At 36.5% G+C, this 72,089-nt stretch overlaps 1 protein-coding gene across 1 annotated transcript; it reads left to right on the top strand.

Annotated features, from left to right (window-relative positions):
* Positions 1 to 17,892: 17,892 nt before the first annotated feature.
* Positions 17,893 to 59,114, top strand: LOC120770748. Its single transcript, XM_040098335.1, has 2 exons — positions 17,893 to 17,999; positions 57,949 to 59,114. Exon 2 carries the CDS (start codon positions 58,791 to 58,793, stop codon positions 59,112 to 59,114), a length of 324 nt encoding a protein of 107 aa, XP_039954269.1. The 5' UTR covers positions 17,893 to 17,999; positions 57,949 to 58,790.
* Positions 59,115 to 72,089: the final 12,975 nt, after the last annotated feature.

Here is a 72,089-nt window from a genome sequence, read left to right as displayed (position 1 = left end):
TCCTTATGTTCTTTATCATTATCATCATACATCCTATGATTCTTGAGTTCCCAACACTGTGAGGGTTCTCTTGGCACAAATCTAGAAATCTGAAGAATCTAGAAATTAAAATACTTTTATCTTAATTTTCTCTGATACGAGAAGTATAGTAGCTGTGTTTCTAGGAATTAGGTTAGGTTAAGAGGTCGATCCCTACAGTGATCTCACTTAGACAGCTTAAAACGCTGTTCTGGTTAAGGTATCTAAAAGCGCTTATATACTGAACCAAAATACTCGTTTTAAAGCGACAAAGCGCTTGTCAAACCCTGTTACGAGTACAGGTTTGTTGAGACGGCTCGTATCAGTTTCGGTTATGTTTTTCAGGTTCGCCGAATGAAAGATTATCCAGATTGCTTAGCCTCACTCTTGCAAATGCTGAAAAGTAAAGAAGAAAGTGCCTGTATGTGTTCACCTCAGTCTTCATCATACTATTTTGATAACTTGTGACAAGATTTTAAGTTGAACTTTGCTAAGGAAAGTAGTTCAATAGACCTTTTGTTTTCTGCTCTAGGCCAGTCACATAGGAACTTGCCTTCGTCTAACGTCTGCTAAGCGCACGCGAGGTCCATTGGTCCGTTGCTATAACACAAGACGTCAATGGAGATCCAACTCTGTTCCATGCCGATGTGAGCGGGGCCAGTTCGAGGTACTAGTTTGTATAGCTTCCTTCAACTTACTAAAACCGAAGCATTTTAGTGTGCTAAGTTTCATTTATAAGCTCTTTCAATACTCCTCACCAAGTAAGTTCTATCAACAACAATTATCGCGGTAAAGAAATTTGCTAGTGTTTGCAATATCAGCGTAGGAATCACACTATAGAATATTAGTGCTTACATATTTACATATTCACCTTATAAGTCTAAGTAGTATAAATATGTAGATGTCTCACTTATTATTTATTACATTTTGTTTATTACTTATCATATATATTCCATATAAATACACATTCAAGTATGAATCTATTGCCTGACATTAGAAATGACATCACCAACCAGCGCAGCCCACACATTGCTCGGCCGCCAACAGTTGGCGTCAAGAACAGGCAATAATAACAAGAAATAGTTGAATGAAAGGCGTTCTGATACAAAAAATTTATAAGTAATCATATGTAAAGACACGAAAAATAAAAAAAAAAATACTTAAGGCAACGAATGGGTTTTTCGCAATGGTCGAAGTGAACGACTTTTGAAATATAACTATCTTATTAAAGGATTATATTCACTTACTTTACATAATTTTAAAATTCTCAATTTATTCTTCAATATTTATGTCGTCCTTCTCAAAGTAATCCCTCTTTTCGGCCCATAATTCCGGCTTCTTTTTACTAAGGGCCTTGCACGATCGACGAATAACACTCAAATAGTATTCCTTGTTGACTTTTTGGCCGGTGGGAAGGAATTCGGAGTGCGCGACAGCTCGATAATCGTAGAAAACTGTCCATATAACCTTGATTTTTGTCCTCCTTTCGTCGTTTTTTTTCGGCTTCGGCACATCTTTGCACGATATTTGGCCGATTGATCGCCTGTTTCCGGGTCCTAAGCATAAACGCAAGATTCATTGCCAGTAATAATACGTTTCCTGACATCCTGGGAGTCAGAAAGCATCATTTCGCAGACGTAAACGCGAAGAACAGATTTTCGCGTGAAATTTAAAATAAAAAGTCTTACTCTTTTTTGCCCACAGTAGTTCAAGTCAGAAAAACTGAGTTCTTTTTGTGAATTTTGTTTAAAAATAATTGCTTAAAATCGACTTTTCGTTTAATCACACCATCCGCCGTCTACGTTGCTCTAAGAAATATACAATAACATATGGTTTAATTGCCTTGTCTTATATTCTTACATATTTCATCACTCAACTACTTGTAGGCCGTCATGTTCTGTAGACTTATCACTACTTGAGGCCAATAAAATTATAAATGCAGAATTAGAAATTAACAAAAAAAATTAGTAACTAGTAGTTAGTAATTGAAATTTATAGCTAAAGAACAAGTGTATAAAGTAATAGAAAAAATGTTTATTTAAAATTCATTGCACATCCGAAACGCTTAGTTTTGCCTTGATGCGATTGCAGCACGGTCATAAAATGAATTAAAAATGTGTTTGCACCCACACAAAGTTACTCGCTTGGCCATTATTCAGTTTTTATATTTTCGAGCGTGTAAATATGCCGTAGTGTTTCCCAAAGTGTTTTTTGCTTTTTGTGTCGTGAAAAACAATGGAGACAACAGGCCAAAGTTCAGTCGTTTTGCTTTTATAAGTTATGGCGCTGTGAAACTATTGAATAAAATACTTAGCTCCAAGGGTAGAATAGACCACGTCCAGCACGCAGTGAAGAAAATATAGTAGTGGTAGGTGAGAGTGTACACGAAGACCGTGGAGAGTCGATACGGCGCCGTTTGACGTATGGAACGACTTGGCTAATTTTGCCGACGTTTTCGAGCAAAATTTTGATCAGGGATGAGGCCTGTGGGGATATGCAAAGTCTAAAGTCTATGCGGACGATTCTGATTCGATTTGCATCGAAAATTGGAAGCAACAAATTGGACGTAGCGCCGCCAACATTTGAAAAATATAAACTTCAAAAATGAATGCCAAAGAATGTTGCCTCGAATGATGATCATTTGAATGATTAAATTTGAAAAGCTTGTGGTTATTCTATAAAAAAGTAGAAAACCTAGAAATGGATCACTTTTAGTATATCATCTACCAACTCATCTATGCATTTTTTATATGTGACCTGATCTACGAAAAGGGGGCTAACGTGCGAAAACTAGTTTTCTGGGAAAAGCTGTTAAAAATAATCGTCAGTTTCTCGTTATCTCATTAATTGTTCTCCTTTTTTTTGACACCTAAGCCCCCTTTTCGTAGACCAGGTCACAGATGTAGAATTATAGCTGTTTCGACGGGTTCGGACCATAGGAAGAGTGGTGTTAAATGAGTTGCTTTCATGTGACTTGCAAAGAGGAGTTTAGTATCATGCAAGGACTCATTGCATGCAGGACATAAGCTGGGTATGTCTAGGTCTATTCTGGATTAGTAGGAGTTTAAACTGCCACAATACACAGAGGCAACTTGCGTAGGGGTGACTCTTCTTTCACATGACAACTCGAGCTCTTGTTCTGTTATGTCAGGTGTTTGGACACCAATTCACTGGGAACGAGTTAAAGAAAATTAATAGCTCAACTGTGAAAGACGTTCAGTGCCTGTCGGAAACTGGTCACGTCCGAATTTCGGTCGGTATATTGTTCAAGTTCGTCGAAGAATGTTCTCGTGATATTCTTAGGAGGCGGTTGCGCTTCAAGCAGGTAACTGCGAAACAACCGAGTAGAACCTGCTTGGAGCGAATTATATAATGCTTCTTTGCAAGCAGCATGCGGGCCCCACTATGAAATTGCTCGATGGGAGACATCAGGAGACATCCTTTTATGGTACGGAAAGCGTGTTCTAATAGTCTTCTGCTCCATCTGCCTGCTGCTGCATCCAGGTGATCATAGTGGAGAGGCGTCGTTATGTATGGCCAGCCAAACGATTGCTTTGTATGTTGACAACAACGTCTCTCTGTCCTTGCCTCAAGCGACTTGAGGATCTTGTTGAGGCTTTGTACATTTGTAAGAATCGCAGTTGTATACGAAGTGAAGGCGTGCAGATTGTCGAATTTGACGCCTAAATTTTAGTATTCAACGATAGGAATTTTAATATCATCAACGGATATGTTGCGATTCAGTCTGTATTCCTTCGTACAGTTTGTAAATATAGTGGTGGCGGATTTAGCAGTGGTAAGTTTTAGGCTTCCCGCAGTGAAGAAGCGAGCAAGTTCCAGGGAATAGGTGTTTACTTTCGACTCGAATGATATAGCACGCTGTTACGAATATACTATTAATGTATCAGGCTCTCATAGGTGGAACATAAATAGTATGTAAGTTTTTGTTAGGTTAAAGTTTTTCTACGGTTTTTATTGAATTAAATTTTAATTGCTAAATTTTTAGCGCTTGCTGGAAAAGTTTGTTCATTAGAATTACTAAAATTACTATAGAAACACTACAAACCGAACTTGTTTAGGATTAGAGTTGGCATTTGTAATTTTTTTCCACTAAATACATTTTTTACGAAAATAATATGAACTTGTTTAGGAACAGCGAGTAATATTTTTTGAAAAGTGTTGCCACCTGAAATTGTTTTTTCAATCAAATTAATTTTTTACGAACACAATGTGAGTAACAAAATGCAGAGATTTAAATTGAAAGCAGATGCATTTTTTATAGAAGAGTTGCCACTTAGTAAAATTTTTTTTGATTGAAATTAATTTTTTACGAGTAAAATATAAGTAACAAAGTTATTTTTTCATAGAAGAGTTGCCACTTAGTAAATTTTTTTTTTGATTGAAATTAATTTTTTAGGAGTACAATATGAGTAACAAAGTAGAGAAATTTAAATTTGAATACAGATTTTTTTATAGAGGTGCTGCCATCTAGTTGCAATTATTTTTAATTAAAATAATTTTTTACAAGCACAATATTGATAACAAGGTACTGATATTTAAATATGAACGCAGATCACTTTTTTTATAGGGGAGTTGCCACCTAATTGAATTTTTTTTAAATGAAATTAGTTTTATGCGAATACAAGATGAGTAACAAAGTGCAGAGCTTTAAAATTGAATGCAGATGAATTATTTTATGAAGGAGTTGCCACCCAATTAAAATTTTTTTAACTAAATTAATTTTTTATGAATACAATGTGAGTAACAAAGTGCAGAGATTTAAAATTTATTGCAAATTTTTTTATAAACGAGTTGCCACCTAGTTAAAATTTTTTTTAACTAAATTAATTTTTTATGAATACAAGATGAGTAGCAAAGTGCAGAGTTTTAAAATTGAATGCAGATGAATTATTTTATGAAGGAGTTGCCACTTAGTTAAAAAATTTTTTTCAATAAAATAAATTTTTATGAGTAACTATGTTTAGAGATTTAAAATTGTATGCAGATGCATTTTTTTATAGAAAAGTTGCCACCTAGTTTAAATTTTTTTTAACTAAATTAATTTTTTATGAATACAATGTGAGTAACAAATTACAGAGATTTAAAATTTATTGCAAATTTTTTTATAAACGAGTTACCACCTAGTTAAAATTTGTTCAATTAAATAAAAAAAAAAAAATAAAAATTTAAGTGACTTTGCTACTATAAGTTGTGAACTGTATTAGCTCGAAAAGGAACTGCGAGTATGATTATATTTATTTTTCGGGTATGACTGCCAATTTTTAAAAAATTAAATTCAAACAAGTTTAATGTTAAAACAAATATATACAATGTGGCAATATTAGCAGGAAATAAAAGCCTTTTGATAATTTAAATGCACATGGCAATATTTTCTATATACTCCGTTAAGTTCGCCACGCATTTTAACAGAATAAACTAACATCTCCAATACAAATTTAAAAAAAAATCCAAAAAAGCAGCTTAAGACTTGTAAGTATTTTTGTTAATTTTGATAAAAAAAGTCTTTCAAACTGACTAATTATAGTTAGCCACACATACATACATTCTCCGCAACAGCATGGTTTGGGAACCACTGATTTACCTATAGTCTACAAATACAGGCATGCAAGTGGGAAGTGCTGTAATTGCAGTCAACTTTTTATTGAATTCTTGACGATCTTCGCTCGTTCTCGGCAGTTGCGCTGCCTGATATATTCAAATAGCACTCGCAACTATCATAATTTATTTCAAGCAATAAATAAATGCGCGCTGCTGTTGGCCGTTGGCTGTCACAGTTGCTTTATGTGGTGTTAAAAATAAAATGCTGCACAACAACAACAACAATCACATTATAGCAGAAGATATTTAAATTTAGCATAGCATGGAAATAATTTCGAAACACAATTGCAGGCAGCAAAAATGATTTCGAAAAGCAATGTCATAAATAAAATATGCTTTTGAGTAATGGAAAACAAATGACAGCAAAGGCTTCCTCCCATTCCATGCTGGCGCGTTGGCGTGCTCTAGCCATAAATGATGAATGTCGTGGTGTTGTTGCTGGTTTTGAATATTTTTTTTTTGTTTTTAATTTTTTGTGCTTTGTTTTTGATTTTTTGTTCTTGCTTTTGTTTTTCTGCTCTAGCAATATCATCACGTCTGTCGAGCGTCAGCGCTGTTGACGTCAATTTGCAAGTTAGCAGCTTTCAAGGCAGCTAAATACTCGTTGCTTCTTGATAATTTCACAGGGACTAATGTAATATACTTCTGACTTACATATACACACATATGTTTATATAATGATATGCATATGTACGTAATAAATGTATGTGTGCAAATAATTGTGTTGGTGTTGCTGCCTTTTGTCTTGACATTGCGGCTACCTAATAAGGCGCTGAGCTGAGTTGTGTCGCGTTGAGTGCGCGCACGACGAGGCGTTGAGAACAAATCAATTCGCGGCGTAAACGTCACCGTCCACTGACCGCCTGCCGCAATGAAATGTACTTGCCATACTAAAACGACGCACAGAATTTCAATTTTATTATTTCTCATTGAAATTTTTGTTTGCTCATTCCACACATCAATAAATTCGAGCGCTTAAATGTGGGTGTTTCATTATAAAAAAGACGGCATGAAAGGGCGACGCTGAAATGTGCGAGCCAGCAGCAATGCTCGTATAATATTGAAATATACTCATATGCGCGATATGTGTCAGCGTAACAAAAGACTGAAGCGACGAACTTGCATGTGTCAGCGAGCAGCGATAAGATCGTTGACTGTTTGCCTTTTCGGCTGTCAGTGCGTACGGGAAGAAGATTTTGCTTAATGATTTCAGCTAACTAAAAATATAATATGCAAATGTGCCAATGACTTTTTAATGATACGCACAAAATTATGAAATATTTGAATAAATCCAAATGGAAAGAATGGCTTAGCATAAACTTGTGTGTTCAGCAGAATGGTTGTGGTTTAATGGTTGCTTCGGCGATTTGAGTTTGGAGCATCATTTGGAGTTTTTTGTTATATCACTGCTTAAACTTTTTGTAGTTGATTATACTAGTATGTGCTACGGTAGAGAAAATATTGTAAAATGTTTTAAAAAAGAGTAAAAAATAAAAGTCGATAAAAAATGTTGTGAAAGAGATTTTAGAAAAACCGAGAGCTAAATTATTTTTTATTCAAAATTAATATGCAAAACAAAAAAAATAAAATAACCACTTAAAGAAATACATATGTATATAGTACAAAGCTTTATAGGCTTAAGAAGTTAATGTGAAACACTATTTTTTTGACGAAAAGATGCCACACGGTTGAAAATTTTATGCATAAAAACAAATTAAACCAAGAAGCATTAAAACCTGTTTAGGCTTAAGAAGAGGAATACTTTTTGTAAAGAGTTGCCACCTATTTGAAAATAATATACATAAGTATATGTATATGTATTTATAAAGATTTGAAGAAGTATTCAAAGCTTTGCAGGTTTAAGAAGCTTAATGTGAGGAATTTGGTATATAGAGTTGCCACCTGTTTGAAAATGTTAAGCAAAAAAATAATAACGAGACCAAGAGGCATAACAAATTGTATAACTTTAAGATTTTTAAGAAGGAAACGTTTTTTTAAAAAGTGTTGCCACCTATTTGAAAATATTATATTTATTTAAAATGAAATCAAGAAGTATTTAAAGCTTTTAAGTATTTAAATGGTTTAAGAAGTTTAATGTGAGGAATTTGGTATATTGAGTTGCCACGTGTTTGAAAATTTTAAGCCAAAAAAAATTAAGAAATCAAAAGGCATTATATGAACTGTACAATTTTAAAATTAATAAAAAAAAAGATTTTTTTATATTAATATATATATTATATATGTATATATTATTATATAATATTATATTTATTTATAATGAAATCAAGAGCATTCACAGCTTTGTTTTTTTAAGAAGTTTAAACTATGGAATTTGGTATATAGAGTTGCCACCTGTCTGAAAATTTAAGCCAGAAAATTTATGAAATCAAGAGGCATTACGAACTGTATAAAAGTGTTGCCACCTAATTGAAAATTATTATGTTTATTTATAATGAAATTAAATCGCATTCGAAGCTTTGTTGGTTTAAGCAGTTTAATGTTTGGATTTTTTTAAGTGCTGCCACGTGTTTGAATTTGTTATATAGTATACATATGTATAATGAAATAAAGAAGCATTACAAATTATAACGGTTCAAGAAGCTTTATGTCAGGATTACTTTTTAAAAAGAGTTGCCACCTGTTTTTTATTTATTTATTTATAATGAAATAAAGAAGCATTACAAATTGAACATCTTTAAAAATTTAATGTGGACAAATTTTTTTAAAAAGGGTTGCCACCTGTTTGTAAATTTAATATATAATAAAATTTAAAGTAAGACAAAATAAATGCAATCTGAGTAAAAATATACACAGGGTTAAAAATGCTTGCTCTGGAAATTATTCGGGAGGGTTGCCACTTGTTTATACCATATTTTATTGTTAATGAAGTTTTATAATATGAGTAGTAAACTAAAAATGCCTTTAAGTAGATTCTCTTGAACACATTTAAAAAGCACAACTGAAAGAAATTCGACCCTCGCGTTACGGATTGGTAACAGCACTAAACCAGGGACTATTTAGCTGACGTTTAAATAAAAAATCAACTTAAGAAAGCATAAAAAGACTAAGCAACTTTAAACCGTAAGCATTCAAATTAAAACTTTGAAATTATTTTAACTAAGTAATATTAATTATCTTTATCGCAAATTATAAAAAAAACATGGCATTTAACTAAAATCTCTCCTCAGGCACAATTTAGCTCGAAGGCACTTAAAAACCATTTTTCAAATAATATCAATTGGCAGGTCACAAAAATAGAAACTCATCAAAAGTCTGTCAAAAATCCAATTTCACATCAATAAGCCTTAAAAAGAGAGCGGTTAGTGTCTGAAGATAAAAAAATGATTTCAAGTATTGATATGGCTTGAATGAAAGATAAGATTCCATACCAAACTTCTCAGGCAGTTTTTTGATAGCTTGACTCAATATTTTTTGAGTAGGCTTCAGAGATGAACACCACAGCCAGGTGCCTGGAAATGTGAAAAGTAAAAGGCTGGATGCAAAAAGTAGTTCGATGTATGGGAGCCATTAGATTAAGATCTAAATCTGCGGGCTAACGTAAAAAAACTTGCTAGATCGAACTGCCATCTCCGAACTTCCGCGGCTGAATCGCGAAAAAACGAATAGTTTCAGAAACGGCTGGTAAAGGTGTTGAAAAGTGGGTCACTTACGGCAACATCAAGATAAAACGTTCGTGATTGAATCGCAGTAAGCCGGAGTGAACGGTGACCAAGCCAGGATAGACAACCAACCAGGTTTTGATATTTGTTTGGTGTTATTGGCAGGAATTATTTGCTTGAGCTCCTACGTTATAGTCAAACTAGTACTTCGAACTTGTACTGTCAGAAATTCGACCGTCTGAAGGAAGCAACCGCACAGAAGCGGCCAGCTTTTGCCACAGGTCACACATATAAATATTGACTCGTCAGTAGCTCCGTGAGCTTAGTTGAAAGGTTCCTGTGCATGCATCTTATAGTCCGTACCGGACACAAACTGATTATCACTTATTTCTGAATATGGCGAAGGATGATGCTGGTGATAAATACGCCTCAAGAGACGGTTCCAGTGTTTTGCCAATAGTGGCGAGGGTGTTTAGGAGAGTGGCATTCTGAAATTACCTTCAAAATTATTGGTTTTGATCGATTTCTTCTTACTAAACCTTATCTTCGATCAACTTAGTAGAGCTTGATTTAGCGGCGCTCTTTTGGATAAACTATCAAACAGTAAAAACTTGAAAGCATAATTGTTAATGGCCAAAGGAACCACTTTCACTTGGGACCTACAAAAATATTTTCGTAAAAAGCTAAAGTTATTGTGGGCTTTTCCCGTGGACGTCAGACGATTTTCACGCTTATCCACAACTAATGACATAACACAATAGATAAGCTGCAGCTCGCTTTGAAATGCCACACATAACAGCACTGCACTAAAATAGCTAATCGATGCATGATATAATTCTTATGAAATGCAAACGTGCAACCAATATTTAGTATTACAAGGAACAGGCAGTTGGGCAAGCCACTTGCAACACGCAACTCTGTGCACACGACGTACATAAAATGAGCGCCTCAAATGCGCTTTATGTCCAAAGGCAGTGGACTATGGCGAATTACGCTGAATTGCAACATGCAAACGCAGGTGTGAGTGTGTGTGTTTTTGCAGTTTGCGTCTGCGCAAGTGAAATATTTGCGCCATAAACGCTTACGGCATCAAATCAATTCACGCAGGCGCTTTCCTTATCGGCAGAATGAGAGTGAGTGCCGCAATTTGGAAATTATGCAACCACTCACACATATACACACATGCATTGACTTGCATAATTGCAGTATGCGTAACGGTAATCAGTGGATAAATATTGTTTGGTTGGCGTGGAATGCGGTTAAATAAATTTTGTTGACGCGAAATGGCGTTCTTTCGGCTTTTACTGTTAGCTATGCATTTACGAACACAGACAAACATATTTTTATACCCTGAAGAGGAACTTTCAAATTCGCCACGAGTTCATTTGTGGATAATCGCCCAGTTTGCTGCACTCTTCAGTGTGAGGCTGATTAAATTGTCCGCGTTTATTGAGCCAACAAAGTCTTCTAAGGCGGTGCGTTCTCATTGCAATCGCACACAATCAAAGAACGTCGTCTTCTGTCGCGTCGTTGCACAGGTATGACGGCTCCCCGACTTTTCCAATTCTGTGGAGGTACTTTTTGAAGTATCCAAGTCTGGATAACAGCTGAGTTATGTAAAAGTCGACTACTCCGATTTTACGGCTTATCCATAAGTATAGGTCTTCCATTAGTCTGGCCGTCCATCTGCTGCGCCTCTCGTCTTTTTTGATTCGGTCAATTGCGCTCCTGTTGTTTTCGGATGTTTTCTCTAGCTTTCTCGTTTCGGATGCCAGATGGTCAATTGGAGCATTACCGCTTATAGGTAATATTGCATCGCCTGACAATGTTTTGGTAGGCTGATGCAACTCTGAGGACTGCAGTGCGGTGCACTCTGGCCACTAACTTAAGTCGATTTTTCATTTTAAGCACATCTGCTCAGATCACAGCTCCGTATAATAGGACGCTGATTGTCGTCGACAGCAAAAGCTTTCTCCTTCTTTGGCGGGAGCCCCCTATATTGGCTATTAGTTTGCTAAGTTGGGGGTGATTTTCGCTATCTTTCCTGGGCGTGCTGGATGTGTACCCAGAAGTAGTTCAGTCTTACGCCTAGGTAGTTTGCTGCTTTTTGCGTCTTAATAATATCCGCAGTCGTTCGCATACTTATTTCGAGGAGTATGAGCTTATTTGTTAGCAGTAGTAGCTCTGTTTTTTCTGTAGAGAGCTGGAGATTGTGTTGTGTGCGCTTCTTCTTCGTCACGTGCAGTAATTACTGCTCTAATTGCGTCCTCGTAGCTAATTAAGTACGACTCGTCTGGCATTTCGAGCTTAGTATTGCAATGTTCCACAAGCCTGGACTAAGAATAGAACCTTGTGCTGCTCCTGGCGTGACCGCTATCTTTTGTGATTCCTCTCATGTTTGGTACAGCAGTTTTCTGATCCTAATGTAGCTCCGCATCACAGCTCTAAGGTAGTCGGGGATTTTAATCTTTTTTTCGAGACCGTCGATCATATTCACCCATCTAACGCAGTTGAAGACATTTCGGATATCTAAAGTCGCCAGCTACAGTCGGCTGCTACTCTTTCATTGACGCTTTTTAAAGCTCCTAGAGTTGATCTACCGGGTCTAAAGCCGTGTTGTCTAAGGGAGAGTCCTCCAGCTTCGTTGATAGTAGCTTCGAGTCTAGGTTTAAGAAGCTTTTCGTAGAGCTTTTCCGCTGTATCAAGCATACATAGTGGGCGTTATGCTGATGGCATGTTTTGATCTCTTTTTCCCTTACTGATTTGCTCGAGCCGTTGCTTTTTCCAGGGTTTTAGGGAATATTCCGGCTTCGAGGCAGGTGTTGTACATATTCAATAGAACTGCCCGTCGTTCTGCAGCGATTATTTTCAGCATTTTTGCTGGAATCCCGTGCGAGCCGGGTGATCTGTTGGCTTTGAGGTTGTCAGTTGCTAGTTGCAGCTCTTCGAGGGTGAACTGGGGGATTTGCGGAAATCTTGGAGTCTGTTCTGGATCACTAATCCTCTTTCGTGTGAGGAGATATCTTCGCCAAATTTGCCATGAATTATTTTCAAAAGTAATATTACCGTCTCCAATTTATTTTTCCAGATTTAACTTATGTAGCATATAGCTGCCATACAAACTGACTTTTATACTATAAGATATGCTCCTATGAAAGGTATTATTGCTTCACTGTAGTCTAAGCTAAGTTGTTCCTTGTATTACGTACATTTTTGAATTCATTTATGACTCGCATTCTTAGACTTCTGAGAGCAATAGTGCTTTGTGGCAGGCATTCCATTCTTTTCGTGGCCAAACACTTGAACCACAACTCGAAAAAATAGAAAACAAAAACGCGCAGCGAAATAGTTTAGTATTATAGCATTGTTGACACCTTACTTGAGTTTACATCATTCAGTTGTCAAAAGTGACAGGGCCATTGTGAACATGCGCACCTTTCAAAACGTTCGCCTCTCGCAACGGTCTAAACCCATAATTCTAAACTCAAATTGGTTTTACATGACTTAATAATAACAACAATAGCAACAAGCGTTTACGTGTCGCACGCGCGTGAGGGTGTAAATTATGCAGTCGTGAAACATAACAATACAATATTATTTATTAAAGTCTTGAACACAACCGACCTTGTCGGAAAAATTTAGTAGGTTTAGAAAAGGTGCTTCATCCAAAAGTTAGGTGATTTATCGAAAAGTTAAGTACTTAGTTTTACTTATTTATAGAATTTTCAACTACAAAAACCGCTTTGAACAAAATTTTTGCAACAATTTGTCTACAAACAAAAAAAATTTTTGTATCGATTTTCGGTATGAATGTTAATATTTTCGGTATTGATATGTCGACAGAAAACACGAAGCTTAAACTTTTCAAAGCTTTTCGGTTAAGTTAAAAAAAAATATTTTGTACCGATTTTCGGTATCACGTTTAATACCAAAATGTCGACAGACAGAGAACAGAAAGGGGATATATTCAAACAATTTAATGGAAATTAAAAACAAATATATTTTCTACCGATATACAGTACCTAGTTTAATATTTTCGGTATTGAAATGTCGACTAAGGACAGAGAGTTACAAATTTTTTTTTAAGCTTTCCAGTGAATTTAAAAAAAATATTTTGTACCGATTTTCGATACCAAGTTTGATATTATTGCTACTAAAATGCCGACAGACAGATAACAGAAAAGCAGTTTTTTCAAAGATTTTAACATAAATGAAAGAAAAAATATTTTCTACCGATATACGCTATCAAGTTCAATATTTTCGGTTTAGAAATGTCAAAAAGAAACAGAAAAACGTGTTTTTTTCAAATGTTATAATTTAAGTGAAACAGAAAATATTTACAGCTTTTCTGCATATAGTTTAATATATTCGGTATAGAAATGTCGGTAGGAGAAAATCACATTTTATCAAATGAAACAAAAATTATTTTCCAGCGATTATCGGTATCAATTTTTATATTTTCGGAATAGCAAGCCGAAAAGCTAGTTTTTTTCAATAAATTTAATTTAAATGAAAGAAAAAATATTTTGTACCCAAATTCGATATCGACTTTTTCGGTATAGAAACGGACGAGAACAATTTTTTTAAATTTAATTTATATTAAGCAAAAATTAATGTATACCGTTTTTCGGTACAATTTTAGAAATTTCGCTACAGAAATGCTGGCTGTGAACAGCAAAATTATGTTTTTCAAAAAAGTGTAACGTTAATGAAACAGAAACGATTTTGTACCGATTTTCGGTATCGACCTTAATATTTTCGGTATAAAAACGGACGATAAACGATAACTTTTTAATTTAGTTTATACTAAACAAAAAATAAAGTGTACCGTTTTTCGGTACAATTTTAACATTTTCGCTACAGAAATATCGGCAGTGTACAGCAAAACGAAGTTTTTCAGAAGAGTGTAATTTAAATGAAAGAAAAAAATTTTGTACCGAATTTCGGTATTTTTCTATCACTATATTCGCTACAAAAATGCCGACAGGGTACAGAAAACAAACGTTTTTATTTGCATTCCAACGAGTTGCTAACAAAGGTGCAACGCAAATCGAAATATTACAAACAATTTTTTATAATTCTATAAACAAATAAATGTTATTATGTATGTATAGTATAAATACATATATACAGGGATACATTCGCCTTTATAGGTTTAGAGTGGATAAAAGTGCATGCGGTTTTTATAAATTGGAAATGACAATGTGGTGACTAAGTGCCGCTAATGCAAGTGCACATGTAACTGCTAATATATTCAGCCACCCACAAAAAGTATATATACATATATATTATGTATGTACATATACTTATATATCTGTATATGTACGCTATACAGATTTAGAATAGTCGCAGTGTGACTTTGAAAATGATAGGCAAGTACATATTGGTGGTTTACTCACAGAGTGTCATTATCCGACAAATATTTAGAAGGCAACTAAAACTTCTCTCTGCTCTATCAGAAAGTTTAATTAATTAAGCGTACAACAAATTAAAAAAAAACAATAAACTAAAATTTTAAATTAATATATCTCAAACAGTTTTCGAGTTATAGCCTTCTAACGTCTAACCGCTCAGTACAGTCCGCTAAATCAGTTTATCTTTAGACTAGTTTTTCTTCAAACAGCACTTCGAATCTGCTTAAGTGCATACTAGGAGACAAATGATCCAATCACTATCTTTTTTTTGTGATATGGAACCTTTTTACTATCTCAAAATAGTTCAGTTATGGACCTCAAACAGAATCACAGTAAAATTTAGCATTACAACTATATAGTTAGTGTGTTCTCTATAGATGTAATAGTAGTTGCCTTTTATCTCCAGACTTGATTTGGCAACCCTAATTTTTTAATCCAACCCAACTTTATCGTAAAGTTTGACATTTCTGACGTTATACATACTCAGAACATGTTCACTTACGAGCGCTATTTGTGTTGTTTACAGTAACTTTAAATATTCAACTCGACCAAAAATTTTAATTACTTCTTTAAAATTTTGGCGCTGAAGTTCCATTAAGTATCAAGTCAAGTCTATCAAGACCCAGTATTTATCGATGGTATGGTGAATTAAATTTTTGGCGATGAAGCTGCATCAGGGACCAGTGTTTCACGATGACATGGAGAATCAATCAAGGTTATAGATCACTACAAGACGAAGCTATTGAAACTTTTTTTTCATTCCCGTACGTAAATAAATTAACAGGTCAACGTTCTTCGACCTCTGAAGAGACTCTTAATACTTTCAGAACGCATGTTTTGGAGATATCTCAATCAGAGTGGCAAAAGTGCTTCGACAATTGGCTCAAATGCATACAAACTGGAGTACTAAACTTGAACTATTTCGACTTTCAGTGTTTCTATGGTTTATTTATTCCATATACTAATTTGTCTCTACTGATACGAAAGCCGCGTAGCTGGCCTCTAGTGCACCTGTAGACAATTCCAGAGTCGACAAATACATAGACAGCCAAGCAGCAATGAAGGCAGTAACCTCGCATCGCATATCGGCCAGAAGTGTCTTGGGAAGCAGGACAGCAGTGGAAAGTGTTGCCAGAAGCAAGCATCTTCACTTCCACTGGGTGTCAGGCCACAAAGGCATCGATGGCAATGAAGTAGTGGACGAGATTGCCAAGAATGGTGTACGGTTAGCACCCGTAAACGTGAACAACGTTGGGAAACCCAAGCATTGTCTATACAACGAGCTGGACAAAAGCATGGTAAAGAAAATGAAATCCCTTTGGAACGAGCTACCTGTCTGGTGGGAACACACTCCCGCAAAATAGGGCTGACAGATCGTGACAGATCTAACAGACTGCAGAAAATGTCTAGAGCAAGACACCAGGGAAACAATGGATCACCTCTTGTGCACTTGTCCCGCATTGGCAAGACTACGCTGTAAGCATCTGGGGTCCCCACTGTATGATACAATGAAGGAGGTATCGATAGTGAGGCCACAGAGTCTGTTAAAATTCGCGTCAAGAAGAATGACTACTCCCCAAGGATCTAGTAACAGAACTCCATCTGGTATCGCAAAGGACCAAAACTGGCCTATGCGTGGCTCATTGGCCTACCACATTAACCCAATCTAACCTAACCTAATATTATTTCCCTGAGTGCTCAATATTTCTATTCAGATATTTCTCCTAAATAATTAACCTTCCGATTGCTTCGATTTCTCTGCGGGAATACTATTTGTAAACTAGTACGTTTCGAATTAGTTGTATGCCGTAACCTTCTTATTTTACAAAAAATATTTTGTACCGATTTTCGGTGTAAATTTTAATATTGTCAGTATTGATATGATGACAGAAAACACGAAGCTAAAGTTTTTTAACCTTTTCAGTTAAATAAAAAAAATATATTTTGTACCGATTTTCGGTATAGAGTTTAATATTTTCAGTATCAAAATGTCGACAGGAAACAGGAAACAAAAATTTTTCAAAGCTTTTCAGTTAAATAAAAAAAATATTTTGTACCGATTTTCGGTACAAAGTTTAATATTTTTGCTACCAAAATACCTACAGACAGAGAAAAGAAAATAGATTTTTTCAAACGTTTTAACATAAATGAAAAAAAAATATTTTCTGCCGATATACGGTATCAAGTTTAATATTTTCGGTATCAAAATGTCGACAGGGAACAGGAAACTTACAATTTTTAAAGCTTTTCAGTTAAATTAACAAAAAAAAAAAATATTTAGTACCGTTTTTCGGTATTAAGTTTAATCATTTTGCTATCAAAATGCCAGCAGATAGAGAACAGAAAGCGACATACGGTATCAAGTTTAATGCTTTCGGTATAGGATTGTCAACAGAAAACAGAAAAGCGTGTTTTTTATATTATAATTTAAATAGCATAGAAAATACTAGTTTTAAACTAATACATTTCGAACTAGTTTGATGCTGTAATCTTCTGTATACTTACTTACTTATGTATGTTGAGAATGCTCCACTTTTCATTGCCGTTCAATGGCATTTGACAAGTGTTATTGCGGCTTGCTGTTATTGTTCTGTTTATTTACACGAATTTCTATGAGACGCCGCCAAGATGCTGCGAATGTGTAGACACTAAAGTGAGGCATTTATTCGTGACAAAATATATACGGTAACGTTATGTGAGTTGGCAAGGTCGTTGGAGGAAAATTACTTATTGCAGATTCGCAAGCGAAAAACAATGGGTTTTCAACTAACAACAAAAACAACATGACAACAAAGTATTCAGAAAATAATTAAGCACATTATGGCAAATAGTAGTGTTGGGAGAAACTAAGCAGAGTTGCCACTGATGAAGATTTCAGATTTCTCATGACATTGGTGTAGAACAGTAGAGTTTCTCCGCTTGGCATTGCAGCGCTCAGCTGTAAATTTTATGTAATTTATATAAACATATATGTGTGTAAAGTTATTTTTATTTTTTCACCTTTTCGTGCTCTTTTGCGCACTGCCATTGCCTGCCTTTGCAATTGTTCGCTGTTTGCGGAAACATGATGCTGCATTTTACACCGTTTTTGTTCGCAGTTTTCCTGCCTTTGCATTCGCATTGTAAACTTTATTTATTGTTATAATTGAACGACACTTTTATGCTTAGTTATTGTTAATGACAACAATAAACACAACAACAATTTTACTCTTTTCAGCCACTAAAGAGTCGAAGTAAAACGGGCGTTACTTGGCGCTTCGGGCAAAACAAAGTGAGACGACAAAGGAAACGAGGAGGCGAGAGAAGCTGTATAATCAGCTTACAAGAGGTAAATGCTTTCGAATTGTTTAAGTAATTTATTGTGCTAGAAGGTTAAGTAACATGAATTTATTAGCGCGGCGCCAAATGAGCGTGTCTAATAGCTAAAGTAGCAGTAAAGTAATATAAATTTTGGCAGCTTGAAAAAATCGAATTATTAAATCGTTGCCCGTTGCGCGGTGGTGTGTGTTAAATTAATTTGTTGATTTATGAAAAACGCGGAAACTATTATTAATCAAAATTTTTTTGTATTTGTTACAAAAAAAAAATTTTAAAATTATTTATACTCATAAAAAGGAGCAGGAAAGAATTGAATTTTTTTGTTTGATTATATAACTGAACGCAGTTAAAATAATGATATTTGTTATATTTCACATATTTCATAAATACCTTTTTTAAACTTATAGAAAAAAAATTTAATCATATTAAAAAAAAAAATTTTAATGGCTGGCAACCTTTCGCAGAAATATGTTCCATAAAAATAGCAGTGAAGTAACTTAGTTTAATAGATGTTTTTTACAATTACAAATATATTTCTTAGAATACGAAATATCAAATAGGTGGCAACGCTCTTCACAATTTTACTCGACATGCTATGCAAATATTTTAAGATTACTTTAATTATATTATAATATATACATACATATATACTAATACTCCACTTTTTTCCACCAATTTAATATAAAATAAAATTTTCATTATGTGGCAACCCTCTTCAAAATTATAATTGGGATATTTCTCAAATTCTTCTTTTTATAACTAGTATAATGAAAAAACTATTTTTTAAAACTTATTTAAGGAAATTTTCGAATTAGTTGGCATCCCTGCTCAGAAATCTATTCCACTAAAATATGTTTAAATCAATTTAGTTAGTAAACATATACTAATAATAATACTTTTTTGTTTTTCATCCACTTAATATAAAATTAAATTTTTATTCGTTATGAAATATTTGGCAGCTCTGCTCAGAATTTTATTAGATAAAAATATGTAAAAAGCAATTTAGTAAAATACACATATACGAATATTTCACTTTTTTCCATAAATTTAATATAAAATAAAATTTTTATTAGTTGGCAACTCTATTTAAAACTGTAATAGAGATGCTATTTCACATATTTTTCAAATTTTATCTGGCAAAATTAAAAAAAAAAACAAAAAAAATTTTTTTTTTAATACCTAGTATATTGAAAAAACGATTTTTCAAAATTTATTTTTAAAAAATTTGAAATAGTTGACAACCCTGCGCAGAAATCTATTGTACAAAAATATTTATAAACTAATTTAGTATAATATATATAAACAAATACTTCATAAAATTAATATAAAATAAAATTTTTATTAATTGGCAATCTGCTTCAAAATTATTGGAAAGATCTTATTTCATATGTGTTTCAAATTCATACTGTTATCAATATTGAAATAACAATTTTTCAAAATTTACATATTTAAAAAAAAATTCCAAATTTCCAATTTTTCCACTTGAGTATAGTTATTTATATTAATACTTCACTTTTTTATCAATTTATTATAAAAAATTTTTTATTAGTTGGCAACCCTATTCAGCACTTTGTTTTAACTGTAAGCTCCGTAAAGCTCTACAACTTGTTGCTCATAATGCAGATATCACTTATTTTTTTAATTTGTTGTTATAAGTTTGTTGTTTTAATGAAATGTGTAAAAGAGCTGGCAACTCTTTTCAAAAATAACTTCGACAAAAATGTTTTAAAACAGTTTAGCATTAAAATGAACAAATAACAGTTGTAATTTTTTACAATTTTATCAATTTAATAGCTGAAGAAATTTCGAATAGGTGGCAACCCTGTGCAAATTTTGTTGTAAGCTCCGTTAAGCTCTACCGTTTGCTGCTAACAGTGAAGCATAGTGCTCCTCATTACTTAAATTCACTGCTACAAGTTTTGTATGTCTATTTATATTTAATTAAAATTTTAAACAGTTGGCAACCCTTCTCAGAAGTACTATCTAAAATATACTTTTAACTCATTTAGCATTATAATAAATGTCAAATAATTATAATTTTTTATTATTATATCAATATCAATACAGAACACGAAATATCGAATGGCTGGCAACCCTATGTAAGATTTTATTTTAACTGTAGGCCCCGCTAACTGCTTTGGTTTTATGCATATAATGAAGCTACTCTTTTTTATTTAAATTTTTCACCACACATTTTGAAAGATAGGACATCCTTCTAATTAATTTTGCTAGACATTTTGAAAGGTATGGCAACCTTCCAAACTGTTTTTTTTTTCAATTGATTAATTGAATTGTTAGTCTCTTAAAAATATTTTAGTTTGCTACCCACATTGTAATATTTGAAACTTAATATTTTCCACAGCGACCTTAATCCAATCTTGTGGAGTTACTTGCACCCTGTTTTGAGAAACTCCAGGTTCTTAAATGCCCAAAAGGAGGATTTGCTTTAACTTACTGTGACAATTTGACAATTCTATGCGTTGATGCTACGTCACGTCTCTGTCATCATCGTAAGAACTATCATTTTATTTACAAGAGTACATTTCACTCATACGTAGAGAGCACAAAAGAATGAACTCTCCCAGACGATTATAAAATATAAACTCACTAGGTTAGGTTACGTTGCACTGGCTGGTTGTCAAGCTATACATAGAAATTATTTCAGGCTTGCACCGCGACCTAATGTCATACATAGACCCACAGGTCCTTTGTAATGCCAGTTAGAGGTTCAATATGAACTAAAGTTTATGTTGTGCAGGACGTCAACGCTTTTTTCGAAATTGAATAGAGATTTAATATCTAATTCTGATGCTTCATTCGCTATTCGCTTGTACTGCGAAGCTCATAAATATCTAAGCCGAGTTTTAGATAAGAGCGGACATAAGCAAAGCAGTTGCTCCAGCGTCTCTCCCAAGCCTACCTACTTTTCTGCACTTTCTACATGTTTTATCATTGGTAAAGCCCATACGTCTCTCAGTTGATGCCAGTAAGTTGTGACCTGTGACTGGTCTAACAATCGGCCTGCAGTCTTTTCGAGATCGTATGAGTAGAAAGCTTGCATGCTTGCCTTCCGCTCCCTTGCACATGTTTTTGACGATCTTACATGCCCCTAAGGTATTCCATCTCACCTTGATCCGTTTGTCAGTCAGAAAGAACTTGTGGTCTGGAACCCAGTGTTGCTGTATTGATTTATGACATCTTTTAATAATAAAGAGTATTAATTTCAATTTCTCACCTCTTCTAAGTTTCACAACATTTTCGTGCACTTATTAGTCTATATGTATTAACTCGCTTTAACGGGCTCTAAATTCTAACTGAAATCTTTTCGTTTGTTGCTTAATTCACCCAAAAAAATAAATAGATTTCGAAAAGTCAGCAACTGAATTGCTTCGGCGAAATAATCTAAAATGCTTTAGCTATAAAATGAAATTTTTCAATTTTGTGTCTCAGCGATTTGATTAATTGCAGCGAGTAATGGCCCTACATTCCTAAACGACTCTAGTGTTCTTTTATTTATGGAAGCCATTAATGTTGCCGATTTTTTCAGTGTTTATCTAATGTATCAGCATCAACAAAGATACATGTACATATGTATGTATATCTACAAAAAATACAAAATTGTCAGTATTTCTATTTAAACTATAAGAAGCTGGCTTTGTATTTACATAAGTTCTTTATTAAAAATGATATCGGATGGTATGTAGTTCCGCTTTTATAGCTCAGATGCAGGTTAAAGAGGTTTGTCAAGGTCGACTAAATTTGAGATTAATTAAAATATTTTAACCAATTTCATATAATTTAATTAAAAAGTAAAAACTTTAAATTCGCCTGCACCGAAGCTACGATACCCTTCACAGTTGCATTTATTATAGAAACTATGCTTTATGTTAAACTCAATTTGAAAACTAAACCGTTTCGGTTAGGTCTTTCGAATCTTCAAGTCAAACAAAAAAAACGGAAAATTCCTGACAAGAATTTTGAGCGAACCGTTTGTATGGAGCCATATAGTATTTTATAAGGATTCGATCTGAACAATTTCTTCAGATATTGCACCCCTGCCCTGGACAAAAACCCGATTCTTAGAAAAACAAGGATGTGTGGAAAATTTCAGAGTGATATTTCAAAACCTGAGTTTCTAGTTTTCGTATAAGTCGACTTAAAAACATACAACGTCTCGTGTATTTAACGTGGGTTACTGCTGAAGACAGTTGATCAGCGCTCTGAAAATGTCAGGCATTTTCTGTACCAATTTCTGGCTGTGTGAAAGGGACACACTAACCACTTTGGTAGGTTTCGAGGGCCATCTAAAATCTCTGCCGTACTTTGTGTCCGGCACACGCTTGCAATGTAACTTCACATTCAGCTGAGAAAGTGTTAGTTCTTCCCCCGTTCGGGTTTTAACGACAACCACCACGATACTGCCCGAGAGGCCAATCCGCATGAGCAGGTTGGAGCGATCTTCAAGGGCTCCTGCTTCCTGTCGTACTAGAATTAAGTCTCCGGTCAGACCTCTAAGCCAAAACTAATAGCAGTTGAGCTTTCATACTGCTCTGGAGACCAGGGGTTGGACCCCATACGCACTCACCACTCACACAAGAAGTTAACTCTAACACCTAGTTGAACGGCTTCGACGCCTAAACAATTCACGCGCAGACGACCCTAAGCTTTCGGCATTCCGACTAGTGGAGATCATACCGCCAACATCTAACATTCATCAGTCCAGCTAATTCCCATTCCACCCAGATCCCTAATGTCCGAGTACATCAGGCATTGTAAAGGCGGATAAACGGAGATAACTAACACAAATTGACTCAACTCACTGCTTGTTCACGGACCGTTCCCACGACACTGGGGTCTACGTAACCGGAACGGGCTCGGATTTTTCGGCAGCATTATTCAAAAATATTTTAGGAATGTTTTCTGCTGCTAAAACTACAACACCACAACCTAAACAACCTAAAGTAAAAGGAAAAAGTAGTTTTGTGGTCAGTGCTCTTGCAAAGGGTTTTCGTCTCAAATTGAATTTATTATTTAGGAAGTTTTTCAATACGTTTATAATACGGACTCGTAAGGACTGGACTCGCGCATAATGTGAAACGAAATGACTAATCAAATTTTTTGGAAAATGGCGGCCAATTATTGTATAGGATCAGAACCATTCAGTGGCTTCAAATAGAGTCTTATTAAGGCCACTTTTTGCAGCACTCATTGGTCTCTGCAGGTTAAGGTGAATAGGTCAATAAATGGGTTTTCAGTCGACGGAGAACTGTTTTATATATTTATCCCTGTGGCGAAGGCAACTGAAAATCTGCTCCACGCTTGCAAGGCGATTGCATGAAGAAGCAGCATAGACAACTCAGTGACCTATTCGTAAAAGATTCATGTAGCCTATATTAACCGAAGTACAACGTTAGGTTTTCTAAATGCGCGACGCTGGGTCTGAAGTTGAAATGAGTTGTCTCCTTACTCATTTCACAATTGAAGAAAGTTCGTTGTAGTCTTATATTTGTTACTAACTATCTAATCATACAATATTTAATTATTATTTGTGAAGCTTCTGATCAGCTTCCACCTATTAAAACCTTTCAAAGTGGACTGATGAGGTAAAGTACTTCTGTATGGCTGTTGGTGTTTGTCAAAAGCATCTTCATCCCTAATAAACTCAAAGTTTTTATTAAACATGCCAAACTTTTATAATTTAGCAAGTTCGCTGAAGTTTTGTTGTTGTATCCATATCTTATGTACTTGCGCCGAAATCAGGTAAGTTTCATTAATTTGAAGCGCTGACAAGTTTTCACCTGAAATTGCGGCCAATTGCAACACGAAGTGGTCGTGAATTTTCCCTTTCCAGTTTAACCAGCTCCGGCGAACACGATTTGCTGCACCAGTTGCCCAGTTGTTCACATATTTTTAACAACTTAAATAAAGCAGCGAGTTTCACTTGTGCGATCCTGTGATATCGCAGCATCTCCCGCACATACCCAGCCACATAAGCAGAGACAGCCAGACAAATGTATAACACGAGTGTATGTGTGTGCGTGTACTTGTAGCGCATTCACTATTTGGACACTTATTAACGTGCCTACATAACTACAAACATACACATATATATATATATTTACATTCATACATATACATATGTATATAAGTAGTTACATTGCGGCCGCGCAGCCAACGCAGTCTTTAACACGGCACAGTATAAATTCATTGAAGAGTTTACGCGCCCTGGTCACTCAGCGCGTTTCACTTTGCCGCATGCCACCATTATTACTCGCAGTTGTTTTGCGCTTATTTGCTGCCATGCCGCTTTGGCGTAATTTGACGTTGTCCATCTGCGCCAATATGGTTGGCGATAAGTGGCGCAGCTAATCTCTGATGTGAAAATTATCGGTTTACAACAGCAATAACAACGCCAACAATGCGCGCACACGGCGCAAAGGGTTGCACGGAGCCCTACCATTGTGTACACAGACGCCGCGCCGCGAGCGAGTGAGCGATAAGCCCAATAATAATAACACCAGATCTCCATGCAGCAACACACATACAGTACATACATACCGACATTTAGTTGTAACTCTAGGCGTTCGGACAATGAAACGGCATACACACAACGACGCGCGCGCTTACGGCGCGTACAAGCAATGAGGCGCTGCACCACAATAAAGGTGGGCGCGCGCGCGCGCAACACAAAGCGCGCTACAATTTTTATGTTTATTGCGCCTTAATAACGCGTGTTTACAAACAAAACGCGTCCATGTCCGTCCGTCCACCTCCACTGCGCCGTGCCGGTCACGCTACCCTTTTCACTTTCTACCTTCGCTCTAGTTGGTAGTCTACCGCGCGCATCTCCGCGCCCTCACTTGTTGCCACGTTTTCAGGCGCGCCAACTGCGCAATCAGTGGCCGACAATCATTGGCGCTGCGTCTGCTGTTTTGGCACTTTGTGCGCCAATAATTTGCGACTGCGCCTGGTGGCTGCGTCTGCGTGTTGCCCATAATGGCAGTGCGTTTGCATCTGCGGCTGTGTCTGCGCATGCGCACGCGCACGCGTTACACAAAACAAATTATAGGTTGATGCGCGCAATAAGTGTGCAGAAAGTGCCTGGATTTTATTGTATATTGGCAGCTGGCGGCGTTTCTCTCTATGCGTTTCTAGGCTTCTTCAACATTCTTCGTGTACTGCCGAGCGCCACCGCATAGTGTAACACAACGCGCTTAAATTGTACTGAAATGTAACGAATGATGGGTCACAAGTTGGCGCTTGCGCTTGAAGAGTTTCGTTGGATAGTGAATCTTTAATGCCTTATCAAAGAATCCATGTTATGCTGGAAAAATGTTCTCTGTGAGTCATTCTGAAAGTTGAGAGAAGATGAGTGCGCTAACTAATAAGAGGAGCATCCGTTTTTCAATAACTTTTTTCGATCAAACAATTCTTGAACTCCATAAGGCCGTATCCTTCTTTGCTAAAACAACTGGTGGTATGCCAGAAACTCTCTCGGGAAACTTAACCTACATATCTCTATTCGTATTTATTATAGTCAGTATTATAGGTATGTAAAGATAAATTCGGCGAGATTTACTAACTCTCTCCTAACGAAATAAATCGTACGCCAAAAAAGTTCATAGGTCCACAAAAAATCAACGTGAGAATTATTGCCAATTAAAGTAGAACTGAGATAGACACCGAATTTCCTTTGATGAGTTATTTCTTATGTATAAACTGGTTGAGAATTGTACACAATTATTTGTAACACGAATGAAATGTGGGAATACTAATAACGCAAGGTCCATGTAGAAGAGAGGAACGCCGATTTCGCTTTAATGAGTTATTTCTTATAAACTGGTTGAGAATTGCGCACAATTAATCGTAAAACGAATGCAATTTGGGAATACTTGTATAAAAAAATTGGATTTAAATCGCGAAAAACGTAATCCTGTATATGTTATTGATAAACGCCGCAGTGTACTTTGCAGATAGTGAATTATTAGGGTTTTCCTAGCGGTGAAATTAGTTTCATGCCGCATATAGATGCGTACGATGTTGTGTGTTGATTGGCTACACTTTTCGTTTAACCGACAGTGCGTTGCCAAGAAATGAGATTTTAATAAATAAGTAGAAGCTCTACAGGGGTTTCTAGGGCAATTTTGAAGTAGCAACCAGTGAGCAATGAGTAATATGGTAGTGGTCGAGATGGAGACAAGTTTAATGGTAAGTACGAAATGGACAAGGTTCGAAAAAGTGCTAGGGTTGATCCACGGACTAAAGATTCTACCTGGTCAGCTTTGAACGCTGATACTTTGTGATATTCTAAACTCTTAAAAATGGTCTTGGTCACAAACCGATGAATTTTTTTTCCAAAAATTCCGTAAGATGGCATAAAACAAAACCATTACGTCTGCAGAAAATACGTCTACCGAGCTCTTTCAACCGCAGTATGGCAAAACTCGGACAGAAGAGAAGGAAGCAACTAGAACTGCACCTTGCCTTGCTCTGAATGCTAGCTACAATGTATTTAGCTTCGCGGATTGTGGTCTTCCTAAGATCCCAAAAGCGGCGATTAGGAGCTTGCTAATGGCAAGTAATACAGAGGACCTCTTATTTTTAACTTTGATCTAGGAGGATCTCCCAGCCGCACAAATTCTGGGTGATGACCAGTACTTGTCGAGCTCAAGGAAGGTTCATAGATTAAGCGGTAGAGCGCAAAAGGACAACGGGTTACCCACTCATTCCTAATGTAATGAAATTGTGTTAAGAGCTCGCATTTCTACAAGCAAGCTTTTTGGATTTGCAGATCGCGACGATTCCGCTGTGACCAAGCACTTAAGCAAGTCATATAAAAAAGAAGTCAATAATATCAACAAATATCTCGGATAGAAGACAGAATATAATTGAGGTTTTGCAATGCGAGCTATGGTCTGTTTTGCCCTCTCCTATACGAGTATCACATATGGTCACACAGGTCCAGCACTCTGAATAATGCCAGGATCTTGCTGGTAGCGACTTAGGTGATGTGATTCCTGTCTACGTAGATGAATCCTAGGACCCTGTTGTTGGTTCTACTAATTTCTGAGCAATCTAGAATCAGGTGTTCTGGAGTTTCCTGTTCAATGCCGCAAAATCAGCAGTTTACGCAAGAGGCTATGCCCATGTTGGACAAGTGCTACCTGAGCTTACAGTGCCCTGTATAAGGCGCGACAAAGAGACGAAATTTGTCACGGGGCAGATTGATCATATCTCCAAACCTTGTGGGGTGTAACTTCCTAGTAGTAGCTCGGCGTGGCGCATTCCTGTTTTCTGCTGGAAGATCTCGGACACTCCTTCAATAGTGTTGAGCGCACTGTCAGCGAGCTCAAGGCCAGTAAACTGAATACATTAGATCTGTTCTAAAATCTTCTGATAGAATTATCTTACTACACAAAAAGAAAGGTTCTCCAAACTGCCGAGCTCACGGATCTTAGCCGTATAAAAGTTCGCGCCCGTTCGGTTGTGGAATGAATATGTTTTTTTTTGGTTTTTTTATTACTTTTATAACCATATTTGGTAGGCAGGTTAGTATCAACATTGAGTACCTACCAAAAATAAAGACTTCAGTCGAACCAAGAACTAGCTTATGAGTCTGACATGTCTCCGACGTGAAATGAAAGTAAAACAAAAAGTTCAATGGTAAATGTTAACTGGGTTATCGATGCCAACAATGATGCCAATAAGGCGTTACATTGTATTGGCAGTTCTAGGGCATATGCCGCGGCATTGGAACCCAGACGCAAGCATAGGGAAATAAAGGCGCATAAACTGCTGGTCACTGTGTGATGGACTCCAGGCAGTCAGAGGTGCCATAATAGCAGATCACTTTGTGCCACATTATGGCGTAAAAGTGCAAATCCAGTTCAGCGGTTATTCTCGTGCACTTATAATGTACTTATAGCACACATATGTATTTGTACATATACAAACACACTGGTGTTAGTATGGATGGGAAGTCTGTTTAAAGACCCGATAACCGTTTCGTTTGATTTTGATTTTGACTTCATAAGAGTGACCATTTGAAAGGAAAGGTAAGCAAATAAATTTTTATATCCAGAAAAGGTAAATTCAAAACAAATTAGTCAGATCAGATCACTTTAAAGTACAGCTGCCATACAAACCGAACGATCAAAATATTGTCTTTATTTATAAAACCTTTTTATTTGTTGAGATATCCTCACAAAATTTTGCAGGAACTACCATCCCAGGCAATGATATATTCTCCGAAGAAATCGTTCAGATTGGATCACCATAACATATAGCTGCCATACAAACCGATCCATAAAAATCATGTCCTCATATGTGAAACTTTTTTATTTGTTGAGATATCCTCATGAAATTTCGCGTGAATTACCAACTAGATCAACGATATACTCTGTGAAGAAATTGTTCAGATCAGACAACTATACCATATAGCTGTCATACAAACTGGTCAATCAAAATTCTGTAGTTGTATGGAAAACTTTTTTATTTGTTGAGATATCCTCACGAAATTTCGCAGGAATTACTAGCCAAAGCAGGAATATATTCTCCGAAGAAATTGTTCAGATCAGATTGCTATAAGATACAGCTGCCATACAAACCGATCGATAAAAATCAAGTCCTCATATGCAAAACTTTTTTATTTGTTGAGATATCCTCACGAAAATTCGGGTAAATTACCAAATAAATCAACAATATATTCTCCGAAGAAATTGTTCAGATCGGGCTACCATAACATAAAGCTGCCATACAAACCGATCGATAAAAATCAAGTCCTCATATGCAAAACTTTTTTATTTGTTGAGATATCCTGACGAAATTTCGCGTAAATTACCAACTAAGTCAACAATATATTCTCCGATGAAATTGTTCAGATCGGACTACTATAACATATAGCTGTCATACAAACTGATCAATCAAAATCCAGTATACTACTTGTAACGCTTCTGTGAAGGGTATTACAAGTATAGCTACGATGCAGTTGAAATTCAGTGTTTTCATGTTTTTCACTGCTAAACTCCGCTTCAATTTCCATTCATGAATTTTCCATTTTCCAAAGAAATTGAGAAACTGTCACAGCAGTCTGGTCACTCAATACTCGTACTCGGTTTCCCCCAACTCAATCGCTTTTTGCGCAAATTTCTTTCGATTTCCCATCGAACTATTTTCTCAGTGCAAACCAGCTCTGCTACCTGCACGTCTGCCCGCTTGGCGCTGCTGTTGTGCGACACTTCAGTTAGTCAGTCAGTGAGTTAGTCGGTGAGGCTGCGAAGATTTGTAGCCACCACTGACCACACAAGCACACACACACACACACACACACACACACACAAACTAATTTCTTCGTATGCATGCATTTGTAGTTGACTTCGTTGTTGTTGTGCCTTTTATTGCAATTTTTGTTTGTTTGTGGCATGCAACGGACTTAGCCTGCGGTGCACTGCATTGTTTATATAGACTTAATGACCATTCAAATATACATATTATCGCGTTTGTTTAATCTTAATCATAATTTTATTTTGTTTTTGTTGCGCATTTGCTCATAAAATATTTTTATTGCAAATTTCATAGTCAAATATTTCGCTCTATGCACACGCAAGCACAAACATACTATACATATACAAACACTGGCACACATATGTATAAATGTGTGTAGTTAAGCTTAGGCTCTTCCATACATAGTGTGTTTGTAGGTGTTTTTGTTTCTTTGCGTTGCTGAGAAGCTGTGCCACTGCAGTGTCTGTGGTAGGTTGGGTCTTTAACTATTATTTGTTGCTGTTTTTGTGTTGGGCACACCCAATTTTACTGGCGATCTGTGCGAGTGCATCGAATGTTTGCGGAAAGAAATGTTGTGGCAAATAAAAGAATTACTCAGATAAAAGCTAAATGTAACATAAAATCGATTTTATTTTGAGAAAAGAGCTAAAAGCCCATTCTAAGGCTTGCACTTGGTCAGCAAATGCCCAACGGACATACATACGAATATTTGTATTTCTATGCTGAAAACAAACACGAGAAAAAACCTTAATACGGTTGCACCGAAGCTATAATACCATTCACAAATACAAAGGATTCTTTAGAAGCTTTTGAATCCGTTCGTTCAGTTTGTATTGCAGCTATATGCTATTGGGGTCCGATCTGGTAGATTTCTTCGACGACTGCATCATTATCTTAGATAATTTCTTGAAGATATCTCTTTAAATGGAAAAGTTTTCCGTAGGATCCTTTAGTTCTGATCATTCAGTTTGTATGGCAGCTATATGCAATAGTGGTCCGAAAACGGCGATTCCGACAAACGAGAAGCTTCTTGAAGTAAAAAGGACCTGGGGAAAATTTCACATCAATATCTCAAAAGCTGAGGAACTACTTCACGTATTTACAGACCGACAGACGAAAGAATATTCTTTGTCATTTATTTTTTGGAGATTGTCTCTTTTAACTATTGGCTGCGGCTTCGTTTCAGATCCTCTGTCCGTTGCGTCTAATTTTCGATGACTCGTTTTAGCATTTCGACTGGTAACAGGCAAATGAGACGCGTGATGCTTTGCTCCAAAGCCTGAATCGAAGCGGGAGTGTCCGCATAGACTTCAGACTTTACATATTCCCACAGGAAAGAGTCTAATGGTGTGATATCACACGATCTTGGTGACCAATCTATTGATCCGAAACGTGAATATATTATTACACCGAAGTGTTCTCTCAATATATCCATTAATTGATGAGATGTGTGGAAAGTGGCGCCTTCTTGTGGAAACCAAATGTCACCGAGATCACGAGCTTCAAATTCAGGCATTAAATAGTCGGTTATCATCGCGCGATAACGATCGCCATTGACGGTTACGTTCTCACCGACATCATTTTTAAAGAAATATGCACCGATGATACCACCGGCGCACAAACCACACCAAACCGTTTTTTTTTCTGGATGAAATGACAGCTTTTGAATCTTTTCAGGTTGCTTTAGTCTAAAATGAGGCAATTTTGCCTGTTTACATACCCATTGAGCCAGAAATGGGGCCACATCGCTGAATAAAATTTGGCTTGAAAACGTTGGATTTTCTTGGAACTTTTCAAGAGCCCATGGAGCGAAGCAATGTCGCTTGGGAAAGTTGAGCGGCTTCAGTTCTTGCACAAGCTATATTACGCTTTCAATTTAAGATCTCGATGTAAAATGCGCCAAGTCGTTCCATACCAGACCATAAGTTGAACGAAACATTCTTACGCTGAATATCCAATGGTTCCCCGTTAAAAGAAATAAGAGCGGACGAACTTAACACTTTCATTCTTATATTGCTTAAGCTGCGTTGTGTTAAGCTCGATCTTTTTCTTTTTAATACCTTAATTTCGAAGGCAAAAGAGCACTTTAAGTACTTGAAATATCTTGAGCGCTTCCTTAAATTTATTGAAGCCATTATAGAAAGCAAAGCAGGCCAGTCACATAATAAAAGAAGTACAGCTTAAAGCTTCTTAGCAGTTCTGATTGGATAAATCCTACTACATAGTGCATAGGCTCATCGATTAACAAATGCTTTCCGAACCATATTAAGCGACGCTGCTGAAGTTCTAGCTAGTATGCTGCCCATTGACATCCAGTGAGATGAATTCGCGCGATTGTTCCAGCTATCAGAGCCGTCTATGGGCGTAAATAGTAGGAGAGAATCAAAAGCATCATAATGTGGCAGCAACGGTGGCAAACCTCAGCCAAAGAACGGTATACAAGCCATCAGTCAGTCCGTATGATGGATGAGACTTAAAGTCTTTCTCTCTCCCATGAAGTTCTACTTAATCCGGTGGTTCCGTGGGAGAGATATAAGTTGGGAGTTTAAAGTTCCTCAATCCGGCTTTCGTTGCTTCCTCCCACTAAAGAAAAAAACCAAAAACCCTACCGTACGGGTACCAAAACAGTCCAGTCCAATTGCAATCAGTCATACCTTCTATTTCTAGAAAAAAATACGACGCATTGCAAGAAGCTTCTCAGATAGGGACGTTTGGCAATTCTTAGCTATTTTTGAACAAAGTTTTCATAACATTTTGCTCAGACCGTTTGTGTAAAAGCAGTATTCTGTATTTCAAGCGATGAACCAACCCCCTAAAAATCTTTAACTGCTAGCGTTGTTATTAGTTTCAGAGGAAAAATGGATGTTGGTGGATGGAAATCGGGCTCTTTCGGCGAATTAGTCATCAATACGGAGGGGTAGACTAATAATGAAGTCCTTTGTGATGCCATTGAAAAAGAAAACTCCCGTGTTCGGACTTACAGATTGGCGAAGCGCCTCGTAGCCAATACATAGTTACACAAGCCCTTAACTTCAACACCCGCCAGTTCGGTGGGATGTCCAAAGGTATGCGCCCCCAAGCGTCTAAGTCTTGACCTCCCAAACGCTTGGCAGTCAAGCAGGAAGTGCTGGATGGAGAGGTTATAAATATTCCTTTTACGAATTCACTAGACTCGTAAAAAATTCGTTATCATACTACAGCTGATGTGTGTCGCCATTCGTTCTTTGTGAAATTTTTAAAAAGTATACAAAACATGAAACCCTGATGGGGCGCTCAAAACTAGTCAAGGTGTGTATGAACTCTGCATCAGTAGCATCAAGCTATTTTGTTCTTCAAAGAATTTCGATTTGAGTGCCGGGTGACAGCGGAAACTGCAATGTCGCTGAACTACCTAGAGACCGTACCCTTAACCTACTAATTTCATTAGATAGAGAACCTCCTGTGAGCTTGGCAAGCGGTGGTCAACGCTCACAATTTGGGAGGCAAAGAGATGCTTCTAGTCCAGCGTGGATTGCAAAAAATCCACCAAATTGACTGGACGCTGTTAAATAAGCTCAAAAGCGGTGAGGTTACACTTCTTATCGGCTGCAAATTGCCAAAGTTGTATGTGGGAAAGCAAGTCTGCAATTATGTAGTCACTTTATTCTAAACTTTCGCCAGAGTGTGGTAGAAACAATTTGGCGAAGTGTTTGGAATAGTTTAGAGTCGCCTTAACAAATTTGTGTTAGGCTCAAATTGCTGCGGCGATCTTTCGAAATCACAAAGTACACGGGTTTAAAGTTGGTCAAGTAGAATCCTGCGTTACCTTTGTTCCGAGGATAAGCCTTACGACATAAACTAGTCCAATCCCTAAGAAATATTTGCTTACAAGCTTCTCCTGATTTCAATATGCATTTACGTTGATCCGACCAAAGTCATGTCCATTGCAGCTTACAGTCAATTTGCTCATATTCTGATATCTTACTTTTACTTGCTTACATAATGAGTAGAAATATAGCTCCACCCGCCAGCGCTGTGACCCTAACAACCAAATATACGTAAGCGTATTACATGATAACAAATTTTTACACAACTTTTTGTTTTTATAAGTTGTTGTTGGCATTGCTAGTGGCAATATACGCTGTGTGTGGTGCGTTAGTGGCGCCCCAAACTCCATGGCACTCGAACTACAGCGGCTCGGCGGCTCGCTGCCGTCGACAGATCAATTGAATTGTGTTGCTAAGGTGAGTGCACACTCCCTTTCTTGCTCTGGCACTGGCTCTGGGCGAGTTCTAACTTCGCTGACCTTTGAGGTCACTGCTCACATGGTGGCATACAATGGTGGTGGACAGCAGCTACAACTTGGTGCTGCTTTGGTGGGTGCAGTTCAATTTGTAAATTGATCGTTTAAAAAGCCTGCTCGCTTACTTTCGACTGGACGGTACTCGGTTTCGAGTTAGTCTAAAAGTAGGAATAAAACGTCGAATGTTAGCTGAGTAATCGCGCAAATAAATTAGACATCTACGAGAATTGGTGTGTTTAGGAGAGGATCATACAAATTTCCGGATACTTTTCGAAATTGAATGTTTCCGCATTTTATATTAAGTCTATAATATTTAAATATGTCAGAGCAAAAGGTTTGACTCGTAAATCATATATTTTTCTCATAGTAAATAGTCTAAACTTTCTCAGAGATGAACTAAATTAAAGCCTTTATTTACAGAAGGAAACGTCGGAGACCCTATTAAAAATGTATGTATTCTTATACTGTTTCAATTCAGCCATGTCCGCCTGTATACACACGAAATGAGCTTCTAAGATATCGAACTGAAACTTTGCACACGTCTATTTCTCTTCGAAAGGCTGCTTATTTGCAGGATTCGCCGATATCGAACTGATATAGGATACAGCTGCCATACAAACTGATCGATCAAAGTCAAAATAGTGATTTTCAAAATAGTGTTTTCTCTAGGGATGTACTTTATAACATATTCCAAGTCGACTCGGTAAACTCATGCCCTCAAAATTCTCATTACGATTTGCAGTATACTGAATTTGCCCTCTTATCGGTCGGTTGTGTTATATAAAACTCTCATAAGACCCTTACAAAGGGCTTTAATCCTATCACAAATTTATTTAAACCATCAGCGTCTGTTTTAGCTATGTCTCCTGGTTAGCCGAAGGCAAGACTGCCGAGATGTTTCAATCTCAGTCTTGCAAAGGTAGGAAAATGTCGTAAAAAGTGTCACTTCCACAACTTTCGTCCGTAAAGAGTTTTAGCACTACCGCAAAGTTGGACAATCTTCAGCAAAAACTACTATTGCGGCAAGGTGAACTTGGCTAAAGGAAAGTCATTCAGAAGATCTCCTGCGTTCTACTCTAAGGCAAAAGAATGTAGCAGTTGATAGGAGCGTCAACCAGCGCCTAGGTAGCGCACGCGTGGTTCATTGATCCAGTACCAATGAAAATCCAACTTGGTCTCATTCAAAGGTAAGCGGGATGAAGGTATCCTCTCTGTCTAGCTCGCCAACATTGTAGTTTTCAGCGATTCCGCTATGGCCAGACGGTCATACGAGTCAGATGATGAAGTATCTTGATACTGCTTCTAGTGAGAACAGACACTCCTTGACTACTTTTGAAAAGACAGTTAGCGTGTTCAGTTCCAGTATAGTCGATCGGTTTTCGGAGTCCACCGCCACCGTTATAGCAGCCACTTCAGCCTGAAAAACAGTACAGTAGTCCGGTGGCCTAAAGCTAAGATTGATGAAAGGCTCCTTACAGAAAACTGAGCCTCCAATTTGAACGGGACTGTCAGACAGTTTATAGTTTGTTAAATGCATGATTTAAATAGACCATTTCGGCGTCAATTATAGGCTCGAAGTGTAGCCAAGTCCTTCTCCACTTGGTCTTTCCATTGATGTAGAGATCTTCCTCTGTTTTCCCCGTCTGGTACTGCGTCTAATACTTTCAGAGCTGGAGCTTTTTCATGCATACGGAGGACATGACCTAAACAGCTTAGCCCCTGTCTCTTAATTCACTGATCTATGTCAATGTCGTCGTATATCTCGTACAGCTCATCGTTCCATCGATTGCGGTATTCACCGTTGCCAATGCTCAAAGGCCCATAAATCTTCCACAGTACCTTTCTCTCGAAAATTCGTAACGCCGACTCTTCAGATGTTGTCATGGTCCCTGCCTCTACACCGCATAGCAGGACGGGGATGATGAGTGACTTGTAGAATTTGGACTTTGTTCGTCGAAAGAAGACTTTACTTCTCAATTGACTACTCAGTCCGAAGTAGCACCTGTTGGCAAGAATTATTCTGCGTTGAATTTCAAGGTTGTTGGTGTTAATGCTGATTCCAAGATAGACGAAATTAGCTACGACTTCGAAGTTATGACTGAGTACAGTGATGTGGGACCCAAGTGACGAGTGTGAGGACTGTTTGTTTGATAACATGAGATATTTCATCTTACTCTCTTTCACTATCTGACAGATGGAGCCATGTGTAGAAGTTCACGTCAGTCTGTAAAGTTCGACATTCACTTGGGGGTGGCCAGAAACGATACTTTTACATATGGCTTAAACAGCTTATGACTTCCGGTCTTAGACCAAGTTTCCTCTGGGTAGCCAAAGAACATCTGTTTGAAAGCGAGCTAAAGGGAGAAGGCGAAATATTCCTCACCAGGGTCATACGCTGGGTTTGGTACCTGCCACGTAAAAAACATCCCCAATGAAGAGAAAATAATGTATTCCATTAGGAGTACTAATTGTCTTAAATTCAACAGGAATCACACTAGTGGCCAAGCAAGTTTAATAAAAACTTCATATTTCTTCAAGTACCATAGGGGTATATACTAACATATATGAGCTTAGGCTTGGATGCGTTAAATTTATTATTTTTAATTAATACTTCATAGCTTAATGGCTTTGAATTAATTATATTTCACAATGAAATAATCATAACACTTTTTGCCATTTATTTGTCGCGTTCGAGTGACACAATACAAATGCTCACGCTTACCGCGCCACTGTACGCGCACAACTGCACCGACCGGCACACCAATGTAGGGCGGAGAGTTCACAGCTTCGCGATCGCATATTTAGTCATTCAAAAGCGCAGCATACTTCATTACTTTTTGCATTCGATTGCCGTCGCTGCATCGTTTTTTGGAATTCGCTTGGCAGTCTGCCGTTGGCCGCAGCGGCGGCGGCTTCCTTGATGACCACTGCGCGCATGCACCTACAAACATACTTGCCTCTATTTCTATATATATCTACCGATGTGTGCGCATATGTGCGCACTTGTCTTGTCTAGCGAGCGACGTTGGAATTTTTGTTATTTTCCGCTTTTTATATCGATTTGAAAATATTGCCGTTCTTGTAAAACTCACTGGCACATTGCTGCCGCAACTACTGGCAATACAACGTGCAACAAACGCTGCGCCACAGCCATGCGCGCGTATGTAGATATGTGCGCGTGCTCGCACACAAACGGTTAATTGCATTTTCGCTATCAATGAGGAGGCATCTCAGCGCGCACATTTGCTGTTTGGCTGACCGTCGCCTTCTGCACCGCGGTGCCGCGGCATTGCTTCGGTGGCTGCGACGACCAGCGCCAGCTCAAAGCCGCTAACGCCACTTGGAGTCGACAAAAGAGGCGGCTTTTCGGTTCGGTTACAAATCGATTGCAGACTCATTTCTCTTCGTTTGCGGTGTCGCGCCATGGTGGCAGCCTCCGCTACGTCTACTCCCGCTGTGCCAAGGCGTTTGCTGCGCGCTAGCGCTTATGTTTACATAGAATCGACTAATTGTAGGTCTCGCTGGAGTTTAAAGCATTTTTCTTTACTTTCCACTCGTCTCGCTGTTTAATTGTTGTTATTGTGTTGTTGGCGGTTGACGTTGCAAAAAGCTTTTAATTTCTTCTTTTCAATTTTCTGTGAAATGACAGTGCAGTGTTTCTTATGAATCTGAAATGGTGGCGATTTCATAGATCCCACTATTTTAGTAAAACTAAAAAAGCTGTTAAGGATTAGGAGTATACTAAAATATAACGCCAGTCCGAAAAGTCATTAATTCATTCTTCATTTCTTTTGACCAAGTCTGCTGTATTTGAACTGCTCTACTTTTGTTCTAATGCTTGGGAACGTCTGATGAAGCTTAGGCCTACTTTACCTGTATTTCAGAAATGTTGAGAGACTTACCTCTTTACCGACTTTTTACCAGAAGTCGTAAGGTACTGGAGAGTGTTTAACGACTCGAATCTAACTTTATAAATGACCACGTGCAGATGCCAAAGCTTTCAAAAATGTTGAGAGACTTACCTTTTTTCACCAGAAGTCATAAGGTACTTATCGTTCGGATGAACACATAACTGCTTTCGCCGAAAAGTCGGTTGAAATGATAACTCTTATCTTCTAAAATAAATTGAGCAGCTAGGGTGGAAATTTAGAAACTTTACCAAATTCGGTTAGTCTTTGAATGGTACTTAGTAGGGAGTCCATTGTGAGAACTATGAGCCTGGCTTGTGTGTGGCCTCTTGCATTCAGTCATTCACTTTCAACCAACTATCCATATATGGGTTGAGAACACATTTCATTCATTTCGAAAAACGTTGTTTTCAGTTAATTTCGCAGCCGATCTCCAGTAGGACCTGCGGACCATAAATGGATACAACCAGTTAAATACTGGAATATAAGTATTTTTCAAAACTCTAACTCTTAAAATATCTTCCTTGAAAATAACTTCTTAGAAGTTAATACTCAAGTTGTAAAAAGTAAAATTGAGTGCCATTGGAGAGAGTCTACCGTTGACACCCGATACCCGTTGCTAGCGAGGACATTACAAAGAGAGTTTACTTTGAAAACACATTCAAAGTCTCGCTGGGCAGCAAAAGTGAATCGAAGAACACCATCCGTGAGGAGTACCTTCATAGAAGCGATGCAATGTTATACAGTTGACTCGAGAACGGCAGATGGATTTGGGGCTGGTATAGTGGGACCACGTACCAAATTGTCAGTGCTTATGAGCAGGTTTTGGCAAAACTGAATCGAATGACTACAGTCTTGAGGATTGCCTTTAGAGAAGCGATTAAATGGTATAAAGCAAATGAAATTGGAGCTAGTATAGTGGGACCATGTACCAAACTGTCAGTGCCCATGAGATGAGATTATCCTAGAGAAAATAATCTCGGGAACGAATTGTCATTCTCAGTGATAGTCCGGCAGCACGGCAGACAATCTTCTCCCTGAAATCAAATCAACAGTGGTACTTACTGGAGTGCATAAAAATACTTAACGTGGTTCCTACTGAATATAATATTCCACTAGAATAGTTACTTCGGCAAAAACATCAGTGGAAATGAGCTAGCCGATCTCCTGTTGGAAAAGCTGCGACAACGAGTTCAATGGGATCAAAACCGTTCCTCATTATAGACATCCACACTCTAAGTGAGGCAAGAGGAAAGAATCAGTAAAAAAAACTCTGACAACAAGTGCCCAGGCTTCGACGAAGGAGGGTATTTCGGTGAGAGTTCCATACAAAAAGATTCAAGAAACTAAGCGTTCTTCCCGGAAACTAATTAAGATGCTGCCTGGGGTTTTATGCAGGTTACTTCAGGCTGCAACGTCATTTGCACAGATTGAAGTGCTACTCCACGGATCTGTATCGCTGCTGTGATTTCAGAGCAGAGGCACCAGTGCACAAACTGCTGGATTGCCCCACAATCGTAGGAAAAGGAAGTAAGCTTATCGGACAATTCAATCCTTTTTGATCAACTTGGTAGTTCGATAGCATTGCCCTTCGATTGACCACTTACTAATCGAAGATAGTTCATGTTGAGTACATTCTTTGACCTATGAAAGAATATTTTCTCAGTTAAGAGGAGACTTTCACCGAACCATTATATATGCTAGACTGTTTATAACTCAAATTTTTATACCTTGAATAGAGTATGTTAAAATTGCCATGAAGTTTATAACTCTAAGAAGGAAACGTGGAAGACCCTATCAAATATATGTATGTATAAATAATCAGCGTGACTAGCTGAGTCGATTTAGCAACGTCTGTCTGTATATACATATGCGAACTGGTCTCTCAATTTTTGAGATGTCGCTCTGAAATTTAACCTATGTCTTTTCCTCCCAAAGAAGCTGCTCATTTGTCGGAATTGTTGATATCGGATCACTATAGCATATAGCTGTCATACAAACGTAACGATCGGTATCAAGTACTTGTATGGAAGACCATTTCATTTCTCGAGATATCTAGCCGAAATTTGACATGAATTATTTTCTAAGGCAATTATGCAGTCTCCCAAGAAATTGTTTAGATCGGACCACTATAGCATATAGCTGCCATACAAACTGACCGATCAAAGTCAACTTCTTGTAAGAAATCTTTTGTGTTTGTGAAGGGCATTATAAGTATCTTTGCTACCGAAGTTATCCGACACGAGCTTTTGCCCACCTCACCTGTTGCTCATTTGTTTTATTATCATGCAATTTCATTATTAATGCCTATTTCATTAGCCATTTTCTACGCAATAACGCTTACAACAAAAATCTATTTACTCTGCGCTTACGCTCGGCACTAATGCGCGCTTAAAATGCTTTCAGCGACGATTGGCCAGCGCCTAATTACACTTATGTAAATGAAGAGAATTAATCGCATTTTAGCTGTAATTTGCACCCACGGCAGTTTGGGCTATTTCAAGACTCGGCTACGACGCGGCAAATCTATTACTTACATTCAGTTATCGCTTAGCGCTCAAATCTTTTAATTTACGTTTGCCGTGCACAACACGAATTAGCATAAAATTTAGCCAACTTAAGGAAGGTGTTTAAATATGTATGTGTGCGCGTGTGTTTGAGAAATAAAGCCGATTTTCAATCACAAATCAACAAGACGCTTTTGACGCTTCTGTATTGCTCAGCGCGCCTACCTGTTGCTCTATACAACACACTTATTTATGGCCGCGCGCATTATTTCCCAATCACTCGCTGCTCGGCGGCTATTTGAAGATAGCGCGCGCCAGCGCCACCGTCGCTGTGGCATATCAATCAAAGTTGGTTTGTCCACTTGGCGCATTTGCCTACAATAAATCATCTCGGCGGCTGGGGCACGGCGCGATCCGCACGACATTTCCATATTTTTAATTTGGACATGACAAAAAATACATAAACCGCCTCAAACGAATATGGGAAGCACAGCGCAACAAAAACAATAAGGACAACAGTAACGAGAGTGGAGTCGAATAAGCCATACGCGAGTCATAACAAAGCGAGAAACCAATAAGAATAATGGCAAAGAATAAGAGTAAAAGAGTTAAATAAATAAATAAATAACTACCAAAATAAATAGGAGTTGGAATGGTGGAAAAAAGTCGCTGCTGGCTGCTGGTTTTCATTTCAAAATCGTCTAGCATTCTAAACCACTTCAAACAAAGCGGCCGCCTGCGCTTACAAAAATATAAAAAAAAAGTTAACGTAAGCAAACATACCCTTCACATGTGCATTTTAATACCACAAAGTAGTATGAAATGAGCTTAATCTTGATTTTGAACGATCAGTTTGTATGGCAGCTATATGCTATAGTGATCCGATCTGAACAATTTCTTCGGAGATTGCATTATTGTCTTAGAAAATAAGTCATGCCAAATTACGCGAAGATATCTCGAGAAATGAAAAGATTTTCCATACAAGTACATATTTGGTACTGATCCTTCAGTTTATATGGCAGCTATATGCTGTAGTGATCCGATCTGAACCATTTCTTCGGAGTTTGCATTATTGTCTTAAAAAATAATTCATGCCAAATTTCGGGAAGATATCTCGAGAAATGAAAGGGTGTTTCATACAAGCACTAGATACCGATCGTTCAGTTTATATGGCAGGTATATGCTATAGTGATCCGACTAGAACAATTTCTTCGGAAGTTGCATTATTGTCTTAAAAAATAATTCATGCCAAATTTCGGGAAGATATCTCGAGAAATGAAAGGGTGTTTCATACAAGCACTAGATACCAATAGTTCAGTTTATATGGCAGCTATACGCTATAGTAGCCTGATCTGTACAATTTTTCCAGAGATTACACTTTTGCTTTAGAAAATAATTCAAGCCAAATTTCGGGAAGATATCTCGATAAATGAAAGGGTTTTTCATACAAGCACTAGATACTGATCGTTCAGTTTATATGGCAGCTATATGCTATAGTGGTTCGATAACGGCGATTCCAACAAATGAGCGACTTTTTGAGAAGAAAAGGACGTGAGCAAAATTTCAGATTTTTCAACAACTGAGTGACTAGTTCGCCCATAAACCGACGGACAAACTGACATTTACTTGACAGAGCTCAGCAGGCTTATTATCATTAAAGCCGGTTCAAAAGTGTATGAAATCGGACCAGACCTTGCTATAGTTCCTAGTTACTATATACTTAATATAGAAATCTGTTTGATTTTGCCTATAAACCGACAGACGAACGGACGGGCGGATTTTTTGGTGCTACAAACTTCGTGGCAAGCTTCTATAGTACCATGATAAGGGCATAAAACAGCGTGAACATGCATGTACTTGTGTCTATCGTATGTATGTAAACGCGTGTGTCGCCAAGCACTTGAGCCGCTGGGGGCGCGTCGACTAGCGATCGCCAAAGTTCGGTAGTTACACAACAACTCTATACTAGTCGTTTGTTGGTGTTGTTGTTGTTTGTATTTGCCACCGGGGACTGTACACAATTGACAATTTTTGGCCAGAATCTCTGCTTTTTACTTTTGATTTTGCATTTTTGCTGATTTCATTTCATTTACTGATTTATATTTTCGTGTTACGTCTTTGTTGTTGTTGTACTTTTTGGTTCGCCGCAGCGTGATTTGAATTTTTCATTACAATTCATTTCATTTCATATCATTTGGTTTCGTTTCATTGACTGTGTCCCCACGCGCACAACAACACAAAAGGTTAGGGCTCCCTAACTCCTCGGGGAATTAGTTTGAGTCGGTTGTTTTCTCAGGCGTTTGGGCTCACAAGTGTTTACAAATACAACTCTATATATACATATTTATGTATGCATGTGTTATTCTAACAAAAAACAAGCCACTTGTAACAACATTACTTCAACTCTAATTCGCCAGAATTGTTATTTTTATGCGCAGTAGCGTTAAAATTTACGAATAGGGCGCTAAAGGCAGACGCCAGTCACTTTGAGTGTTGCCGAAGTAGTTGGAATGGAAATTTTGTAGACTGGAATCTTAATCCAGTTGATATTTTACTCATTTTTTATGTGGCGCTTCAACTTGGCCAAGTTTAGCGGCATGTGTCTTTATTGTGCAATAAGAGGAGTTGAGGTGTTGCTTTGATGGCAAATAGCTACCGAACAGCTTTATAACTTCCTCTATAACTTTTAAAATACACCTTACCAAATTGGAATAGAGTTGGTACGCTCAATTATTTCAATTATCTATGGTTCTCTTACGTATTTGGTAAGCGTCAACATTCAAAACCTTGGCGGCGCGAGATTTTTCTCGCCCAAAGTGAAGTCTAAGAGGTCTCCTGAACCACTTGATCTTAGCAAGGTTAATCTCATCACAATGGTAAGGGTTGCGACTGAACATTGTCCAATATATTTAGGCTCACATGCGGTGAGTTTACATATTTTATCGGGCGAAAATTGCCAAATTAGTATGGAAGTAGGCAAGCTGGAATCAGCCACGCTCATTCTCCATTATTGTCCAACTTTTGCCAGATTGGGGTTGAAGCATCTTGCTATACACTTCCACGTTGTACCTATTGAAGCGGTTAGACTTGATATTAGTCGCCTTAACAAATTTGTAGTAAGCTTCTTCACCTGAAATCTGCATTGTAGTGGGGGTCTTACTCTTGCTCTGCTTCAACCGGTAGTCGCTAAATCGAATACTTTCAAAACTGAGATGTTCTCATCAATCCGGATAACATATCCTAGCCAGCGAAGCCGCTGTCTCTTGATTCGCTAAGCTATCTCAATGTCGTCGTATATCTCGTATAGCTTATGATTCAAAAAACTGTGATATTCGAGGAGACCAGCGCGCAAAAGACCATAAATCTTCCGCAAAACCTTTCGTAAGAATGGTCCTATCGCCGACTCAAGAGATGCGATCATTGTCCATGCCTCCTCACTATATAGCAGGAACGGGAATGATGAGAGCTTTGTAGAATTTGGTCTTTGTTCGTCCAGAGACTTTACTTCTCAATTGCCTACTCAGTCCGAAGTAGCACCTGTTGGAAAGAGTCGTTATGCGTTGGATTTCAAGGCTGACGTTGTTGTCGGTGTTAATGCTGGTTCCAAGATAAAAGAAGTTATCTACGACTTCAAAGTTATGACTGTCAAAAGTGACGTGCGAGCCAGAGTGATGACTGTTTTTTTGATGACAGGATATATTTTGTTTTGTCCTCGTTCTAAACCAGACCCATTTGCCTCACTTCCATATCTAGTCCGGAAAAAGCAGCGATGTTCTTATGGCCAATGATAACAATAACATCGACGTACGCCAGAAGCTATGTAGTCTTATAGAAGATGGGACATTATCAATTTAGCTCTGCAGCTCAAATTATTTTCTCCAAGAGTAGATTGAAGAAGTCGAACGATAAGTAGTCTCCTTGCCTGAAACATTTTGTACCGAAAGGCTTGGAGCGGTCATTGGCGATCCTGACGGAGTTTCGTATTGTTGAAGGCGGCTTCAAAATCGACGAAGAGGTGGTGAGTGTCGATCTTCTTTTCACGCGTCTTTTCCAAGATTTAACGTGTCATGAATATATGTTCAATAGTAGATTGTTTAGGTCTAAAGCCACACTTACAATATTTAATCAGTTTGCTAACGCTGGGCTACAGTCTCTCATACAATATGCTCGATAGAAAATTATATTTAGGACTTTCATCCCACAGTAAAAAGTGATAGATTTTGTAAGAAAAAAATTCGAAACAGACAGTCCCAAGAATCATTAACAGTTTGTATCTGAGTTTTTATACATACTTAGATCCATCAACCCGTTTCGATCTCGAATAAGTTTCTGAGGAATCGCAATCGTGGAACATTTTCTTATTTTAGTTTGAGTTTAACAGTGTTAATCATGTGTTTGGGTATTACCCGTACAACATTCTGGGCAATCACGTCCGCTCTTTCACTGCCATCGATGGAATTGCCTGCAGGTGTATTAGAGGCCAGCTCTGCTGTTTTCGCAATAGCAAAGACCTCAGCTTGAAATATACTGCAGTAATCCGTCAACTTAAAAGGCTGCCTTATGCCTAACTCTACACCAAATATTCTCGCACCAACTCCATCGTCCATTATACTTACATATGGAGCTCTGGTATGGTGGCCAGCGCTAAACAAACAATACAACATTAAGAAATTAAAAAATTAAATAGTATACAAAGTGCAGCATGTGTGGGTGTTACTGGAGCAATCAGGTCTTGTCCGACTGATGCGCTCAATGTGATCCTGCATCAACTACCAATGGACATTTTTATTCACAAAACTGTCGCTATTGTGGCGATAAGAATAAAAGAATAGTGTTATCCTAAACAAGCTCACCATTAATAAATCAGACTACATTCACCGAAAGCTGGACTTCAATAGACACTTCCAGGTGAGGATGCCATCTAGACGAGAATGGAGAAGACGTTCAATAGGAGAGGAGGCTACCATCTCAGTCTATACCGACGGGTCCAAAATGGACTGCGGAATAGGCACGGAGGTATTCTCCGCTGATCTAGGCATATCTCTCTCTATACGTCTACCGAACTCGGCTAGCATCTTCCAAGCAGAAGTATTAGGCATAGAAAAAGCCTGCGAATTTCTATTAGAAAACCACGGGAATATATGTACATAAAGCAACTATATTTACGGATAGCCAGGCGGCGCTCCTAGCCTTGGCTTCACCCATGACAAATTCCAGCATAGTTCCCAACTGCAAGAGAGCACTAAGCTCAATAAAAGACAAGCTCCAACTAAACTTGATTTGGGTTTCCGGCCACAGGAACATTTTCGGTAACGAAAAAGCAGACGAGTTGGCAAAGGCAGGAGCTTTCTTCAACGAACCCGAGCCGGAGCTAATACCAAGCCCACTAGGATCGATCAAAGGAGAGATCAATAGACAATTTCAACAAGTTGCAAACAATAGGTGGAAAAACATTACAAAAATATGACAGGAAAAGAACCAACGACTTATTAAATAGCTCAAGAAAAAGCATTTAAAGAGTAACAGCTACCACAACAGGGCACTGGCCATTTGGTGAACATGCATCCAAAATGGGTATGCCCTACAACGACATCTGCCGTGGCTGCGGAGTAGCAGGGAACAACTAAACTATCTTCCACTTTCTCTGCCCAGCTCTAGCACAGATTCGACACAAAACACTTGGAATCCATTAAGCATCAAATCTTGAATGGATTTCCACTAAAAGCATATCGGACATAAGTACTACTTTCATCGAAACCTCAAAATGGTTTGAGAGAGAAGGTAAAACGTAATAGCAGATACAGGAGGTTCTAGGAATAGTGTAGGGCTGCACTCCCACCTATCTACCTACATCGTCCATTTTCGAGCTATCCGTATAGATGTTTAGAGTCTTACTTTGAGCCTTCTTTCCCAGTTGAAAAGTGGGGTCATGTAGCCGTTGTTTGCCCAACCGCCATTACCCACCGAGCTATACTCTAAGGTTCTATATGGAAATTCACCTGCAGCCAGCAGTTGTTCCGCTACGCAGTTTTCAGCGAATAGGTCTATAGGTGGTAGGTTTAATACTAGTTCAAGAGCCGCCGTTGGAGTTTTCTTAAAGCTCTCGTTCTACACAGCACACCGTACCCTTTACATTGGCTCCCGGTAGGTGAACTTCGACGGTTCATCATACTACTGCACCGTAGATCAGAATTGGTCTAACAATAGCTGAGCTGTGTAGCACTAGTGCATGAGAGAGATTATATTAATACGAGTAGAACCATTTATAGAAAGCATGTTCTTTTAGATTATTACTTAAATGAAGTATGATCAAAAAGAGTCTAGAAGGTTGTGTTGTGTATGCTACTAACTAGCATATACGATGCTTTCTTAATCCATCAATAGTAAAACGAATCACTCAAAAAATGTTAGGAGTTCTTATTTCAAAATAATTTTTAAGCCTTAAGTGGTGTTCTTCAATCGGACTCTCAAATTGCTAAAGGTTAGAATTACTAAAACCAATCCTTGAGTTTTGCTATATTATGAACCGTCAAGATATCGAATGTCTTTAGCTTGTAACTGCCACACAAAGTGAAAGATCAAAACTAAGTTATTCTACGGAAAGCCTGAACTTGTGAAGGACAGCCTCGGTGCCATAAAAATTATCATTTTTTCTTGTTTAATGCAACAACGCCGTCTTCTTATCACATCTCCCTAAAAGCCGTTGGTATGGAAGAAGGAAGAAGGAGAAGATCATTTATTCTACTCTTCTTTACCTTACAAAAACAATACATCGAAGACGTTGATTGCTTCAATTTCGACAATTTAATTATTACGATATTAATATCAACCATCAGAGTTATCATAAAAATGTCCCCGACCGCAACATGTCTTCAGTTTTTCAGGTTTAAGGTTTAAGGTGTAGTTTCGTTTCACTTGTAATTATTTGATAACCGCTTATTCTTGTGAGGAGTAAGAATAAATAAAAAGAAGAAAAAACGTAAAAAGTTAAGTGAACTGCAATTTTTCACTTCGACAAAAACCGCAAAATTATATAATGAAGGCAAATGGCTGACAATACACATATGTACATACATATATAATACATACACATTTACAAAAATTTTAAATAAAAAAAATTTCCTTAAATAACGTTGAAAGGTCTGCCTGCTCGCGGTTCGTTGAATTTTGCATTTTGATTTGCGGCATAAATTTTTGATTTTTATGACGTTGCCTCTTTCACTTTGTCATGAGCTCGTAAAAATACTTCGCACTCGTGCACATTTTAAAATATGCAAACATGCTTGTACAAACACATCCATACATATATAAGTATAAACTTGCGTACGCCAAATTGTCGCTTTTATTATATTCTTCCAAATATGTGCGAACGAAAGCGAAGGAGCGACGCTTGGTCTGCATGTGTCCTGCGTGCTTTGGGTGTGTTTGCGCAAGCGCCTGTGCTGACCAGAATTTTAATTGACCACATACTCATTTTCATAAACGTTTTGTAACGTTGATAGAAAGTCTTAGAAATCAACGATCAATATTTAATATTGCGTACATGACTTGGAGCACGATTTATTAGTTTGCGAATAATGTATGAGAGGGTGGATGAATGGACATGTTCACATGTCACTTCAGTTCATTATGTGTGCAAGGAGCTTGCTTTGACATATAAATATAGTCAAGGCTTGTCACACGAATGATTTTAGTGACAGCTTTCAAATAATTTGATCATGTTTCAATGAAATGTCATTTGAAGACTCGACTATTTATTTATTCTCAGGATTGAAAAATTCATTCGACTCCCAAAAGTTGTATTAGAAATTAATGCAGTTGTTTCCCTCAACATTTTTACTTCTGATATTCACTTATTTCAATTAAAAAATTAGCATTTTTACATTTGAAGTGCTTCTCAAAATGAAAAGTGTTACTGACTGGTCTACTATGCACTCGTAGAATACCAGGTTGCTATGCCGCAGGTTGCTAATTGATTTCAATTCGAATTTATTTCAAATTGATTGCTTTAATGAATCGAAGGTAATTCACGCTTTCACGGTTGGGTGGCATTTGCGCGGTGATACACATATAAATCAATACAAACACATAGCCATAGCAACGACCTTGAGCGAATACTCGCACACATGGCTGGTGAGTAGTTTGTGAAATGCTTTTAGAAGTGCCGCTATTAATTGAACTAAATAGTTTCGTTGTGAATTGTGTATTGCATTTCAAATAAAACTATTTTTTTAACTTTTCTTTTTCTACAACTTTGGCTTGGATATAATATCCGCAGCTCATCTGTACGTTTATATTACATGCATGACCGAGTCATTAAAATAATTAATTCAAGTTCTAATAACGCTGTGATATCGTGTTTACTTTTAAAGGTCTGTCTGTCTGTCTGCATGTATTCGAGCTCGAAACTGAGATCATAATAATGAATATTCATTCAAATGTGTGTTTTTGTAAACTCTACAAAGTCGCCAACAAATCATTTTACACGCTAATGATGTTAACTCTTGATTTCCTTGTTTGCTGAGTACCGAAGATTTCGGGATTGTTGTGCGGTGATGAGTGAAATTAAGAGCAAAATATTTTAGTGAGGCTTAGGAATTTAACTGCCGATGAAAATGGAAGAATTTTCAACCTTCAGCTTGATTTTTATCGGTCAGCTCATACGGCAGCTATATTGCAATGGTATTCTGGTTTGGACGATATTTTCAAAAATTATGCCGTTTCCTAGGAAATTTATATCTGGTGGACATGATTCCTACCCTTGTAGTAATCTAAAACAAACAAACTAAAAACATTTCTTTATTAAAGATGTCGCCATTGGATTGAAAATCGGTTTCTTAACAATATAAATTGTCCTTCAAAAGTATTTTAACTCGAAAATATTCGGGATCCCGATATTTTATTAATGTTATCCCTAAGATCCCGACACAAAATATAGAAAAATAACGTTCAACATCAAAGTCTTTTTCGGGATCCCGTTCTTTTATTAATGTAGTCCCGAAAATACCGAAACAGAAAATTAAGAAAATTAACATGTGACATCACAGTCAATGGAATTTTTCACTTGAAAATATAAAAACGGTTCCTAGAAATTCGCTCAATTCGCTTCTTTATTAAAGATGTCGCCATTGGATTGACCTTTGTCAAAGAAAAAAAATCACAAAACAGTGTCGACCTGGAAAAAAAATAGTTTACTCCCTTTTTTTGACCGTTTTAACTTGTCCAGTTCCCACGACACTAAAATGGCTATTCTCCGAGGTTAGCCTGCATCTGTGTGTCGGATGTCATGCACACATGTCCGACGGCGGCACTTGAAGGCATGCTGGATCTCACACCGCTTCACCTAGTAGTCGATCAGGTAGCCAAACACACACTGCTCCAAATGAAGTAAGGGTTTGACAGAGGTGAGATGATCTCTTCAGCGCATGAAGGACTTAAGTTGCAAAATACCATTATTATGATTAAGAAGTTCATGGTTACCCTTAGCGGTAAGGCTGACTGGAACAATTCCGTTCTCGAGCTACTTTTTAGGGTAGTACAATCAAATGGTCAATGACGATTCAAAAATGTCGGAGAGAATTAGCGCATGAATGGCAGGACTACGCACCACACTCTCCATACCTATGTGGAGTTTTCCGAGCATATTTCAAGCAGAGGCCTTTGCTATAAGTCGGTGCATAGAGATAAACCTCCAACGCAACTATCGCAACGGACGTATAGTTAAACTTAGCGATGGTCAAGCGGCACTAAAAGCGATCTATACATACGAGATCAAACCACTATTGGTGCAGGAGTGTATAGAACTGCTAAACAGTCTATCAGATCGTAACCAAATGTACCTTATCAGGGTGCCCGGTGACAAGGTACCACCAACATGGTAGGACCCAAACTTTCCATAACGGTTGGTCCCCATATTATAAAAGAACTGCTCCGCAAGGATAAAGGAGTGGGCAGGGAGGGATATTGGCAACGACTCCAAGGCATGCACCATGTCAAGTTGCTATGGGTGGTTACAAACTTTAAAGGTTTAAATATGTAAAGAACCTGCAAGAGACAAACTGGAGCTACTTGACGCCTTCTACACTGGTCATTATAAACTCAAGAAGTAGTTATGTAACATGAGTCTAGCTTATTGTGCAAATTGCCGGTTCTGCGACATGAAGCCTGAAACTCCAGAACACTTGCTAATTGACTGCCAGCAGTCCTTCGGCGCAGGGTAAAGGCCTGGGATCCATGTTTCCACATAGAGATCACATCGCCTCAATAGCACCTGGTAGTGTATTGGAATTTATCAATATGCTAGGGCTAAATGAGTCGTTGTGACTTAGAAGAGGGCACAATAGACCTCAGGTCGTAGAGCAAGCCTGATTTATTTATCTAATTTAAACATCGAATCTACTGCAGAAATACATACGTTGAAATTTGGGGAATAGATATTTTTCGATTTTTTTAAATTTCTAAACAAGAATATCGTGTGCGCATATAATATGATCCAATTTGACTGGGACTGACAAAATATATTAATATATACTTATACATATATATAATAATATATTTAAATTTTTTTTATATTTTTTAATACAACTCATTCCTGTTAATTTCAAAGTAGAACGGTTTGTTTTTTTACCGAAAAAAATTTGCTTCTTATAAATCGTCACTCAGAAAGTATAATAGTATAACTTATTCAAAAATATTGAAAATCTAAATCCCGAAAATATTTCGGGATCCCGATATATTTAAAATGTGATCTGAAAAACCCGGCATAAAGAAGAGAGGAAATAAACATTCGACATCAAAGCTTTTTCGGGATCCCGTTCTTTTAATAACGTAGTCACGAAAATACCGAAACAGAAAATGTAGAAAATCGGTTTCTTAACAATATAAATTGTCCTTCAAAAGTATTTTCACTCGAAAATACTCGGGATCCCGATATTTTATTAATGTTATCCCTAAGATCCCGACACAAAATATAGAAAAATAACGTTCAACATCAAAGTCCTTTTCGGGATCCCGTTATTTGGTTAATGTAATCCCGATCCCGGAACAGAAAATTAAGAAAACTAACATGTGACAGCGCAGCCATTGGAATTTTTCACTTGAAACCTAAAAACGGTTCCTAGAAATTCACTCAATAGCAACACACTCATATACGTACATACATACATACATATATACTCATACATACGTATGTATATACTGATACATACTATATACTCTTACATATGTGTATGGCTGTGTGTATACTCTGTTTTAGCCATAACAAGCATGGCTAATGAGCCGTCCAACTGCACACCTGTGGCAATAAAAACGGGGGTGTTGGCGTGGCGAAATTGTTATTGTTTGTATTCACTCACCAACCAACTGACAACTCACAACGCCGACTCACAGTCACTCTGTTTGGTTAATTCTAATTCTGAGACGTGATTTCTCATTTATACTACTTAATTCGATTAATGGCGTTTGTGCTTGCTTTTATATCGAAATATCTATTTCTAGACGTCTGCGCTTTTGTAACATTGTTCTGGCATTTTTTTCTTTTATTTTTGATTTTTTGATTTTTTTTTATTTATTTTTAGATTTTTTTCGTTTTAAATTTGGATTGTTTCTTTAATTTTTTTTTAGTTTAACTTTTTTATTTATTTTTAGCAATTATTTTTTATTATAGAATTTTTAGTTGCTCTTCAACCTTAGCGTCTGAGTATTATACAATTTGAATTTAATAGCGAAATTTACTATACATATGTGTATACGTTCACTATGTACATCTGTATGTATATGTATGCCCAAAGCCCCATCGTTATAGCATTTCTGAACTTTGTATCTCTAATTGTCAATAATAATCGCGAAATTGTAAAAATAATTTAATTGGCAGTTAAAATTGGCAATAACGTTCGCATTGGGTAGCTGTTACCTATGTGTATATATGTATATGTGTGTGTGGCTGCTGCTATTCATTTCATTAATCTGTTTGCGACGCAATTTATCAAATAATTTGAATAGTGAGAACTGTCCGCATTCAGAACAGGAACTAGCCGCATGCGCAGCGCAGAAAAAATATCCAAATGAATCTGAAATTGTGTTATTAAAGACAGGTAGTTTTGAATAAAGCGGAAAGAAACTAAGTAGAAATATAAGAAATGCTATTTTTATATTTTTAGACTAAAATTAATCTTTCTTGTTGGTAATACCATACATATATCAATATTTGAATAGAGCGATCATGCCAACTTAAGCTAGGCATATATCATATTTGGAGATTATTTCTTGTGTTATGTCACACGTGTTATAGCGGTTATAGAACCCGGAAACTGTCTTCATATTGGGTAGTCGAAAAAGTATTTTCGTATTTCTAATCAAACTTCAACTTCTTTTTTTATATTGTATTAGCTGGAATAAAATCAAATTTTACTGGGAATACAATTCCAATGTAAACAGAACTTAAAAAAAATAGAACACATTTTTTTTCGACAAAATCAATTTCTTTTATTCAAAATTCAAATAACAGCTTTTTGCAGGGTCCAAAAGTATGTCGAACGAGTGTTTTAGCTCGTTGGTCGGTATGGCCGCCAGTATGCCGGTGCAAGCCCTTTGAATGGCCTCTACGTCTGCCTAACGCTTTCTTTTCATGGGCAAATGCATTTCTCCGAAAAGAAAGAAGTCGCGCGGTGCCATATCAGCGGAATACGGAGAGTGGTTAATAGTTAAAATGTGATTTTGGTCAAATAATTGGTCACAAGCGTCGATCGATGAGACGGCGCATTATAGTGCAACAAACGCCAACTTTCATCTTCGCGATATTCGCGCCGAACAAGGTAGAATACCGCCTCCACGTTTTGGCCGAGTGGAACAAATTCTTTGTGTACAATACCCTTGGAATCATAAAAACAAATCAACTTTTGACTTCTCCATGCGCGATGTTTTGGGTTTCGGCTCGTCCGGTGCCTTCCATTCAGCACTCTGGCGTTTCGCTTCGGGATCATATTGGAAACATCACGTTTCGTCACCAGTCACAATATTGTAAAGGAAGTTTTTGTCCTTTTTTACCTCTCTAATGCAGTCCTTCGAATGTTGAATTCTGAGCAATTTTTATTCAACAGTCAATTTATGAGGAACACACACCTTTCGTAAGCCCAAATGTTCGGTCAAAATGCGATAAATCTATGTTTTGGAGATGTTCAATTCCATTTACATGAATTTCAGTGATGATTTCGGCTGATTTTTGATGAATTCACGCACAGTTTCGATGGAATTTCCTGTGAACACGGATTTTGATTGATAAAATGTCCTGAAATTCTCACTGCACAATCGATAAAGATAGCAGATTCTAACGCACTAGTCGACATATAAATGGCGCCACCAGGGGCGCTAGATTCAAAAAGTCCTCTTTACTTTGGAAAGCCCCTCGTTTTTTTTTATTCCAAAAACGATCGCATCTGGACAGACAATCCAGTGTAGCACTCAATGAAAAAGTTGTTCATAAAACTGGGTGGCTATATGAAGCCAAGGATAGAATAGTTTCCTTTACATAACGGTTTTTTGCAATAACTTAAAACCAAACAAGTTCGATATAGCGTAAGGTGTACCGAAATGGGCGGGTTGACGAAATCAAATGAATTCCGGATATCTGGTTGTTAAGCTTCTGCGCAATCAATATCTAGAATTACTATAGAATTGATACATTAAAAAACGGCATTAGTGGAAAAATCGCAAAGTTGGTTCATGTGAATAGCCAGAAGTTACATGACTTGGAGAAAAATAGTTTAACGATTCGAAAAAAATGCGTAGTATAAATTAAAAATTTGCCTTTTAGTTTTTCATAGTAGTAGCATCGATGGGCATAACGAGGGGTATGACCGGGAAAGCTGCCCACAGACTTAGAGAATCTTCGTATTTAGAGGATTGCGAGCCTTGGCACTCTGGAATACTCACACACTTCGATTTAATACTAAAAAAATAGGTTTACAGGTCGCCGAATCTAGCTCAAATATGTACCTTCAAGTGTGGTATGGGAGAGAAGGACTCGCTGGTGGAGAGGCGCGGTGAGCTTTGTTATGGACAAGTACTAAAGACTCAATAAATGCGAAATGGGAACGGGTAGGAGTTTCGTTAGATTCCTTTGAACTGTTAGCTTCAAACCAACTCAGCTAACGTTGATCAACTACCAGCAGCTGTGCAGTCACAAAGTGCTTCTTTAGAATATTTGTTTGGATAATGGACCAAATTAGGTTCATAACACTTGATAAACATATTTAAGTTATTATTAGAATATGGACAAAATCTGAGTATAACCACGTCCAAATTTTACAGAATTTGATTCTATGGAATATAATAATCACTGAGAAAATCGCAGACTTTATACAGCAAATATCATTTACATAGATCTAAAATGAAACTACGTGACATTTTTTCCTAAATATAATAGGGATCAGACTTTCCTCTAGCCCCCTTTATTCAAAATTATATTACTCTATAAAAACAAGAGTTTTTATAAAAAATATATCCGTCAATAAGTTAGGTTAGGTTAGGTAAGGTTAATTTGGTAGGCTCGTGAGCCACGCATAGACCAGTTTTGATCCGTAGCAAAGCTAGTTGGCCTGCTGTTACGTAAATGTGTTCCAACATTGAATTGCAGTTTTAAAAGTTATTTAAGATTAATATTTTTATAATTTTTTCAGTTGTTTTAGATTTATATGTTTTTATGATTTTAACGATTTCTTTTATTTATTTAATTATATATTAATATATAAACTATTATTATTTTATAATATGAAAATATATATAATAAAAATATTATAATTTTTAAATATCATACTTGTTCTTGTATATATTTTCTGCACTTCTTTAAGCTCATTAAAACTTAATACCAATAACTTTATCTTAATCTTTAACAATTTCTCTTCTCGTCTTCGTATGGTAACTCTCTTTTTGTGCGCTACCTTTCTTCTTATTCTAGAAAAATAGCAAAAACAATAAACTTTTCAAGCGTAAGCTAATTTCATGTCTATCTTCCTAAATGCATGTCTTTATAAAAGTGATTCTACAGCTAAGCAAACATCACATCTAAAAATACATAAAATAAGTAAAATCTAACCAAATTAAACATTAAAATTAATGAATATTTTAAAATATTAAAAGGATATATTATTTTATTAAATTAAAGAAATATACATTAATAAAATATAAAAATTAAAAAATAACAATAAATAATAAAAATATATGAAACTAAAGATATAAACATATTTAAAAAAGTAATAAATATATATAAAATGAAAACATATTAAAAAATAAAAAAAATTAGTTATGTTAACATTAAAAAATATATATATTCCAATAAAAAAATGGTAATATTTAAAAAAAAAATTCAAATATACATATGTACATATTACAAATATGAGATTAAGACAACTAAAAAAATACAAAATAGGAAAATAAAATAAAAAAATTATATGAAAGTACTTAAAACATTAAAAAATAATAAAAAAAAAGTTTATTAGAAAAAAAAATAGATTTTATAACAATAAAAAACATAAAATATAAAAAAATAAATATTACATTAAAAAAAAAATAGTATATTGTATTACAAAAAAATATTTAAAAAAATATATAAACTTGAAAACAAATTCGAATATAGATAAATAATACATATACGACTTTACAAAAAATAAAAAGTTACAAAAATGTAAATAAAGACAATATAAAAATATTTAAACACAATAAATAAAAAAAGGTACTTGAAATTAAAAAAAAAAACAAAAAACTGCAATAATAAATATATAACTATAAAAAAATTTCAAATATACATTTAATTTAAAAATTTCAATAAAACATTAAAAAATAATAAATATTAAATATATATATATATATCTTGTCTTAAGAAATATAAAAATTGTAATATTAAATAAAATTATTTCAAAACGATACATATGTATACAACATTTAGGAATTCAAAAAGCTTAAAAAAGTTCAAAAAATATAAATATAATAAAAATAAAAATATAAAATTAAAAAATAATAAACAAAAAGAATATTTGATTTACAAAATTAGAAAGTTAAAAAAACAATGTTATAACATAAAAAAATTAAAAAGATATACATACATATGTATATTACAAAAAATATATATTATATTAAAAAATATATATTTATATTAAAAAAATTATCTGGAAAAATATATATATAATTCAAAAAAAATTAATATAAACATAAATACCATATATATGAAATAAAAAAAACTAAAATATTGCATAACAGACAAATGAAATTAAAAAAAAAAATATTTTAAAAAATATCAAACGACAAAAATATAAAACATTAATTAATAATTAATAAAAAATATGACATATTTGAAATAAAATAATAATAAGAATTAAATATGTGTAATAAATATAATAAATATATTACCTTAAAAAAATTGTAATATTAAAATCAAAATTATTTAAAAAATATGTATATAACATGCAAAAAAATGAAATTATACATACTTAGTATATTTATGCATGAGTTCAAAAAACTAAAGATTACAAAAAAATATTACTTAAAAAAATAACTTCAAAAAATTTTAACATAAAAAAACTAAAATATTGCAAAAATTATAAATAAAATTAAAAAAGGTAAAAAATGATATTAAAATTAAAAAACCTTTTAAAAAAATTTATGAAATTCAAAAAAGCACTAAAAACCTAAAAAAGAAACAAAAAACACGATATTTGAAATAAAAAATTACAAAAAAATTAAGTGATATAAAAAACAGATATTTCAACAATAAGTAACATGCAAAAAAAAATTAAAAATAAATAAATATATATATAATTAATAAAAATTAAAAAATATTAATTTTAATTAACACAAAAAAAATATATATAACAATAATACAAATATTACTTCAAACAAAAATAATTTCAAAAAATGTATAACATAAAAAATCTAAAATATTACAAAAATAATAAATAAAATTAAAAATGATACAAACATGATATTAAAATAAAATATACCTTTTAAAAAAATTTATAAAATTCAAAAAAATCACTATAGACCTAAAATAACTTAAATAAAAACGATATTTGAAATAAAACAATTACAAAAATATAGATAATAAATTGCAAAAAAAATTAAGTAGTCAAAAAAACAGATATTTCAAAAATAAGTAACATGCAAAAAAAAAAAATGAAAAATAAATAAATATATATAATGAATAAAAATTAAAAATATTAAAAAATATTTATTAATTTAAAAAAAATTACAAAATATACATTTTAATTACCACAAAAAAAATACATATAATTTAAAATATTTAATAAAGGCAAATATAATTAAAAAAAATATATACATACATATATCACTCAAAAAACAGAAATTAAAAAAATATTTGACTGCATTTCGAAATCAATGGAAATTGTTGTGCAATAAAAAAGCATAACTAAAAGAAAATAAGTGTAACGTCTGTCTCTAACGACACATTAGCGAATAGACCGCGCTAACCTAACTGTTTAACTTGCACGCGCTTTCGATAAAAGTCAAGTAAAAGCAATAATAACAATTATAATGAAATCATTAAATTTTTAGTTTTGAATTAAGACGTAAACGGAAACGCTGTTCAAATATTAGTAAACACCGGAAATGGCAAAAACTTTAATTAAGATATAAAACTAATTCATATCATTACACTTCACCGCCTCATTTGCAATTCAATACTCAGCTAAAGCAAACCGCTGGTCAACGCAAACGCTTTGATTAAGCGAATGGAAACGCTCACCCACTCACTCAGTCAACTAATTACTCACCCAGCAAACAATAGCAATAACAATAACGAAAGTAAAAAAATTGAGAAAAAAAAACTTGGGAAAAAGTGAAGCCAACAAACTGTACTACTCACCGACTTAACGCATCACTTACTAAAACCGCTAATAACCAATAATATGTGAGTGTGTCTCACTGAGAATGACAGCAACTCAAAGTTGAAATTTGTTCTCTAAATTTCAGCACAACACGACATTTGGCCAAACAACCAATAGCAAACCAACGAGCGACAAACGAACGCCTAAGCGCTGCACCAACGCTGATAATGAGCAATGAGTTGCAATGATGAAATGATGAAATGATGAAATGACGGGGCGCGATGCTGCTGACCGAAACGGAAAAGCAAAAAAATCTAAGTAACTGTAAAAAAATTTATAAAAAGTTGGAAGCAGTTGAGACTGAAATGAGCCCACTTGCATACGAATATGCGTCGATGAGTGAGAGTAAAGTATAATTGAGCGCAGCAATAGATGAATAGACAGTCGGCTGCGATTACAAGTCAATGAGTTTCGACAAAAACACGATTGGGCAACTGGAAACTACGCGACAAAAACGACAGTAAGCTGGAAAAGCAAGAAAAAAGTAGTAAACGGAAGCGCTGGCCCCAAAAGCACGCAAATGAAAGTGTAAACGAACGACAAAAAAACAACTAAACGAAATTCAAAACGAAAACAAAAGCAGAGGCGAAAACTTAGCCGCATAATCTTGCCAGTACCAAGTACCCAGAACCTAGATAAACTTTCGCGTGCGGCGACCGGGCGAAATTCGCATTTAGTACCTTCCGTCCAATCAACAACCACACGAGTTGGCAGATCGCGTGCAACGCAGCCATTTCGTGCCAACGCTACTCAGCCAACAAAGCGCTGGCAAACAAGCGGTAATTACGACGGTTACACGTTTGGTGCGAAAGTGGTGATTTGCGCGCATGCGCAGTGTCCAATAAATCGCAACAATAATACGAAAATACGCGCAAAAGCGACAAAAACTGAAAAATTCATCGTTAATAACGAAAATTCAAAATCATAATGGCTGTGCAAAATCAGAACTTGCCACCAAAATCACCGCATTTGACCGCAAAAACCGCCACAGATGCCACAACAATAAACACACATACGAACGCCACACAACCGTTGGCGAAAACACGCACGAAATTCGGTCAAGCGGCAGCAGCAGCAGCAGCTGCAGCTGGAGCCGCCACCGAATTGGGGTATAACACACAAGTATCGGGTGGCGCAGGTGGTGCTTCGATGATGCCAACGCCAGCGGGCGCAGCGGCGCCGACAGCAGTTCCGAATGGTGGTCCGCGCGTGTCATTCAATCGGGATGTGCATGTTAAACGAATCGGTTAGTAAGCTTAAATACTTGCTTTGTTTATGACCTAGTTTAAGAAAGAAGAAGAAAATATGTTAATTTCGGTTGCGCCGAAGCTATAACACCCGCACAAATGAAAAATATGCCATACAAGCACTTGATTTTGATTGGTCATTTAGTATGGCAGCTATATGCTATAGTGATCGGATCAGCATAATTTCTTCAAAGATTGCACCATTGAATTATTGTCTCATGCCAAATTTCATGAAGATATCTTCTTCTTCTTTCTTCTTTATTGGCGTAGCCGCTGAAGTCGTTCTTCCTTTTCGCTGTTTGGCGGCAATTGGAGATTTCAAATGTAACCAGGCTCTTCTCCACCTAGTCCTTCCAACGGAGAGGTCTTTCTCTGTTTCCGCCGGCGGGTACTGCGTCGAATACTTTCAGAGCTGGAGTGTTCTCATCCGTTCGGACGACATGACCTAGCCAGCGCTGGCGCTGTCTCTTAATTCGCTGAACTATGTCAGCGTCGTCGTATATATCGTACAGCTCTCCAATAGAGTTTGTCCTTTGTTCACAGAGAGAGGACTTTACTTCTTAATTGTCTACTCAGTTCAGAGTGGCAGCTGTTGGCAAGAGCAGTCCTGCGTTGGATTTCGAGCTGACATTTTTGTTGGTGTTAATACTTGTTCCAAGGTAGACGAAATTATCTACAACTTCGAAGTTATGACTGACAACAATGACATCCGGTCTAACTTTTGTGGATTGGGCAGAGCACACTTAAATTCTAATCGCCCGGCCATCTTATACAAAGGAGCTTTTTATCAGTTCTTCGCCATCGTATTTCAATAGCTCGGCCGGCAATCCATCGGTTCTCGAACTGTTGTTCTATAGTCCGCTAATTGTGTATTCGAACTTCTTCATGGTCGGGCAATAGATTGTCTACTCCATTGTAATTGGGGTATTGGGTTTGCCTTCTCCTGGCGTTATGCTTTCACTGCCATTCATCAGGCTGGAGAAGTGATCCCTCCATAATTTTAGTACGCTCCTGATATCAGTCATTAGATCACCGCTGAGGGTTCTACAAGATTATGCTCCTGTCGTGAAATCTTTTGTTAGTTGCCGAATCTTTTCATACAATTTGCGAGCATTACCCCTGTCGGCCAGTTTGTCAAGCTCTTCGTACTCACGTATTTCGGCCTTTCTCTTTTTTTGTCTGCAAATGCGTCTCGCTTCCCTCTTCAGCTCTCGGTATCTGTACCATTCCGCACGTGTTGTGGTCTATTAAGAAATTAACTGAAATTTGGTAATATGAAATATCAAACACAATGTAGGGATCATTCGAAATTATTTATTTGAAAATCCGTAGAATCTTCTCAAGTTTTTGAAAACATGTGTCTAACTTATACAATCTGCTCGTTGGCAAGGCGCACAATCGCACCGATAACTCCTCTATCGAGCGCACTAATCTTTACAAAAATAACTGTTTTATATTTATCCGTCTTCTCAGTACTTTCGAGGAGTATTAAACATCCAAAACTTTGAGTTATGATCGCTTCCTAGATTATTATGTGTAGCGAATACCTTACAGTGCTCTACACATTTTCATCGGAAAAGCGTTCTCCATTTCTCCCTCTTACACACTGGTTATCGTCAGCTCCGTTAAGATGAATTACAATTTATTATAACGCTCTCCAATTCGTCACAGTTTCACATTTCGTAGTACTGAGCCCACTCTCTCCGTTGTGACCTCATTTTCGCAGTGAGAAGAGGCCATGTCGTTTAATCTTCTTTGTATCGTGCGTGTGCTGTAGATGCTTTTCAAGATGGCAAGTAGTTTCTCTCGCAGTCCGGCCACAAAACGCTTTGGACTGCACACATTCCTTTAAAAACCGCTTTTCTGATGATAAATAACATTGAAATCGTCTTTAAATATTGAGGCATAATTGCTTTAAATGTTTCTCTTGGCTCTTCCTCGGTCTCTCGGGGTCTTCATTTATAAGTCCGGCCACAAAATGTTTTCGACTGAGCACATTCCTTTAAAAACCGACCGACAGATGATCAGTGACATTGCAAACGCCTTGAAATATCATCATTCGAGGCCCTAGTCTCCTTTGTTTACTTTCAGCGCTTTCTTATTGACTGAATTACTAAGCTTCTAAGTTTAAAAAGATCTGATAGCTCTGGAATTAACCTGCCTAATTGACAATTAAAACGATAAAATAGGCAAAATAGTCAAAATTCCGTCGACTATATATACTTATCGTTGCAAAGAACAGGCTTTTAATGCCCGATGTGCGGAGGTTTTTATACTCTGAGCAGGGTATATTAAGTTTGTCACGAAATTTGTAACATCCAAAGAAAACTATTGGATACCCGATGGAAAATGTATACAAATTATCAGCATGACGAGCTGAGTCCATTTAGCGACATCCTTCGGTCTGTCCTTCTATTTTTACGGGAATTAGTCCCTCAGTTTTTGAGATATTGATCTACAATATTGCATACGTCCTTTTCTCACCAAGAAGCTGTTCATAAGTCAGAGCCGCCGATGTCGAAATACAATAGCGAATAGCTATCATACTAACTGAACGATCAAAATACTGTTTATTTAAGGAATATTTTGTATTTGTGAAGGGTTTTATAGCTTCGGTGCAACTGAAGTTAGCGATTTTTCTTGTCACTGATTTCCGAATAGTCCAGTCATTAGTAAGTTCACCTCGGAATTCGATCTACCCATTTATATGTCTGTAAATACTTCTATATTGGCACCCTAAAGTTGTATTTACAGACATATGTATAAATGGTTATATCGAATTCCGAGCTTCTTACCTACTGATTTAAGCTTAAATGACTGGACTAGAAGTGTAAGTCATTTGTACATTTAATATACACATAATTTAGGCTTTATATTTTTTATAAATTTTTATTTTCTTTGATTGGGCTAAGACTCTAATTTTTGAAGGTGGGATGGTATTGATAATAATAACTTAATGATCAATCCAATCGCCTGTTACCAGCTACATCTTCTCGCAAGTCCAAAAATTTTAGTTTTTTTTTTTTTATAAAAATATGTAACATGAAAGTTACAGTTTGACTCAATAAAAGAGAGTGAATTACACATTAAATGAGTATAACAGATAGCTCTTTTCAATAGATGTGGCGAGATGAATTAAATAGTTTTCGTCACCTATATCACCCTGTTTAGAAGTTAATGACAACCAGAAGGTGGCACTTCTGCACTGTAAAGTGTTCTATGGGCGATTGAAACGACCTTAGAAAGGTCATTTAAGCGACTGATGTCTCTGATTATCGTGCACCTGCGCGACTACATAAATTTTATACAATATTTTGTTTCATACAGGTCACCCTGTTTAAATTTATTGTTTCGATTCGCCACTCTTCAAAGTTAGGAGAATTGCAGCTTATATTCAAATATTTTTATAATCGACCATAATATTATTTAGAGTCTATTTTATTTGAGTTTAAGTTTACGTTGAGCTCAAGTCTTAAACAATCTATGCTTGCCATAAGAGCACCTGCTGGTTTTACAGCATTCTTTACGCTCAAATAACAAGCTTTATTATGTAACTGGAAACTAAATCGGAAATTTTTTTTTATAGAAGGAAATTCTTTAATATACTTATAAGTCAAACACCGTTACGTTATATTGCTTAGGCGACCTTCAGAAAACGCTAAACTTCTTAACGGCACTTTATGACCAAATAATTATCGCAACTAGTATTTGCAATTAAATTCCAGCGATAATAATGAAATATTTTGTATCAACAACCTCCCAAAGACGTTGAAGTGTTACCAGGTGGTAATAAAAACAAGCATTCTTGTGCGAAATAGTTAAGATGTGAAAAACATAAAAAATCAAAATGTTGCGATCAAATAACGGCCTATATAAGTTTGCAGCATATATTACATATATATATGTACCGCTATTTGCAACTATTTTAATTAAATATAAATGTATATGTATGTATTAGGGTGGATCATAAAAAAAAATAAATAATAAGGCATAATTTTATTGGTAGTCGAAAAAGTATTTTCGAAGTTTGTCTATATACATATGTTGTTGCAGTTATATATCCAGTGCTACCAATCACATTGAGTCATACCATATACAGGGTCCGGCACTCGACTTGTAACCAATTAAAAAAAACATAAATTCGGTTTGGAAAATTAGTTTTATTTATTTTAAAATACAAAATGAGTGAAAATAATCATAAATTTAAGACCAATTCACTTTTGCTCGATATGACCACCTTTTGATTTAACTATGGCCTTGAGACGGTCAAAAAACGAATCGCAGGCTGCCCGAATGTGATTTGCCGGTATTTTGCCCCACTCACGGACAATGGCTTTCTTCAGCATCTCGAGACTGGATTATTTTTTACTTCGGACCTTGCTCTCCAAAATGGCCCAGAGAGAATAATCCATTGGATTCGCATCTGGTGAATTCGAGAGCCATTGTGTGGTCGTAATGAAGTTCGGAACGTTGTTTTTCAGCCATTCTTGGTTCACTTGCGCTTTGTGAGACGGTGTTGAGTCTTGTTGAAACGTCCATGTTTTGCGACCGAAATGTTTGTTTGCCCACGGCTTCAAAGCAGCCTCCAGAACACTTTCCCGATAATGTGTCGTATTTACTTTGACGCCAGGCTCGATGAAAACAATTGAAGAGCGCCCATCTGCAATGACAGCGGCTCAAACCATTATTTGTGGCGAATGCTGCCTCCTGGTGGCCAACCGATGACTTACATTCTCGTATGAACGGTCGGTCAAGTAAACCCTATCGTTTTGAGAGTTTACGAATTGCTCAATTGGAAAAATTTTTTCGTCAGAAAACACAATGTTCGGAATTTGACTGCTTGCGGCCAAGCGATGCAACTGCTTCGCTCTCTCAAGTCTTACTTTTTGCTGCTTCGGTGTGAGATCATGGGCCTTTGGAACTTGTAAGGCTTGACCTTGAGCTCATTTTTCAATATGCGTTGGATGCTGCGGTCAGATATTTTCAGTTCTTTAGCCATTTGATTGGCACTTCGTTGTGGATTCCCCTCAAATCGCTTCTTCATTTTCCGACCACCTCCAGCCTGGTCGAACGATTGATTCTACATTTTACTCTCAACAACTGAAAAGATTGAAGCACGCAATCGAAAAAACGGCCAGAACTGATCAACAGAAATTGCTTCGTCTTCCATTAGGACAACGCTACACCACACACATCTTTGATGACTCGACAAAAACTGCGAGAGCTTGGCTGGGAAGTTTTGCTGCTTCCACCATATAGCCCTGACCTTGCAACATCGGACTGCCATTTGTTTCGGTAAATGCAGAACTCACTTAATGAAGTAAAGTTGGCTTCAAGAGCAGCCTGTGAAAATTATTTGTCGCAGTTTCTCGCCGAGAAACCAGAATATTTTTACATAGATGGTATAATGTCTCTAGCGGAAAAATGGCAAAAAGTGGTCTACCAAAATGGGACATATTTGGTTCATTGATGTTCATGATAAATATAAAAGAAAATAAGTTGAAGTTTGATTAGAAATACGAAAAGACTTTTTCGACTACACAATATTTGTTATGAAGCAGGCAAGAAAAATCCGTTAGGCGGAGAACCCTTCCGTTACAATTAAGAGCTCATACTTGGACAGCCTTCCTTAGAGGTATTCATCAAAAAAATTTTCAGATTACGAAGCGTAAAAAAAAACAAGTAAGGAAGGGCTAAGTTCGGGTGTCACCGAACATTTTATACTCTCGCATGATAAAGTTATAATCGAGATTTCATTATACGTCATTTACATATTTTTCAAATACCGTATTTGAGTAAAGTTTTATTCCGCTATCATCATTGGTTCCTAATGTTTATACTCGTATTATACAGAGAAGGCATCAGATGGAATTCATAATTGCGTTATATTGGAAGAAGGCGTAGTTGTGAACCGATTTCACCCATATTTCGTACATGTCATCAGGGTGTTAAGAAAATATTATATACCGAATTTCATTGAAATCGGTAAAGTAGTTCCATTGGTTGGTTTTTGGTCCATAAGTGGGCGACGCCACGCCCATTTTCAATTTAAAGAAAAGCCTGGGTACAGCTTCCTTCTGTCATTTCTTCCGTAAAATTTAGTGTTTCTGACGTTTTTTGTTAGTCGGTTAACGCACTTTTAGTGATTTTCAACATAACCTTTGTATGGGAGGTGGGCGTGGTTATTATCCGATTTCTTCCATTTTTGAACTGTATATGGAAATGCCTGAAGGAAACGACTCTATAGAATTTGGTTGACATAGCTATAGTAGTTTCCGAGATATGTACAAAAAACTTAGTAGGGGCGGGGCCACGCCCACTTTTCCAAAAAAATTACGTCCAAACATGCCCCTCTCTAATGCGATCCTTTGTGCCAAATTTCACTTTAATATCTTTATTTATGGCTTAGTTATGAGACTTTATAGGTTTTCGATTTTCGCCATTTTGTGGGCGTGGCAGTTGGCCGATTTTGCTTATCTTCGAATTTAACCTTCTTATGGAGCCAAGAAATACGTGTACCAAGTTTCGTCATGATATCTCAATTTTACTCAAGTTACAGCTTGCACGGACGGACGGACGGACAGACAGACATCGGGATTTCAACTCTACTCGTCACCCTTATCACTTTGGTATATATAACCCTAAATCTGACTCTTTTAGTTTTAGGACTTACAAGCAACCGTTATGTGAACAAAACTATAATACTCTCCTTAGCAACTTTGTTGCGAGAGTATAATAAAATTTGTTCTTTTTTTTACCCACCCTAGTACAAACATATGCATGTGTCGGTATTTTTATTGTCATTCGCTTGTGTTGACTGCAAGTCGTTTTAGTTGATTTTGCTTCGTCGATATTTGTTGGTACTGCATGCAGCCTTGAAGCCCCCACATTTGGCATGCCAATTCGTAAACGACTTTTAACACAAACACACACACTCACATACACATACATATATATAATCAACATTTTGCCTTTATTGTGTATTTTGCTGTGTTTACTACTGCCGTTGAACGGTTTGTTATTTTGTTCTTGATTTGTTTATGTATTTCTTTGTGATTTTTGTTTTTGTTGTTATTTTTGTTATACATATGTTCAGCCACTTGCCACTAGTCGCATTATATATGTGGCCACATTTAAGTGCTTTCAATTTGTTTATTTTATCGCTGAATGTTTTTTAATTTGACGCGAAATAGAAATTAGATTGTTGTATTACTTCTTGTTATTGTTGTTGTTGCTTTTTTATTTGTTTGTTTGCTTATATCGCGTTATGTTTTTATTGTGGAAATCGAATATTGACGCCTACTTAGGAAGTCAGCCAACAAGTCAAGTGGTCAGCGGTCGAACTGGTCTACTCAATGGCAAACACACACGCACACATACGAACTCAAATATGCATAAACACAGAGTTCAAGTGAGCGTAAATAACTTTTATTTTCGAATTTCATTTAATGCCATTAATAGCGTTGTTAATTTACGTAATTTATTTATGTTGTATCTAAATTAAGTTCAACTAGTTTTTGACGAAAAACATAAAAGTTCGTTGATTTATTGGTATTTTGTAGTGTGGCATCCTCTTTAGCCACTCAAGACCTCGCTACTCTTGCGAAATTTAATTATTTCAAGGTCACGCAGCATTGTTTAACTGTTTGCAGGCATTTTTTGCTATTCGGAAGATTTCTAGTGCGCCATTTATTGGTTTGGCTTCATTCTGCTCGCTTCGAAGTGCAGGGGAAGGAAGTTCGAAAGTTGAAACGTGACTGTTAATTAGTGCTGAATGCGAAAATAATTTGCAATTACAATTTAATTAAAGAGCTTTTGATAACATGATGTTTATTGATATACTTAAAGATAAATAAAAATCTAATTGTACGAGAAAATATTGCAAATAATACAGAATCTTCTACTTGATATACTACATATTCTAAATACATTTGAAATAGAAGCTGTTCAACGCTAGCTTTTATATGGATGACCGCCCTTACAATACGTAAAGGGTGATATGTTTCGAGATTCTTGCTTTTTCAAAGAAAACTTACAGAAACTTCAAATTTAGTGGGAATGTTTATTATCACTCGAAAGAACATTCTTTGGCATTTATTTTTTGAAGATTAGTACTTTCAATTGTTAACGGTGGCTACTTCTCAGATGCTACATACGTTGAGTCCAATTTTCGATAACTCGTTTGAGCATTTCGACTGGTAACTGGGGAATGTCAAGCGTGATGTTTTACTACAAGGCTTAAATTGAAGCGGGGATTGTCCGCATAGACTTAAGACTTTACATATACCCAGAGGAAAAAGTCTAACGGTGTATTGTTAGTAGCCAATCGACCGGTCCAAAACGTGAAATTATCGGCTCACCAAAGTGTTCTCGTCCCAAGAGCGGCCATTTTTCTTGTTTACATATACATTGACCCAGAACTGGGGCTCATCACTGAATAAAGCTTGGCTCAAAAACGTCGGATCTTCTTGGAACTTTCCAAGAACCCATAGAGCGAAGAGTTGCCGCTTGCACAAGCTGTATTATCTACACTTTCAGTTAAATATCTCGACGTAAAATGCGCCAAGTCGTTCCATACGTCAATCCGAGTTGCTGCGAACGGCGCCGAATCGACTCTTCACAGTCTTCGTGTACACTCTCAGCTACGGCTGCTTTATTTTCTTCACTGCGTGCTTGACGTGGTCTATACGATCGAATATTATACAATAATGAATGCTGAAGATGGTTGATAGTAGGTAAAGTTTAACGATTTGTAGGCGCTGTTCAGGCGTAAGTCTTTCCATTATGAAATGCCAAACAATGCTGTACAAAAATAATATGACAGCCTGTGACAACTCGCGCATATTCTATACAAAAAAGGCTATTGTAGAAAGTGCCTCTACTTGAATCATCCATTATATAAATATGAACAATGCACTCATTTTTCATTTTCTGAGAAAACTTACTTTAGTGCTATAAATATATATATCAGACCATTAAACGATTTTTACGAAGAAAAAGACCACCAACATAAAAAAGTTTCACATTCAGAATTTTCTATAAGCCAGTCAGTTCTCTAGCTCTGTAGTACAGAGTCTGTACGCCGTTGTGTAATGGCTGGTGCGTTCAGAAGCGGCCGTTACTGGTTTGAGTTCTAATTGAACCTAAAGTACATCATATTTTATCGTCTCTGCAATAGAACTGTCGTGGGTCGTAGTCAACAGAGCCACCCAGCGGGATGACTCCTTTACTCTGGGTCCTAGTGGTTAATGACTTATTGAAAGCATTCGGGGAACGAGACTGTCGAGTGATAGTCTATGCAAATGACGTTGCTGTCACGGTAAAAGAAAATAGCATACCTGGTGCAAAATTTTGCGAAAAAATACAAAAAAAACATGAAAAAAGTTAACTTCAGCTGCACCGAAGCTAATATACCCTTCACAGCTGCATTTCTTTTAGTAACTATTTGTCCAGTTTGTATGGCAGCTATATGCTATAGTTAACCGATCTGACCAATTTCTTCGGAGTTTACATTGTTGCCTTAGAAAATAATCTATACCAAATTTCGTCATTATATCTTGTCAAATGCAAAAGTTTTCCATACAAGAACTTGATTCCGATCGTTCGGTTTGTATGGCAGCTACATGCTATAGTGAGCCGATCTGAACAATTTTTTCGGAGATTATGTTATTACCTTAAGCAGTAATTCATGTCAAATTTCGAGAAGATATATCGACAAATGCGAAAGTTTTCCATACAAGAACTTGATTCCGTTCGTTCGGCTTGTATGGCAGCTATATGCTATAGTGGTCCGATATCGGCAGTTCCGACAAATGAGTAGCTTCTTGAAGAGAAAATGACGTTGGCAAAATTTCAAAACGATATCTTAAAAACTGAGGGACTAGTTCGTATATATACAGGCAGAAGGACATGGCTAAATCGACTCAGCTCAACATACTAATCATTTATATATATACTTTAAAGGGTCTCCGACGATTCCTTCTGGGTGTTACAAACTTCGTGACAAACTTTATATACTTTGTTCAGGGTATAAGTATGCTTTTGCTGCAAATGATGCGACACGGTTTACTTTGTCGCTACAAGGACATTCCACATACGCACCGCATTCCAACAAACGACTGAGCGCAACGATACCGATATGTCGGCATTATTAGAGCTGCAGTTAATCAAGCTTGAATGAAGCATGTACGCGCTTTAGCAGTGTGTAGCCACTCAGCCGCTCCGCCACTCAGCTGTTCAAGGCAAACTTCATTCTGTCTGTTATGTGTGATGTACCCCGTTGCATTAGCACGATCAAGAAGTGTTGACAAATGTTACGCCTTCAGCTCATATTGTGGCATTATTTACTTATGTAATCGACTACTAATGCGTAAGTAGCGCAAACAGTTTAACTGAAAGCTCACATAACGTAATGATATCATTATCTAAGTATCGGCAAGTAAAACCGAGTCACATATGGCATACGAACTACATATGCAAAGATATCAATTGAGGTATTAATTAGACAAACTGGTACATATATTTTATGGAAATGTTTAAATGTAATAACGGCACTTCTAGATCCTTTATATCATCACAGCAGATCTCGTTTTATCAATTATATTAGTTTTCTACAAAGACTGAATTTTGAGTGGGTATGCAAATACCAAGCAGAGGATCGAAGGATTGCGATTTCAAATTCTAGCAGAGATAAAGTCTAAAGAAGCACTGTCACTGTCACCTCTACAAATTTTCATTGCTCCAAGTGTATCTTTGGCTTGGAAAAGTTACGCAATAATCTTATATATAGCGCTATCCCCTGCTAACTGGATAATTCGGACAATATTTCAACTATTTTAATTCTTTTGGTTCTTTAAGTGAAGTTTTTGTCTGGAAGACTCTTTAGTAAATCTAAAAAAAAAGATTTCTAAATCATATTGATTCCAGAATAACTAACAAATTCGATTCTGTAAGGAAGTCTGAATGTAAAACTCAAAAGTATTAAACGCAAATATTTCAGTAAAATATGTTCTCGACAGCATATCAAGCCTTAAAATGGAAATCTGCGCTATTGTCACTTGAATTTTTTGTCATCATCACTCGTACTGGAACTCTATTCATATTATAGTTCTGATTCTAAATGATCTACAGTATACTATATAGTCCAGTCATTATAGTAAGTTCACCTCGGAATTCGATTTACCCATTTACATGTCTGTAAATACTTGCATAATGACACCCTAAAGTTGTCTCAAAACCTACATATGGTAGGGTATACCCACAAGTATTTACAGACATATCGAATTCCGAGATTCTTACCTAATTTAAGCTTAAATGACTGGACTAATAGAAAAACTAAGTTCTCTGAGAAGCAAGTACAAAAGCAGAGAAACTCATACTCTCTTGTTTCCTTACATTCCTAGTCATTAAAAATAGTGAAAAAGTTAATTTGATAGTTTTTCGAAATTAACGAGGCAAAGTATCAACAGAAAAATCATTTTTTGGCCGCAAAAAAGGAATTAATCTTATATGCGTATAACGCCAGCCAAATTGTGTTCCTCAGCAAGCTGTCTAACTTGTTGGCTATGAATGAATTCTTGCCTGCCACCGGCTTCGTTTACGTTTTTCGGTGTTGGCTGTTGCTTCTGTTGTCTCAGTTGACTGCATCTGCAGTGGTAAGACTGTAGAAAATAAAAATAAAATTGAATATGACAAATGCAAGGTAATAAAAATTATTCAAATATTTCGCTCTTTGTTGTGGTACAGCGAACACAATCGCCTTGTAAATCCAATGAGATTTCATGATTTCCTCTCATTTTGTTTGGAGTCTTTGTGGCGTGCGAAATACCTATATACATTGCTAATGAAAAGTTTGAATATTTAAAATCTGCAACAGTATTTCACACTCGCTAATTTGCAAAGTTAATTATGCAATTTCGTTCACAAAAATTTGAGGCCATTTTTGGAGGAAATTTGCTTTGCTAAAATAAGATAACGTTTTGTAATAAAAATCACTTGTTTTCATTGGGAATTATTCCATCTCAATTTATAATTTTTAGTTTGTAAGTACGGTTATAACACAATCATGCCGTTATAATATGTTATTTACTAACGTTTAAGTAAGTTAATAACACTAGTTAACAATATTTAAACTTTTTGGTTACATGAAAACTCATAAAAAATTTTGAATGAATAAAGGCCACTAAACTATAATGAATGCTTGAAAAAATTGACATTTCAGGTTTTTTGTAACATCCAAACATAAGTATGTTTTCTTAAAAAGTACAAGTATAAATATTTGTCTCTTCAAAGGTCGTTTTTAAGTCTCCAACAATAATTTGCTGGGATTCCTGTGCTCGCTTCCCTTGGGAGCGTTTCTTCATTAAGAAAATATCCTGGTGAAATATAATGGTGGCAATTTCGTCAGTCATAGCACCCAAATTGCCAGAAATCCAGTTGAGAGTCCAGAATATGCATTTATAAGGACATATTACAACTCAATGCCTCTTATGACGTTATGTGTTCATTCATGAAGCCTTTATAATTTTTAGATTTATGATTTCCTTGAAAATGTTGGTGAGTTTAAACATTTGCTGATGAGTTTTTTCAAACCATTCAGTTTTTCTTCAAAGATCTTATCTCTTATCAGTTGCCGTATTTGTACATACAAATATTCTCTCTTTATTTCTTGCCTCGTTGAGTTTAGAGAATTTCTCTTTCCGATATAAAAGTCCAATTTTTTTTAATTTGGCCTCTGCACCACACAGCAGAACGGGGATGACGAGTTTGTGTTTAGTCTCGCGAAAGCGATAGCTGGTTCTTAGATGACAGATGATATTTCGTCTTATTCGCGTGCACTACCAGACTCATTTGCTTCGCTTCTTTGTCCAACCTGGCGAAAGCCGAACTAACGGAGCGGTTGTAATGGCTAATGAGATCGATGTCATCGGCGTACGTCGGCAGTTGTACACTTTTGTAGAAGATTTTACCTTCTCTGTTC

The sequence above is a fragment of the Bactrocera tryoni genome, chromosome 3 (assembly GCF_016617805.1).
Source record: "Bactrocera tryoni isolate S06 chromosome 3, CSIRO_BtryS06_freeze2, whole genome shotgun sequence".
Lineage (NCBI taxonomy): Eukaryota > Metazoa > Arthropoda > Insecta > Diptera > Tephritidae > Bactrocera > Bactrocera tryoni.
The sequence above is the reverse complement of the archived record's forward strand: the minus strand, read 5'-3'. Positions and strand labels throughout refer to the sequence as shown.

Excerpts from the sequence above, each read along its gene's own strand:
- LOC120770748 (XM_040098335.1), top strand. The coding sequence starts at position 58,791 with ATGGCTGTGCAAAATCAGAACTTGCCACCAAAATCACCGCATTTGACC.